This window comes from Manihot esculenta, chromosome 5 (assembly GCF_001659605.2).
Source record: "Manihot esculenta cultivar AM560-2 chromosome 5, M.esculenta_v8, whole genome shotgun sequence".
In the NCBI taxonomy this organism is placed as follows: Eukaryota; Viridiplantae; Streptophyta; class Magnoliopsida; order Malpighiales; family Euphorbiaceae; genus Manihot; species Manihot esculenta.
The window spans coordinates 19815234-19887322 of NC_035165.2; positions in this window are offsets into that span (position 1 = coordinate 19815234).

A 72089-nucleotide genomic window follows, 5' to 3' on the forward strand; every position below is an offset into this window, starting at 1 on the left:
TGGAGGCATAAATGCATTAGGGAGCCAAGTTTCTGCCCTTTGGCAGAAACCAGGTTCGGCAGCCGAAGGAGCTTTCGGCCGCCGAACATGGCTGGGGAGGCAGGCCTTTCGGCTGCCGAAGTTGCCCCCGAAAAGAGACTTTCGTCTCTGTCTGGGACTTTCGGCCGCCGAAGGTGCCGCCGAACATGCATGAGTTTCGCCTCTGTCTGGGAGTTTCGGCCGCCGAACCTGCCTGACTTTCGGATCTGGAGGGACTTTCGGTCGCCGAACCTGCCGCCGAAAGTGCCCTGTCCAGCCATTTCTTGCATGTTTTTATGTAGTTATTTTATGATGTTTTAGGGGGTTTTTGGGGAGTATATTAGAGTTATGTTTATGTATGTTTGGTCCCTCATTGGAGTCCACCTGTGTAGGTTCAGACCCGAGGAACCGAGGACCCCAGCAATGAGCCAGCTGCTACAGAGTTTGTCAGAGCTAGCCAGAGGTGAGTGGAATAAACCTTAAGTTTTAAAATAAATGAAATATGAATTTTGAGCATGATCCATGCATCATGAATGCCATGAGATATAGTAGGTTGTTTGCATTAGTATTCACGAATATGTTGCACTGCATTTATGATGTTGATGTGGATTGGTTATTGGATGATCCTTTAGTCCTCATATGGTATGATGATGTTATGGCATGATATTGTATGGAAGTCCAGGTTGTACCCATTCTACGTCCCTGGCACGATGTAAGAGAAAGTCCAGGTTGTACCCATTCTACGTCCCTGACACATTGTTATGTATGATATGTTATGTTAAGAGAAAGACCGGTTGTACCCATTCTACGTCCCGGCACAGTTGGACTATGTAGAGGACTATTGGTGACATTACCATCCGAGATGTGATTTGTTGTGATGTGTTGCATTTCATGAAAGCATGATATTTTAATATATGATTTCACTATTCTGCTCACTGGGCTTTGTAGCTCACCCCTCTCCCCTAACCCCAGATGTGCAGGTACAGGGTAGACCAGGAGGTTAGCCAGAGTTTTGAAGTATGTCTATGTAATAGTTAGATTGTGGACATGACAATTGTACTATGATGTAATGTAAGAGATTACAGTATGTTATGTTATGAGGTATATTGAGGTTATAGATGTGCTTGACCCTATGAGTATTGTAATCCCTGTTGATGCATGATCTTAGATATTTGATGATACAGATGTTAGCCAATTCAACATGTATATCGCCCATTGGGGCATTGATGATATCCCACAGAGGGGTCAAGTTTATGATTATTTTTTAGTGCATGCACAGGTTGAGTTTGGTGTGTGAGGAATGAATGAAAGAAAAGTTTTAATTTTTATGTATGTTCTTGATCATGTATGGGATTATACAGGTTTACAGGTAATATGTCAGGCTTGCTACGGGTCCCGGCGGCCTTAAGCCGATCTGGATCCTAGCGCCGGTAGCGGTCCGATTTTCGGGTCGTTACAACCCCTCTCCCTTAACCCCCAGGTTTGCAGGTACAGGGTAAACCAGGAGGTCAGCAAGAGTAGAGTCTTGATGCATGTAATAGATAGTTGTGGACATAAATTTGATGTAATGTAAAAGTATAGTATAAAAATATTATGTAACGATGTGATGGATGTTAGAGTTGTGCTTGACCATAGTATGATGTAAATCCCTTTTTGTACATGATCCTAGATGTGTAATGATGCTTATATGAACCAAACTCAATACATGTTATGTCACCCCATTGGAGCATTGATGAGACTCCAAGGAGGGGTTAATGTTTATGATTATGTCTATGTATAGTGCATGCACAGGTTGAGTTTGGTGGATGAATGAATAAATGTAAAGAAAATTCCAAAATTTTTAAGTATGTTGTTGATCATGTATGGGATTAAACAGGTTCACAGGATGAATGTTAGACTTGCTACGGGTCCCGGCGGCCTTATGCCGACCTGGATCCTAGCGCCGGTAGCGGTCCGATTTTCGGGTCGTTATAGTATTTGCCCTATACCATTATCTTAGACCTTTTTTATGTATTTTTATTTATTAATAAAAGAGGTTTTATTATCATTATTGTTTGCATATTACATAATAATGATTAACATCCCTAGTTACTTATTATTATGGTGATAATAATAAAATATGACTAGTATGATTATTGATTGATAATCATGAGATGATTATGTGTATGTTGATATAATTCAATAATCATAAATACTTGTTAGAGAACAAAGTATTGGATAGACCCACATTGAGACCACTACATGGGTTATTGTCATAAGTAGATCTCAAGATAATTATATTTTAATTTTTTGACTTGAGATTGTCATAGTTTCCAACATAAGGACTGTTATGTTTTGACATAACCAAATATTGTCTTTAATCGGATAATCATAAAGGTTATGATTGAGCATAATAGAAATTATGTAGAGAATATTGAACAATCAAGATAGAACTTGTCCCTCTCTTTGAGAGAGATATCTTCTGGGCCCTCGATAAGTGAGACTGAGAAATGCATGGCCGTACTCAAATGAATCGATAGTGTGATCAATATCATTTGATTTTATCAGTATACTTAGAGATCAAGAAATCATAAGTTTGAACATTATAAGTTTGACATTGACCATGACTTATGTTCAAACTAGATATCGTGTGATAAAGGGATTAATACCTGTTCTGTTTATTAGGCTTTATCGGACTATCGATCCTTATATGAATTGGATAGTCATAATGTATTGCTAGAGGTCGCTTATGATTTATGGGCATTGTAGGACTGAATTTATTGCCAATTAATATGAGCCTATTGAATCACACACAAAAGAATATCGTTGATATGCTATGTCATATTAATGGGCTAAAAGTCCATTAGTATAATTAATAATAATAAAGATGTTATTATTATTAATATTAATTATTTATTATTATAAGATAATAATATTTAAAAGATCTGCAGTCTATCTGTAACTATTACAAATAAAGGATTTTTCCGTTTTCTTTTTCAAAAAAGATTTATCACATAGATTTTTAATATCTACGAGATTGTGATAGTTGGCTATGAACACAACTCTTTTTTGAAAAGAAGCATGGAAAAATGAAAAGATTGAAGAACGAATAAAAGTCCTTCTTTGAATCGCAGGAAAAAGGTTTTTTGAGTGATCATTTTTCTGGGTTGCAGATTGGGGAGTACATAGCTTATCCATCCGTTGAGAGAGCTAGCACTCCAGACAGAAACGTTCTTGTGGATACTATTGAGGGTGTTCATTTCAGAAGTAGCACCATCAGTCTGGAACTGTATTTTCTCGTCAAGTTTAAAGGTTAGTCTTTTATCCTTTCTTTTGACATAAAGAAAGCACTTGGATCCTGAAAGGGGAAACAAAAATTTTTATTTTCCGCTGCGTAGTTTTTGGGTTGCAGTAATCTCTAAATTTTCTTACAGTGGTATCAGAGCCAACCTGTTCTTTTCGTTTAAGTCGAATATGCCATGATTGATGTGCTATATGTGATATATGTTTATTCGAATGGCATGGTAATTAAACTGTACAATTCATTTTACATATGATGTTAAAAACGATAAATTTATATATGATATGAATCCATGATATCTGTAGGTTTTATGTGAAAATCATTTTTATACAGTATATACATGCTTTTCTGTTAATTGGATTAACAGAATATTATTTCGATTATAAGTGTTAATACGATTAATTGGTTATTCGATTAAGGGTTTCAGAAAGATGTTAATGGTGATTAATACATAAGCGTTACTGTTGTAATAAACGATGGTATCATTTTCTGTATAGTCAATAATTGTTTGATATGATCAAACAATTACTGATCAGATCAGTAAAATCATTTTGACTGATATGCAGAATAAGGGAATTAAGCAGATTACTGTTAATGCAATTAATGATTTTGTTTAGCTTTGAGGGGCATTGCCCCTCAACCCCGCCCAGGACCGCCGTGTGCGTAGCACCTTAGATATTATTCCCGTAATAAATAAAATTTAAGCTAATAAGTTTATAACATGTTTATATGAAATATGTTGTGATTATGTGAAGTCTCGACATGGTGCATAGCATGGCCTTATTAACTTATGAGATTGGATCTTTATATGGGATGTAATTTTTAAATATAGTATGCGTATCGTTTATTTTAATATAATAGTATAGGTTTTCTTTTAGTTTGTAAATGGAGATCCACAAGATGGAGGAGAGAAGACTCTGTTTCCATGGTGATGGTGGAGTTGCCTCTAATGACGAGTGGATTCCATGGTGTGGACAAGCTCAAGATATAATGATATATTCCATTGCAACTAATGTAATAGGATTACACCTAGGTTGCCTCTTATGATCTTTATATTGGCTTATGAAGATCATTTTGCTATATCACGTTTACATATTTTATCATATGTTAGTATGTGATGCTATGCATGATAGTTTTTATATATATGCATATAGGATGCCATGATATATAAATGCAAGACAACATAATTAAAATTGAAAGTTGAACTCTCACTATAAATTTTAAGTTTTAATGCCACCCATGTATTAAATGCCTATCAAGACTAAGATTACCAAAATGCAGGTTTTGCCAAATCAAGGTTGCCAAATCAAGGTACTTAGGTTATCTTAATAAGATAGGATGAGTGATAGTTACTCATTTATTTAATTTGGTTGGACTTAATTAGGCTATCAAAATAGTTTTGGCCTAAAACATTAGATGGGATAAAACATGCTTTTGACATATGATGTCAACACCTCATAATTTAATAGTTACATTAGATGTAATTGGTAAGGAGTTACCTACCTAAATAACTTAATTCTAAGTGTCATGACAAACCTGACTTAAAATTAGGTGAGATATGGATCTTAGGCCACTAAAATATTATTATTATAATGTTGTTGAGGGTTATATTTTAGTAGGAGATTATTGTCACCTTAATATTAATTTGTCTACTAAATTAATTATATTTGCATATTTTGTAGATCATTATGGCTGCTAATAAAAATTCTACTTTATCACTGCAATCCATCCTTGAGAAGGATAAACTGAAAAAAATGGGACCAATTTTGTTGACTGATTTAGAAACTTGAGAATTGTTCTCAACTGATTTAGAAACTTGAGAATTGTTCTCAAGCAAGAGAAAAAGTCCTATGTGCTTGATGAAGCTATCCCTAAACCACCTCCTGCTGATGCTACTAATGTTGTTAAGAATAAGTATAAGAAGCATGTGGATGATTCTAATGACATTGGATGTCTTATGTTGGCAACTATGTGCCCAGAACTTTAGAATGATTTGGAGCACCTTGAGGCTTATGAGATGAGTGTCCATTTCAAACAGGCTTTCCAATAGCAAGCTAGGCAGCATAGGTATGAAACTGCATAATTGTAAAATGTCTAAAGGTGAATCAGTTAGTGCTTATGTTTTGAAGATGAAAGGCTATATTGATCACCTTACTAGGCTTGGCTATCCTCTGAGTTTAGAACTCTCCACAAATTTGATCCTACATTCTTTACCTGGCAATTTTTCTCAATTTGTCATGAACTATAACATAAACAACATGGAGAAATCCATTCCTAAGCTGCATGGGATGCTAAAGACAACTGAGTTGAAAGTCAAGAAAAAGCCTACCCAAATTTTGAATTTCAATAAGGATAAGCCCATGAAAAATAAATGGAAGCCCACGTTTAAAGTTGGTAATGGGCCTAAGGGACGAGGCAAGCCTAAACAGCAAGCCAAGGCAAAAGCTCCTAAGGAAGGAGTCTGCTTCCATTGCAAGGAACCAGGGCATTGGAAGAGAAATTGCAAGCTCTATTTGGATGAGTGCAAGAAGAAGAAGAGTAGTGAGACTACGACTTCAGGTATTTATGTTATAGATATTAATTTATCTATTTCTACTTCATGGTTATTAGATACTGGATATGGTTATCACATTTGTACCAATGTGTAGGGTCTCAAAAGGAGTAGAAAACTGAAAAAGGGCAATGTGGACCTACGTATAGGCAATAGAGCAAGAGTTGTTGCTTTAGCTATAGAGACTTATGAACTTGTTTTGCCCAATGGGCTTTTGTTAATTTTGAACAATTGCTTTTATGTTCCTACTTTGAGTAGGAATATTATTTTCAGTTTTTATTTTGGACGATGAAGGTTTTTCATTCCTCATTAAGAATAAGAAATGCTCCATTTATAATAAAAATGATTTGCTTTATTGTATTACAAATTCATATGATGGCCTTTATGTCCTTAATCTAGATGATTCTAGAGTCAATAATATCTATAACATAACTTCTAAGGAAACTAAGCCAAATGAGTTAAACCCAATATTTATGACATTGTCCTCTTAGCCATATAAATGAGAATCACATATATAAGTTCCATAAGGATGGTTTATTAGATTCATTTGATTTTGAATCATTTGAAAATTGTGAATCTTGTTTGCTTGGTAAGATGACAAAAGAATTTTTTACTGGACAAGGTCAAAGGGCTTTAAACTTATTGGGCTTAGTACATACAGATGTATGTGGCCCACTAAGCATTAGTGCTAGAGGGGTTCTCAGTATTTCAGTATATTCACTGATGATTTCAGTGAGTATGACTATGTCTACCTAATGAAACATAAACATGAATCTTTTAAAATGTTTAAAACTTTTCAAAATGAAGTGCAAAATCAACTTGGTAAAACTATTAAAATACTTCGATCTGATCAAGGTGGTGAATATTTAAGCCAAGAGTTTAATAAACATCTTGCAAATTGTGAAATTGTTTCACAATTAACTCCTCCAGGAGCTCCACAATGGAATGGTATTTTTGAAAGGAGAAATCGAACTTTATTAGATATGGTTCGATCTATGATGAGTCAAACAAATCTCCCTTTACCATTTTGGGGTTATGCCTTGGAGACAGCTGCATTCATTTTAAACTGAGTACCATCGAAAGCAGTGAAAAGACATCATATGAATTATGGACTGGCAAAATGCCTAATTTGTCTTTTCTTAAGATTTAGAGTTGTGAGGCTTATGTGAAACGCTCAATTTCAGATAAGCTAGCTCCAAAATCTATCAAGTGCAATTTTGTGGGGTATTTTAAGGAAACCAAAGGATACTATTTTTATATTCCCTCAGAGAATAAGGTGTTTGTTGCTCGAAATGGTATCTTTTTTAGAAAAGGAATTTATCTCTCAGAGAATTAGTGGGAGTACAATGAAACTTGAGGAAACTCAAGCACCACAAGAGAGCATTGAACCGCCAGTAGAACCACTTCTAAAACCACAAACAGTTGTGGAAGTTGAAAGGGTGACACAAGTCCCACGTAGATTTAATAGGATGTGTCATCAGCCTGAGAGATATAGATTTCTCATGACTGATAGTTGTGAAGTTTTGCTCATTGATCAAGATGAGCCTACTACCTATTAAGAAGCTGTGTCAGGTCCAGACTCTGAGAAATGGCTTTGTGCCATGAAATCTGAAATGCAATCTATGTATGATAATCGAATTTGGTCATTAATTGATCCCCCTAAGAGTGTTAAGACCATTGGTTGCAAATGGATTTTCAAGAAGAAAACAGACATGGATGGAAATGTGCATACCTACAAAGTAAGGCTTGTTGCAAAAGGTTTCAAACAAACTCATAGTATAGACTATGATGAGACCTTTTCGCCAGTTGTAATGCTTAAGTCGGTTAGAATTCTCCCATTGTTGCATACTATAATTATGAGATATGACAAATGAATGTCAAAATAGCTTTCCTTAACGGAAACTTGCTCGAGAATGTGTACATGACACAACCTGAGGGTTTTATAATCCCTGAGAATTTATGAAAGATTTGCAAGCTTCAAAGATCCATTTATGGATTGAAGCAAGCCTCTCGAAGCTGGAATCTTCATTTTGATGAGACAGTCAGAGACTTTGGATTCAACAAGAATGAAGATGAACCTTGTGTTTACAAGATGGTTAGTGGGAGTGCAGTTGTGTTTCTAGTCCTATATATGGATGACATATTACTCATTGAAAATGATATTCCTACCTTGCAAAAGGTTAAGACTTGGTTAGGGAATTCTTTTTCAATGAAGGACTTTAGCGAGGCTGCATATATCCTTGGTGTTAAGATCTATAGGGATAGATCTAAGAGGATAATCGGTCTGAGTCAAAGTACTTATATTGACAAAGTGCTGAAAAGGTTCAGCATGCAAGATTTCAAAAGAGGATTCTTACCCATCTTAGTGTATATGTCCTAGGCCATTATCTTGGACCTTTTTGTATGTCATTTTGGTTATTATTAAAAGAGGTTTTCATTATCATTATTATTTGTTTGCATGTTACATAATAATGATTCACATCCCTGGTTACTTATTATTATGTTAATAATAATAAAATATAACTGGTATGATTATTGACTGATAATCATGAGATGATTATGTATATGTTGATATAATTCAATAATCATAGATACTTATTAGAGAACAAAGTATTGGATGGACCCGCATTGAGATCACTACATGGGTTATTGTCATAAGTGAATCTCAAAGTAGTTATGTCTTAATCCTTTGACTTGAGATTGTCATAGTTTCCAACATAAGGACTATTATGTTTTGACATAACCAAACATTATCTTTAATCGGATAATCATAAATGTTATGATTGAGCATAATAGAAATTATGTAGAGGATAATGAACAATCAAGATAGGATTTGTCCCTCTCGCTGAGAGAGATATCTTCTGGGCCCCTCGATAAGTGAGACTGAGAAATGCATGGCCGTGCTCAAATGAATTGATAGTGTGATCAATATCATTTGAATTTATCAGTCTACATAGAGATCGAGAAATCATAAGTTTGAACATTATAAGTTTGACATTGACCATGACTTATGTTCAAACTAGATATCGTGTGACAAAAGAATTAATACATGTTCTATTTATTAGGCTTTATCGGACTATTGATCCTCATATTAGTTGGATAGTCATAATGTCTTGCTAGAGCCACTTATGACTTATGGGCCTTGTGGGACTGGGCCTATTGTCAATTAATGTGAACCTATTGGGTTACACACAAAAGAACGTTGTTGATGTGCTATGACATATTAATGGGCTAAAAGCCCAAAGCCCATTAATATAATTAATGGCCAAGTTAGATGGCCGAGTAACTCCCCATTCCTGAAATATTTATAATTTGAGAAAATTTTATCAATAAAAAGTTAATGAGATATTTTTTCATGTGTTCTTCAGTAACAAGGAACATCGAGAGGCCACAAAGTGGGAATCCATCAGGTCATAATTCGGGTGTTAGTTCCGCTAATCAAGACATCCTATGCTTGGCCATAAGATGGGAATCCATCAGATCATATCCAGGTGTTAGTCCCGCTAATCAAAACATTCTATGCTAGGCCACAAAGTGGGAATCTATCAGGTCATAATCTGGGTGCTTGTCCCGCCAAATAAGGCTTTCTATGTCAGGACACAAAGTGGAAATCCATCAAGTCATAATTTAGGTGTTAGTCCCACTAAACAAGGCTTTCTATGCTAGGCCATAAGGTGGGAATCCATTTGGTCATAATCTGGGCATTAGTCCCACTGATCAAGATATTTATGCCAGGCCACAAGATGGGTTTCACCAGGCCAGAAGATCGAGTGTTAGTCCCATATAAAAGTTTCTAAGGTATTTGATGCCCCAACCACAAGGTGGGTATCCGCCAGGCCAGAAGACCGAGTGTTAGTCTTATATAAAAATTCTTAAGACATTTGATGCTTAAGCCACAAGGAAGGTATCAGCCAAGCTCAATGACCAAATGTTAGTACCATATAAAAATTTCTCCAAGCCATCTCATGCCATAAGGTGGGTATCTGCCAGGCCAAACGTCCGGGTGTCGGTCCCATTTTACAAAATGGAAGAGTTATTTTTATGACAGCTATTAAACCAATGACTGGATGCTATGTTCGGGTGTGGACCCATTTGCAATTTTTATCAATTATTCAAGTTTGGATTGGCAATAAATAGGAAAGGATTATGGATGAGTACCAAACATGCAAAGATAATAAAGATATGAGAAAAAATATTTTTCATTAAAAACTCAGAGGATTACAAAGGAGGAGGGATGACTTCAAGAGTCCCTATCACATCAGCATTCCCTACATCTATTACATCCTCTACTGGGGCTCGGTTGATATCATCAATCCTCTCCTCTATATGCTCGTCCTCACCCTCCTCCTCTTTTGAAAGAATGTCATCTATCTAAGCAAAGTCCTCAAAAGAAACTGCTTCACCAGTTCTTTCTTAACTGAGTCTTGGCCCTCAATGAACATTTTTCCTCCCTGGGCCATAGTCTCTTGAAGCTCGGCCTCAAATTCAGCAATTCTAGTGGAGGTAGCCTAGTTCTCCTCAACCTGAGACTGCAGATCCTAGAATTGGTGCTAAAGCATGGCCACTTGATCCTCAACACTTTTAGCTCGATTCTCAAGGGCAATTTGGGAAATATTGGCCTGACCCAGGTCTATCTAGAGTTTGTCTACTGACTTTAGAGTCTCTTTCATTGTGCCTTCCACTTCGTCAACTCGAGTCTTTAGCCTCGAGCATTCCTCTGCCAAGAGTCTTCTATCCGTTTCTTGAGCACTAAACTCTCACCTCAGAACCTTGTTACGCTCTTTGGCCATATATGAACGAAGGGCGCTCTCCAGCGCAGAATGCATTAAGTTGTCAAAAAGCTCATCCGTCTTGATCTCATTCAGGCGATGATGGTCCCTGGGCCTTAAAGCATTCTTGGTTATTAAGACAGTTAGGTTGGGCTCATCAAGAAGAGAGTTCATCTGGGTTAGTGCCATCGCCAAGTGTTGAATGCTGCAAGGCCACAAGGAATCAACCCCCACATTTGCACGAATAGGCTCAGTAGGGGCAGGGATTGATGCAGAAGGTTCAGAAGCAGTGACTACCTCAGAGGCACCCCATTTCTGAAATATTTATAATTTGAGAAAATTTTATCAATCAAAATTTAAGGAGATATTTTTTCATATGTTCTTCAGTAACAAGAAACGTTGAGAGGCCACATGGTGGGAATCCATCAGGTCATAAAGTGGGAATCCATCAGGTCATAATCCGACTAATCAAGACATTCTATACCAGGCCACAAAATGGGAATCCATTAGGTTATAATTCGGGCATTTGTCCCGCCAAATAAGGCTTTCTATGCCAGGCCACAAGGTGGAAATCCATCAGGTCCTAATTAGGGTGTTAGTCCCACTAAACAAGGCTTTTTATGCCAGGCCACAAAGTGGGAATCCATCAGGTTATAATCCGAGTGTAGTTCCACTAATCAAGATATTCATGCTAGGCCACAAGACGGGTTCTATTAGGCCAGAAGATCGGGTGTTAGTCCCATATAAAAGTTTCTAAGTTATTTGATGCCTCAGCCACCAGGTGAAGGCCAGAAGACCGAGTGTCGGTCCCATATAAAATTTTCTAAGACATTTGAAGTCTAAGCCACAAAGCGGGTATCGACCAGAATCAATGACTGAATATTAGTCCCATATAAAAATTTTTCCCAGCCATCTCATGCCGTAAGGCGGATATCCGCCAAGCCACATGTCCGAGTTTCGGTCCCATTTTACAAAATGGACGAGTTATTTTTATGACCAGCTGTTAAACCAATGACGGGATAAGTACTAAAATGCAAAGATAATAAAGATATGATAAAAAATATTTTTTATTAAAAACTCAGAGGATTGCAAAGGAGGAGGGATGACTTCAAAAGTCCCTATCATATCACCATTCCCTACATCTATTACAATCTTTGTAGGGCTCAATTGATATCATCAATCCTCTCCTCTACATGCTCATCCTCGCCCTCCTTCTCTTTTAGAAGGATGCCATCTATCTAAACAAAATCCTCAGAAGAAAACCGCTTAACCAGCTCCTTCTTGACTGAGTCTTGGCCCGCGATGAATATCTCTCCTCCTCGGGCTACCGTCTCTTGAAGCTCGACCTCTAATTCAACAATTCTAGTGGAGACGGCCCGGTCTCAACCTGAGACTGTAGATCCTGGAATTGGCGCTAAAGCATGACCACTTGATCCTCAGCACTTTTAACCTGATTCTCAAGGGCAAGTCAGGAAATATTAGCCTCACCCAGGTCTACCTAGAGTTTGTCTACTGACTCCAGTGTAACGACCTGGAAACTGGACCGCTACCGGCGCTAGGATTCAGGTCGACTCAAGATTGCCAGAACCCGTAGCAAGCCTACTATGAACTCTGTGTACCTGTTAAATCCCATACATGATCATACATTTCCATAAAAATTTTGAACTTTTTCATTTACCAAGCTTAACCTGTGCATGCACTATTTTTGTGAACATAAAACCACATACTAGATGTAATACCCGGCTAGACTCCGGTATCGGAATTTCTACCGTCCGGTGGAATCTCGGATGTCGGAAGCCTCTAGTAGGGTAGAAACATGTTTTCATAAAATTTTTTAATGTGTTTTATGGTTTTAAACATGAAAGGAAATGAGTTTTTGCATGAAAACAACCTTGGAGAAAAACCCACGTTCGGCCGCCGAACCTTAAGTTCGGCCGCCGAACATGCATGCATTTCAGGTGTGCCTTAGGCCCCCGAAGGCATAAGTGAGGGAAGTCCAGGTTCGGCCGCCGAACATGGCATGCATGCGGAGGCACGTTCGGTCCCCGAACGTGGCCTAGCCAGCCACTATAAAAGGGTCCCTTAGCTGAAAACGGGCGAGCTTTTTCCCCATTTTCGGCCAAGGTGAGCTTTCCGTCGCCCCTCACCGATCTTGAGTTCTTTCCTTCAAATCTTTCACGATTTTCATGAGTTTTTACCTTGTTTTGAAGATTTTCAAGTTTTGAGCAAAGTTTTGGAGCTGTGAGGTTCAAGGAAACTCAACCCCTCCCATCTCCGAGTTTAGGTCGTCTCTCTCTCGATCTCCACGAGGTAAGAGCCGATCTTAAGCTCATTACATGTTTTAAGTGAGTTTCAAGTCGATCTATGGGGTAGAATGCATGTTTAGCTGATGGTTAGGTTTATGGGTTTAATATGTGTTTATGAACAATGTGAGTTGTTTGATGTGTTGTAGTTGGGGTTTTTGATGGTTTGAAGCTCCTAGAAGCTTGTATGCTTGTTTGTGTATGATTGGGAATGTTGTAGAATAGGTTTGTGCATGATTGGAAAGTTTTGGAGGCAAATATACATAGAAGAGCTGAGTTTCTGCCACTATGGGAGAAACCAGGTTCGGGAGCCGATGGAACTTTCGGCCGCCGAACATGCTTGTGGAGACAGCCTTCGGCTGTCGAAGCTTGCCCCCGAAAGGAGACTTTCGTCTCTGTCTGGGAGTTTCGGCCGCCGAAAGTGCCGCCGAACATGCATGATTTTCGCCTCTGTCTGGGAGTTTCGGCCGCCGAAGGTGCCGCCGAACCTGCCTGACTTTCGGCTCTGGAGGGACTTTCGGCCGCCGAACCTGCCGCCGAAAGTGCCCTGTCCAGCCCTCTCTCGCATGTTTTTCTATGATTGTTTCATGATGTTTTAAGGGGGGTTTTTGGGGAGTAGTTTAGAGTTATGTTCTAGTTGTTTGGTCCCTCATTTGAGTCCACCTGTGTAGGTTCGGACCCGAGGAACACCAGCAGTGAGTCAGCTGCTCCAGTGTCTGGTCAGAGCTATCCAGAGGTGAGTAGAATAAATCTCTACGTTTTAAAGTAAATCAATTGTAAAGTTTTGAGCATGTTCATGCATCATGAATGCCATGTGACGTTTTAGGTTGTTTGCATTAGAATTCACGAATATGTTGCATTGCATATTTTAATGTTGATGTGGATGAATGTTGGATGATCCATAGCCCTCGATCTATGATGTGACGATGTGATATGTATGGTACGGAATGTAAGACCAGTGGGACCCATTCTACGTTCGCTGGCACTATGTTAGAGAAAGACCAGGACCCATTCTACGTTCTGGCACAGTTGGACTGTTATGTTATGCTATGTAAGGGAAAGACCAGGACCCATTCTACGTTCTGGCACAGTTGGACTATGTAGAGGGCTGTTGGTGACAAGTTCATCCTTGATGTGATTAGCTGTGATGTGATGCATTCCATGTTACCATATGATTTAAATGTTTTTATTATTCTGCTCACTGGGCTCTAGTAGCTCACCCCTCTCCCAAATTCCCCAGGCTTACAGGTACAGGGTAGACCAGGAGGTCCGCAAGAGTAATGAAGTCATGTGTATGTAATAGATAGTGTGGACATGATAAATGTATTAATGTTATGTAAAAGTACAGTTTTAGTCATGTAATGATATTGAGGATTAGAGATTGTGCTTGACTTTATGTATGAGGTATCCCTTTTAATACATGATCTTAGATGTTTTATGATGTTTATATAAACCAACTCAACGTTTGATGTATCGCCCATTAGGGCATTGATGAGATCCCACAGAGGGGTCAAGTTTATGAATATGTTCAGTGCATGCACAGGTTGAGTTTGGTGTATGAGAGAATGTATGAAAGAAAAGTTTTAAATTTTTATGTATATTCTTGATCATGTATGGGATTAAGCATGTTTACAGGATGAATATTAGGCTTGCTACGGGTCCCGGCGGCCTTAAGCCGACCTGGATTCTAGCGCCGGTAGCGGTCCGATTTTCGGGTCGTTACAGAATGGTATCAGAGCCCTAGGTTCATAGGATCGGACCTAGAGTGTCGGGCTCATAGATGTTCTAGAAGGTCAAGCACAATAGGAAGATCATGTCCACTAGGATAGGATGTTGAGTCCTGTCTTGTATGATGATGTGAAATGCCATGATTATATGCATGTGCATTGATGATATGATATGAATGATGTATATGTGATGCGGGTTCATGTGTTTCCACATGAACCATATGATGCTAATGTTTGTATGATGTGTACTGTTTTTCAGAAAACAGGATGAGAGGAACCCGTCGATCTGCAAGATTGACTGGAGTACCACCTGAGGATGAGGGCACGAGCATCCGTCCTCCTACATTGCCTAGGGCAATGTCATGTAGAGCAAACAGAGAAAGAGTGTCAAGGAACCCTAGAAGGTCTTTTGATGCTAGCAGAAGGGGGACTGATAGAGGAGGAAGTTCTTCAGATGTGAGGGAGGTTATGGAAGAGGATCAGAGGAGGGATGGGAATCTGGATGTTAGCATGGAGGAAGAGGGGACGGGGGAGTCACAGGGAGGCGTTCAGGCCTCGGGGTATGGTTTTCCACCCCATTATCCACCCTTCCCATAGGGTTCAGGGTATCCGATGGGAGGCACATCGGATTACTCCAGCTTTAACCCCTACCCTACCTACATGCCTTATCCACCTTTCTATCCACCTTACACACAGTACCTAGCTTATCCACCCTCACCCTTCTATCCTAACCCGGCAAACCCCACCTCGGGGAATGCTGCACCCCCACCTCCACCACCTACAGAACCAGCAGCCCCAGTTACTCAACCTTCTAGACCTAGCTCAGCCGGTGGGAGCAAAGTAAAGATGACAGATTACCTTAAGCTGGATGCTCCCAAATACAAGTCAGGGGATGATCCCTTTGAGTACCTGAGAGTAGTGAAGACGATAACTGATGAGCTAGGGGCAGATGACAGCAGGGCCATTCAGATGGCAGGGTTCACTTTAAAGTGCAAGAAGGCACGAGAATGGTTCAAGTGTTATGTGGACCCGAGACTAGACGACATGACATGGGAGGAATTTGCGAATGAGTTCGCTGGATGGGCTTTTCCAGACAGTTCCAGAGAACTGAAGATGATTGAGTTTGAACAGCTGAGGCAGACAGAACACATGAGTGTAGAGGAGTTCACAGATAAATTCCTGGAGCTATTGCCTTTTTTAGGGCAAGCTCTAGATACAGATACGAAGAAAGCTAAGAGATATGTTATGAAGCTGCATTCTAGGTACTCCTCTTTGATTCAGTCAGTCGAAAGGGAAAGTTTCCACACTGTGGTGGATATGGCTCGAAGGATGGAGGCGAGTGCTATAGTTGAGGGGTCAGTGAAGCAGTCAGTGACCCAGTCTTCAGGGGTTAAGACCCCAGGCAGAGGAGGGCCAAGTCCCTCTTCTCAGAGCTCAGGTAGCAAGAGGTGGAATAACACCACCAAGAAGCCGAAGAAGAATAAGTTTTGGAGTAAGTTGAAATCCGGTCTGCGATTAGGCGGTGGCTCGAGCTCAGGCTCAGATGGTACAGAATGCCAAAGATGTGGAAGACCGCACAAGGGAGTGTGTCGAGCTGGGACTAATACATGTTTCAGATGTGGACAGGAGGGACACATGGCTCGGGAGTGTCCTAGAGCACCTTTTATGGGCCAGCCCCAGCAGACAGCTTCTGGTAGTGTGGCACAGCCAGTAGCTCCAGCCACAACTCAGGGCAGTGGCAGAGGTAGAGGGAGAGGGGCAGCCTTTTCTTCTGGTTCCCGAGGTAAAGGTCCATCAGCTCCAGCCAGGATCTTCACCATGACTCAGCAGGAGGCTAACACATCCAACACCGTGGTGTCAGGTAATCTCGTCATTGGGTGTTCTAATGTGTATGCATTAATGGACCCGGGTGCATCTCATTCTTTTATTGCTCCGAGAGCCGTTGAGAGGTTGGGTCTGATAGTCTCTGGGTTAGAGTGTCCCCTATGGGTCAGTGGACCCAAGTGTGACCCGTCAGTGGCAGAGTCAGTCTGCCAGTACAGTCCAGTTTTTGTTGAGGGAAGATGCCTCTCCGCCGACCTTGTGGTTCTAGATTTGACAGACTTTGACGTCATTCTAGGGATGGATTGGCTATCTACCCATGGTGCTACCTTGGACTGCAGAGACAAGGTAGTCAGGTTCAGAGATCAGAACGGGTCAGAGGTCGTCTTCAGAGGAGACAAGAGGGGTACACCTAAAGGTCTGATATCAGCTCTTCAGGCTCGTAGGTTGCTTAGGAAGGGATGTCAGGGGTATTTGGCTCATGTGAGAGAGCTAGATAGTCAGGTCAGGGAGCCAGCCTCGGTGCCAGTTATCAGAGAATTTCAGGATGTTTTTCCAGACGAGCTTCCAGGTTTACCACCTGCTAGGGAGATAGAGTTCGAGATAGAGTTGATGCCTGGAACTAGACCGATCTCTATGCCTCCCTACAGGATGGCCCCAGCCGAGTTGAAGGAATTGAAAGAACAATTGCAAGAACTGGTAGAAAAGGGCTTCATCCGACAGAGTACCTCACCTTGGGGTGCTCCGGTCTTGTTTGTGAGGAAGAAGGATGGATCCCTTAGACTTTTTATCGACTACAGGCAGTTGAACAAAGTCACTACCAAGAATAGGTACCCTCTGCCAAGGATCGATGATCTATTCGACCAGCTAGCAGGAGCGGGTTGTTTCTCCAAAATAGATCTGAGATCTGGGTACCACCAGCTGAGGATAAGGGAGGAAGATGTGCCGAAGACAGCTTTCAGGACCAGATATGGGCATTTTGAGTTCCTTGTAATGCCGTTCGGGTTAACCAACGCCCCTGCAGCATTCATGGATCTCATGAACAGAGTGTTTAGCCAATACCTGGACCGCTTTGTTATTGTCTTCATAGATGATATCTTAGTGTATTCCAGGAATGCAGAGGAGCATGCCCATCATCTGAGATTAGTTCTGCAGACCTTGAGGGAACATGGCTTGTATGCCAAGTTCTCTAAGTTTGAGTTCTGGCTGAGGAGCATTTCATTCTTGGGGCATGTTGTGTCAGGAAACGGGATAGAGGTGGACCCCAAGAAGATAGAAGCTATGGCTAACTGGCCTAGACCCACTTCAGTGACAGAGATTAGAAGTTTCTTGGGTTTAGCAGGTTACTACAGAAGGTTCGTTCAGGACTTCTCAAAGATTGCAGCTCCTCTGACCAGATTAACCAGGAAGAACCAGAGGTTTGTGTGGACTGACCAGTGCGAAGAGAGTTTTGAAGAGCTTAAGAAGAGGTTAACGTCAGCACCAGTGTTAGCTTTGCCAGCTAGCAATGAGGATTTCACAATTTTCTGTGATGCGTCCCGTGTGGGACTAGGTTGTATGTTAATGCAAAATGAAAGGGTGATTGCTTATGCTTCTAGGCAGCTGAAGAAGCATGAGCTGAATTACCCCACACATGACCTGGAGATGGTAGCAGTAATCTTTGCACTCAAGATGTGGAGGCACTACCTCTATGGGGTTAAATGTGAGATCTTCACGGATCATAAGAGCCTACAGTACATTCTGAGTCAAAGAGATTTGAACTTGAGACAGAGAAGATGGGTGGAGCTGCTGAGTGACTATGATTGCAAGATTCAGTATCATCCGGGTAAGGCGAACGTTGTGGCAGACGCCTTAAGCCGGAAATCACTCGGCAGTTTATCCCACATATCGGCAGAGAGGAGGCCAATAGTGAAAGAGTTTTACAAGCTCGTTGAGGAAGGTCTACAGTTGGAGTTGTCTGGTACAGGTGCTTTGGTAGCCCAGATGAGAGTGGCACCCGTGTTTCTGGAGCAGGTGGCTCAGAAACAGCATGAGGACCCAGAGTTAGTGAAGATTGCCTGGACTGTTCAGTCAGGCAAAGATAGTGAGTTCAGATTCGACAGCAAAGGGATCCTCCGGTATGGGAGCAGACTATGTGTACCAGATGACATAGGGCTAAAAGGAGACATTATGAGAGAGGCTCATAATGCAAGATATAGCATTCACCCCGGAGCCGCCAAGATGTATCAAGATCTGAAAAAGGTTTATTGGTGGCCAGCTATGAAGAAAGATGTGGCACAGTTTGTGACAGCCTGCGAAGTGTGTCAGAGGGTGAAGCTGGAACATCAGAAGCCGGCTGGAATGCTTAACCCGCTACCTATTCCAGAGTGAAAATGGGAAAATATAGCTATGGACTTCGTAGTGGGGTTACCGGCGACGTCCAACAGATGGGACTCCATATGGGTGATTGTGGACAGACTCACCAAATCTGCTCACTTCATCCCTGTCAGGAGTGGCTATTCTGTGCACAAGTTGGCGCAGGTGTATGTCGATGAGATCGTCAGGCTGCATGGGGTTCCTGTTTCGATAGTGTCAGATAGAGGGCCCCAGTTCACCTCCAGATTTTGGCGGAGTCTGCAGAACGCCATGGGTACCAGGTTAGATTTTAGCACTGCTTTCCATCCACAGACGGACGGACAATCAGAAAGGACCATCCAGACCATAGAGGATATGCTTAGAATGTGTGTGCTGGACTTTGGCGGTTCTTGGAGGCAGCATCTACCCTTGGTAGAGTTTACCTACAATAACAACCATCATGCTAGCATCGGGATGGCTCCATATGAAGCTTTGTATGGGAGGAAGTGCAGATCACCTGTTTACTGGGAAGAAGTTGGGGAAAAGGCCTTGGCAGGGCCTGAGCTAGTAGAGATTACCAGCAGGGTAGTACCCATAATCAGAGAAAGGATCAAGACTGCTGCAAGCAGACAGAAGAGTTATGCAGACATCCGCAGAAGACAGGTAGAGTTTCAGGAGGGGGATCTGGTATTGCTCAAGGTGTCTCCTATAAAAGGAGTGGTTCGCTTCGGGAAGAAAGGTAAACTAGCCCCACGATACATCGGACCCTTTGAAATCTTGCAAAAGATTGGGAATGTGTCGTACAAGCTGGATTTACCTGCTTCAATGGAAAGAATCCATCCGGTTTTCCATGTTTCAATGTTGAGGAAGTTTGTGTCAGATCCAAGTAAGGTTCTCAGTGAGCTTGATGTGGAGGTCCAAGAGGATCTCACTTATGTTGAACAGCCAGTACGGATCATAGACACTCAGATCAGAAAGCTAAGAAACAAGGAAATCTCGATGGTGAAGGTCCTGTGGAACCACCACAATTTGGAAGAATGCACTTGGGAGACACAGGAGTCCATGCTCCAGCAGTACCCTTATCTTTTCTAAGGTTAGTTTCTTATAATGTTTTATGTGTTTCATGTGTATGATATGTTATATGCCTTGCATGTGTTAGTTGAGGAACATTCGGGGACGAATGTTCTTAAGGGAGGGAGAATGTAATACCCGGCTAGACTCCGATATCGGAATTCCTACCGTCCGGTGGAATCTCGGATGTCGGAAGCCTCTAGTACGGTAGAAACATGTTTTCATAAAATGTTTTAATGTGTTTTATGGTTTTAACCATGAAAGGAAATGAGTTTTTGCATAAAAACAACCTTGGAGGAAAACCCAGGTTCGGCCGCCGAACCTCAAGTTCGGCCACCGAACATGCATGCATTTCGGGTGTGCCTTAGGCCCCCGAAGGCATAAGTGAGGAAAGTCCAGGTTCGGCCGCCGAACCTCAAGTTCGGCCGCCAAACATGGCATGCATGCGGAGGCACGTTAGGCCTCCGAACATGGCCTGGCCAGCCACTATAAAAGGGTCCCTTAGTCGAAAACGGGCGAGCTTTTTCCCCATTTTCGGCCAAGGTGAGCTCTCCGCCGCCCCTCACCGATCTTGAGTTCTTTCCTTCAAATCTTTCACGATTTTCATGAGTTTTTACCTTGTTTTGAAGATTTTCAAGTTTTGAGCAAAGTTTTGGAGCTGTGCGGTTCAAGGAAACTCAACCCCTCCCATCTCCGAGTTTAGGTCGTCTCTCTCTCGATCTCCACGAGGTAAGAGCCGATCTTAAGCTCATTGCATGTTTTAAGTGAGTTTCAAGTCGATCTATGGGGTAGAATGCATGTTTAGCTGATGGTTAGGTTTATGGGTTTAATATGTGTTTATGAACAATGTGAGTTGTTTGATGTGTTGTAGTTGGGGTTTTTGATGGTTTGAAGCCCCTAGAAGCTTGTATGCTTGTTTGTGTAAGATTGGGAATGTTGTAGAATAGGTTTGTGCATGATTGGAAAGTTTTGGAGGCAAATGTGCATAGAAGAGCTGAGTTTCTGCCACTATAGGAGAAACCAGGTTCGACAGCCGAAGGAACTTTCGGCCGCTGAACATGCTTGTGGAGGCAGCCTTCGGCTGCCGAAGCTTGCCCCTGAAAGGAGACTTTCGTCTCTGTCTGGGAGTTTCGGCCGCCGAAAGTGCCGCTGAACATGCATGAGTTTCGCCTCTGTCTGGGAGTTTCGGCCGCTGAAGGTGCCGCCGAACCTGCCTGACTTTCGGCTCTGGAGGGCCTTTTGGCCGCCGAACCTGCCGCCGAAAGTGCCCTGTCCAGCCCTCTCTCGCATGTTTTTCTATGATTGTTTCATGATGTTTTAGGGGGTTTTTGAGGAGTAGTTTAGAGTTATGTTTTAGTTGTTTGGTCCCTCATTTGAGTATACCTGTGTAGGTTCGGACCCGAGGAACCGAGGACCCCAGCAGTGAGTCAGCTGCTCCAGTGTCTGGTCAGAGCTATCCAGAGGTGAGTAGAATAAATCTCTACATTTTAAAGTAAATCAATTGTAAAGTTTTGAGCATGTTCATGCATCATGAATGCCATGTGACGTTTTAGGTTGTTTGCATTAGAATTCACGAATATGTTGCATTGCATATTTTAATGTTGATGTGGATGAATGTTGGATGATCCATAGCCCTCGATCTATGATGTGACGATGTGATATGTACGGTACGGAATGTAAGACCAGTGGGACCCATTCTACGTTCGCTGGCACTATGTTAGAGAAAGACCAGGACCCATTCTACGTTCTGGCACAGTTGGACTATGTAGAGGGCTGTTGGTGACAAGTTCATCCTTGATGTGATTAGCTGTGATGTGATGCATTCCATGTTACCATATGATTTAAATGTTTTTATTATTATGCTCACTGGACTCTAGTAGCTCACCCCTCTCCTAAATTCCCCAGGTGTAACGCCCCGGAAATCCGGACCGCTACCGACGCTAGGATCCAGATCGGCATAAGGCCGCCGGGAACCGTAGCAAGCCTGACATAACCTGTAATCCTGTTTAATCCCATACATGATCAACAATACTCATAAACCTGTAAACATTCTCATATAACAACCAAGCTCAACCTGTACATAAACATAAACATAACATAAACCTCCACTGGAGCCCTCATCAAATGCTCCAATGGGGTATCTCATCATACATAAGCTTGGTTGAAACATAACCTCATATCATAAAGACCATGTACATACAAGTGGGATTAACAATAAGTATTGGTCAAGCACAACTCTATCCTCAATATCATAACTTGAAAATACATAACTGTACTAGACTTTACATTACATCATAATCATTTGTCATGTCCACAATCTATCTATGACTTCATAACTCTGGCTGACCTCCTGGTCTACCCTGTACCTGCACATCTGATATTAGGGGAGGGGGGTGAGCTAAAAAGCCCAGTGAGCAGAATAGAGAAAACATATATTAAAATATTTCATGCTTCCATGAAATGCAACACATCACAAACATATCACATAAGGATGGTACTGTCACCTATAGTCCTCAACATAGTCCAATCGTGCCAGGGGCGTAGAATGGGCCTCACTGGTCTTTCTCTTACATACATAACATAACATAACATTCCAATATGCCAGGGGCGTAGAATGGGCCTCACTGGTCTTTCTCTTAACATAGTCCAGGGGCGTAGAATGGGCCTCACTGGCAATCCATACCGTATCCTCATCATATCATATCATAGGAGGACTAGAGGATCATCCAATAGCCAATCCGCATCCACATCATACTATGCAATGCAACATATTCGTGATTTCTAATGCAAACACCCTATAATATCACATGGCATATATGATGCATGAACATGCTCAAAAAGTTATATTCCATTTATTTAAAAAAAAACTTAAGGTTTATTCCACTCACCTCTGGCTGAAGCTCTACAGACTCTGAAGCAGCTATCTCACTGCTGGGGTCCTCGGTTCCTCGGGTCCGAACCTACACAGGTGGACTCCAATGAGGGACCAAACATACATAAACATAACTCTAATAGACTCCCCAAAAACCCCCTAGAACATCCTGAAATAATCATAGAAACACATGCATGAAATGGCTGAACAGGGCACTTTCGGCAGCAGGTTCGGCGGCCGAAAGTCCCTCCAGAGCCGAAAGTCAGGCACTTTCGGCGGCACCTTCAGCGGCCGAAAGTCCCAAACAGAGACGAAAGTCTCTTTTCGGGGGCAACTTCGGCAGCCGAATGCTGCCTCCACAAAGGGGGTTCGGCGGCCGAAAGTCACTTCGGCGGCCGAACCTGAGCTTCTCCCGAAGGGCAGAAACTCAGCTCTTCTATGCACATTTCACCTCCCAAGCTCAAATCATGCAAAAACTAGTTCTAAAACATGCATACTTATCATACATCACACCTAGGGGTCTCAAACTATCATATACCCCAACTACAACACTTCAAACACACAAAAACCAACATACATTGTTCAAAATCATAACATAAACCCAAATATTCAAATAACCCTAATATGCATTTCTACCCCATAAATCTACTTAAAACTTGTTAAAAACATACATTGAGCTCAAGATCGGCTCTTACCTCTTGAAGATCGAGAGAGAGACGACCTAAACTCGGAGATCCAAGCAAATGGGCTCCTGAGTCTCCCAAGCTCCAAAACTTGTTTTAAAAGCTCAAAACCTTCAAAATAAAGTGAAAACAAGTGAAAACCTTGAGAGATTTAGAGGAAATACATCAAAGATGGGTGAGGGGGCGACGGAGACTCACCTTGGCCGAAAATGGGGAAAAGCTCGCCCGTTTTCGGCTAAGGGACCCTTTTATAGTGGCTGGCCAGACCACGTTCGGGGGCCGAATGTGCCTCCGCATCCATGCAATGTTCGGCGGCCGAACATGAGGTTCGGCGGCCGAACCTGCACTTTCCTCACTCAGGCTTTCGGGGGCCTAACGTGCCTCCAAAACGTTTACATGTTCGGCGGCCGAACTTGACTTTCGGCGGCCGAACCTGGGTTTTCCTCCAAAAACTTTTCATGCAAAACTCATTTAATTTCATACTTAAAAACATTAAAATACATGAAAACATTTTATAAAAACCTGGTTTTACCCTTCTAGAGGTTTTCGACATCCGAGATTCCACCGGACGGTTGAAATTCCGATATCGGAGTCTAGCCGGGTATTACATTCTCCCCCCCTTAAGAACATTCGTCCCCGAATGTTCCTCAACTAACACATGCATAGCATACATCATAACATACATGCAAATACAAAGAGATCTAACCTTAAAAGAGATGAGGGTACTGTTGGAGCATGGACTCCCGTGTCTCCCAAGTGCATTCTTCCATATTGTGGTGGTTCCAAAGGACTTTAACCATCGGGATTTCCTTGTTCCTCAACTTTCTGATCTGAGTGTCTAGGATCCGCACTGGCTGCTCAACATAGGTGAGATCCTCTTGGATCTCCATATCAGGCTCACTGAGAACCTTACCCGGATCTGACACGAACTTCCTCAACATGGAAACATGGAAAACCGGATGGATTCTTTCCATTGAAGCAGGCAAGTCCAGCTTGTACGACACATTCCCAATCCTTTGCAGGACTTCAAAGGGTCCAATGTACCGTGGAGCCAGCTTACCTTTCTTCCCGAACCGAACCACTCCTTTCATAGGAGACACCTTGAGCAATACCAGATCTCCCTCCTGAAACTCAACCTGTTTCCTGTGGAGGTCTGCATAACTCTTCTGCCTGCTTGTAGCAGTTTTGATTCTCTCTCTGATTATGGGTACCACCCTGCTGGTGATCTCTACTAACTCAGGCCCTGCCAAGGCCTTTTCTCCAACTTCCTCCCAGCAAACAGGTGACCTGCACTTCCGCCCATACAAGGCTTCATATGGAGCCATCCCGATGCTAGCATGATGGCTGTTATTGTAGGCAAACTCCACCAAAGGTAGATGCTGCCTCCAAGAACCGCCAAAGTCTAGCACACACATTCTAAGCATATCCTCGATAGTCTGGATGGTCCTTTCTGACTGTCCGTCAGTCTGGGGGTGGAAGGCAGTACTGAAATCCAATCTAGTACCCATGGCTGTAACGACCCGGAACCGATACTGTAACGACCCGGAAATCCGACCCGTTACCGGCGCTAGGATCCAGATCGGCTTAAGGCCGCCGGGACCCGTAGCAAGCCTACATACCTCCTGTAAACCTGTGGAATCCCATACATAATAACATATACATGATCTGTAAAAATTTTTCTTTTCTCTTATCCAAGCAAAACCTGTGCATGCACAAAATCATACATAAACCCCACACTGGAGTCCTCATCAAATACTCCAATGGGGTATCATCATCATACATATCAGCTTGGATAATCATGGTCATTAACATCATTACTCATTAAACACTCTGTACATAATGGGGATTCACACACCTCTAGGTCAAGCACTACTATAATCCTCAATACATCATCAAATCATTCATTACATTACATGGTCATAAGTACTCATTACATCATGTTCATGTCCACTACTATCTATTACAACATACATGACTTAACTTCACTCTAGCCGACTTCCCGATCTATCCTGTACCTGCAACTCTGGGGATAAAGGGAGTGGGGTGAGCTACTAGAGCCCAGTGAGCAGAATAATAAAACATCAATTTAAATCATGCTTTCATGTATGCGCCATAACACAAACATTTCATAACAAGGATGAACTTGTCACCATTTAGCCCCTATCTTTCTTACTTAGACATGCCGGGGGCGTAGAGCCGTAGCAGGCACACCCGGACTTCCATAATCAGTCATAGTGCCAGGGGCGTAGAGCCGTAGCAGGCACACCCGGACTCACATAGGCTATCATGACATACAAGGGCTAATGGATCATTCAACATTCATCCACATCAACAACAAAGTATGCAATGCAGCATATTCGTGAATTCTAATGCAAACAACCTAATATATCTCATGGCATTCATGATGCGTGAATCATGCTAAAACATTTCATTAATTTGCTTTAAAACTTAAAGTTTATTCCACTCACCTCTGGCTGCTCTGACTGACACAAAAGCAGCTATCACTGCTGGGGTCCTCGGTTCCTCGGGTCCGAACCTACACAGGTGGACTCAAATGAGGGACCAAACATACTTAAACATGACTCTAATATACTCTCCAAAAACCCCCTAAAACATCATAAATTAACCATAAGAATACATGCATGAAATGGCTGGACAGGGCACTTTCGGCGGCAGGTTCGGCGGCCGAAAGTCCCTCCAGAGACGAAAGTCAGGCAGGTTCGGCGGCACCTTCGGCGGCCGAACCTCCCAGACAGAGACGAAAGTTGAGTTTCGGGGGCAGGCTTCGGCAGCCGAAACTGCCTCCACAAGGGGGTTCGGCGGCCGAAAGTCACTTCGGCGGCCGAACCTGAGTTTCTGCCGAAGGGCAGAAACTTGGCTCCCTTGTGTCCACAGCCTCCAAAACACCTCAAAACATACATAAACTTGTTTCTACACATGCATATACATCATACACCACACCTAGGGGTCTCAAACTATAATATACCCCAACTACAACACTTCAAACCACACATTTCCAACATACATTGTTCAAAAACATACATTAACCCATAAACCTAACAACAAGCCTAAACATGCATTCTACCCCATCAACTTGCATAAAACTTTCATAAAACATAAAAGAAGCATAGATCGAAGCTTACCTCTTGAAGATCTAGAGGAAGAACGATCCTAGCTCGGAAAATGGAGGGATTTAGCTCCAAGACTTCCAAGCTCCAAACTTGCTTGAAAACACTCAAAAACTTCTGTGGAACCTTAAAACTCAAAGAAAATGGTGGGGATTTAAGGAAAAACACAAGATTTGGGAGAGGGAGGTCGGAAGCTCGCTGAGGTCGAAAATGGGAGAAAACTCTCCCATTTCGGCTAAGTGCCCCTTTTATAGGTGGCTGGCCAGGCCACGTTCGGGGGCCGAAAGTGCCTCCGCATGCATGCAAGGTTCGGCGGCCGAACTTGGAGTTCGGCGGCCGAACTTGGAGTTCGGCGGCCGAACCTGCATTTCCCTCACTCAAAACTTTCGGGCGCCTAAAGTCCCTCCGAAAGCATGCATGTTCGGCGGCCGAACTCCGAAGTTCGGCGGCCGAACCTGGGTTTTCCTCCAAGGACTTTTCATGCAAAAACTCATTTAATTTCTTACTTAAAAACATGAAATACATGAAAACATTTCATAAAATCATAGTTTTACCCTTCTAGAGGTTTCCGACATCCGAGGTCCCACCGGACGGTAGGGATTCCGATACCGGAGTCTAGCCGGGTATTACATTCTCCCCCCCTTAAGAACATTCGTCCCCGAATGTTCCTCGACTAACATACAAAGCATGGCATCAATCATAACATACAACATAGCATACAATATATCATACATGCAACACATAGAACAACTAACACTCACCTCAAAACAGATGGGGGTATTGCTGGAGCATGGACTCCCGTGTCTCCCAGGTGCATTCTTCAATATTGTGGTGGTTCCAAAGGACTTTCACCATCGGGATTTCCTTGTTTCTCAGCTTTCTGATCTGAGTGTCTAGGATCCGCACTGGTTGTTCTACATAGGTGAGATCCTCTTGGATCTCTACATCAGGCTCACTAAGAACCTTGCTCGGATCTGACACGTACTTCCGTAACAGAGAAACATGGAAAACCGGATGGATTCTCTCCATCGAAGCAGGCAAGTCTAGCTTGTACGACACATTACCGACCCTCTGAAGCACCTCGAAAGGATCGATGTACCGTGGAGCTAACTTACCCTTCTTTCCGAACCGAACCACTCCTTTCATAGGAGACACCTTGAGCAAAACCAAATCCCCCTCCTGAAACTCTAGCTGTCTTCTGCGGATATCTGCATAACTCTTCTGCCGACTAGCAGCAGTCTTGATCCTCTCTCTGATTATGGGTACCACCCTGCTGGTAAGCTCTACTAACTCCGGACCCGCAAGAGTCCTCTCTCCTACTTCCTCCCAGCAGATAGGTGATCTGCACTTCCTCCCATACAAAGCTTCATATGGAGCCATCCCTATGCTAGCATGATAGCTGTTATTGTAGGCAAACTCCACCAAAGGTAGATGTTGCCTCCAAGAACCGCCAAAATCTAGCACACACATTCTGAGCATATCCTCTATTGTCTGGATGGTCCTCTCTGACTGTCCGTCCGTCTGTGGGTGGAAGGCAGTACTGAAGTCTAACCTGGTACCCATAGCGTTCTGCAGACTCCGCCAAAACCTGGAGGTGAACTGGGGCCCTCTATCTGACACTATAGATACCGGGACCCCATGCAATCTGACAATCTCATCTACGTACACCTGTGCCAACTTGTCCACAGAGTAACCACTCCTGACAGGGATGAAGTGAGCAGATTTGGTGAGTCTGTCCACAATCACCCATATGGAGTCCAATCTGTTGGACGTCGCCGGTAACCCCACTACGAAGTCCATAGCTATATTCTCCCATTTCCACTCTGGAATCGGTAGTGGATTCAACATTCCAGCCGGCTTCTGATGCTCTAGTTTCACCCTCTGACACACATCGCAGGCTGACACGAACAGTGCCACGTCCTTCTTCATAGCTGGCCAGCAATACACTCTCTTCAGATCCTGATACATCTTGGTGGCTCCAGGGTGAACACTATACCTGGTATTATGGGCTTCCCCCATAATATCTCCCTTCAGACCAATGTCATCTGGCACACATAATCTATTCCCGTAGCGGAGGATCCCCTTATCATCAAACTTGAACTCATTACTCTGGCCTGACTGAACCGTTCTGGCTATCCTGACCAACTCTGGGTCCTCATGCTGTTTCTGAGCTACCTGCTCCAGAAACACGGGTGTCACTCTCATCTGAGCCACTAAGGCACCTGTGCCAGAAAACTCCAACTGTAATCCCTCACTCATAAGTCTGTGGAACTCCTTCACCACCGGCCTCCTCTCTGCTGAAATGTGGGATAGACTGCCGAGTGATTTCCGGCTTAGGGCGTCTGCCACAACATTCGCCTTACCCGGATGGTACTGAATCTTGCAATCATAGTCACTCAACAGCTCTACCCATCTCCTCTGCCTCATGTTCAGTTCTCTCTGACTCAGGATGTACTGCAGGCTCTTATGATCTGTGAAGATCTCACACTTTACCCCATAAAGGTAATGCCTCCACATCTTGAGTGCAAAGATCACTGCTACCATCTCTAGGTCATGTGTGGGGTAATTCAGGTCATGCTTCTTCAGCTGCCTAGAAGCATAAGCGATCACCCTCTCATTTTGCATTAGCACACAACCCAGTCCCACACGGGACGCATCACAATATACTGAGAAGTCATCATCACTTTTTGGCAGAGCTAACACCGGTGCTGAAGTCAACCTCCTCTTAAGCTCCTCAAAGCTTTCCTCACACTGATCGGTCCATATGAACTTCTGATTCTTCTTTGTCAATTTGGTCATAGGAGCCGCAATCTTTGAGAAGTCCTGAACGAACCTCCTGTAGTAACCTGCTAAACCCAGAAAACTCTTGATCTCGGTCACTGTGGTGGGTCTAGGCCAGTTAGCTACAGCCTCTACCTTCTTGGGGTCTACTTCAATACCCTGTTCTGACACAATGTGCCCCAAGAATGAAATGCTCCTAAGCCAAAACTCACACTTGGAGAACTTGGCATACAAGCCATGCTCTCTCAAGGTCTGCAAAACTGTCCTCAGGTGATGAGCATGCTCCTCTGCATTTCTGGAATACACTAAGATATCATCTATGAAGACAATAACGAAGTGATCCAGATACTGACTGAATACTCTGTTCATGAGGTCCATGAATGCTGCAGGGGCGTTGGTCAACCCAAACGGCATCACAAGGAACTCATAGTGCCCATACCTGGTTCTGAAAGCTGTCTTCGGTACATCTTCATTCCTTATCCTCAACTGATGGTACCCTGATCTCAGATCTATTTTGGAGAAACAACCTGCTCCTGTTAGCTGGTCGAATAGGTCGTCGATCCTCGGCAAAGGGTACTTGTTCTTGGTAGTGACCTTGTTCAACTGTCTGTAGTCGATACAAAGTCTGAGGGATCCATCCTTCTTCCTCACAAACAAAACCGGAGCACCCCAAGGTGAAGTACTCGGTCGGATGAAACCCTTATCTACCCGCTCTTGCAACTGTTCCTTCAGTTCTTTCAATTCAGCTGGTGCCATCCTGTAGGGAGGGATAGAGATCGGTCTGGTACCAGGCATTAACTCAATCTCGAACTCTATCTCCCTAGCAGGTGGTAACCCTGGCAGCTCGTCTGGGAAAACATCTAAGAACTCACTCACCACAGGCACTGAGGCGGGCTCTCTGACATGACTATCTAACTCCCTCACATGAGCTAGAAACCCCTGACATCCCCTCCTAAGCAACCTACGAGCCTGAAGAGCTGAGATCAGACCTCTAGGTGTACCCCTCTTGTCTCCTCTGAAGACGACCTCTGACCCATCCTGATCTCTGAATCTGACTACCTTGTCTCTACAGTCCAAGGTAGCACCATGGGTCGATAACCAATCCATCCCTAGAATGACGTCAAAATCTGTCAAATCTAGAACCACGAGGTCGGCGGAAAGGCATCTTCCCTCTATGAAAACTGGACTACATTGGCAGACTGCCTCTGCCACTGACGGGTCACACTTGGGTCCACTGACCCATAGGGGACACTCTAACCCAGAGACCATCAATCCTACCCTCTCCACGGCTCTCGGAGCAACAAAAGAATGAGATGCACCCGGGTCCATTAAGGCATACACATCAGAACAACCAATGATGAGATTACCTGCCACCACGGTGTTGGATGTGTTGGCCTCCTGCTGAGTCATAGTGAAGATCCGTGCCGGAGCTGATGGACCTTCACCTCTGTATCCTGCTGATGAAGAGGCTGACCCTCTCCCTCTGCCTCTGCCACTGGCCTGTGTTGCGGCTGGAGCTACTGGCTGCACCACACTGCCGGAGGCTGTCTGCTGAGACGGTGCTGCAAAGGCTGCTCTAGGACAGTCTCGAGCCAAATGACCCGCCTGTCCGCATCTGAAACATGTGTTTGTCCCTGCCAGACATACTCCCTTGTGTGGTCTCCCACATCTCATACATGCTGTAACCTCTGCGCCAGAGCTGGAGCCACTGCCTAAACCCAGACCTGACTTGATCTTGTTCCAGAACTTATTCTTCTTAGATTTTCTGTGGCCTCTGTCCCACTTCTTACTGCCTGTACTCAGAGAAGAAGAGTCTAACCTTTCCCCACCTGGGGTCTTGGAACCAGAAGACTGTGCCACTAACTGTTTTACCTTCCCCTCAACGATAGCACTAGCCTCCATTCTCCTAGCCATATCCACTATGGCATGGAAACTCTCCCTCTCTGCTGACTGTATCAAAGAGGAATACCTGGAGTGCAGCCTCATAATATATCTACTTGATTTCTTTTGATCAGTGTCCAAATTCTGCCCAGCATATGGCAACAACTCCAGGAACCTGTCTGTGTACTCCTCCACACTCATCTGTTCAGTCTGCCTCAACTGTTCGAATTCTATTATCTTCTGCTCTCTAGAGCTCTCAGGGAAAGCCCATCCTGCAAACTCATTTGCGAACTCCTCCCAGGACATACTGTCCGCTCTCGGGTTCACATAGTTCTTAAACCAACCACGTGCCTTCTTGCACTCCAGCGTGAACCCAGCCATCTGAATGGCTCTACTGTCATCAGCCCCTATCTCATCTGTAATAGTCTTGACCCTGCTTAGATACTCAAATGGGTCATCGCCTGCTCGGTACTGAGGAGCACCCAACTTCATGTAATCGGTCATCTTGACCTTGCTCCCTCCAGATGAGGTAGGTTTGGGTACTTGTGTTTCCGGGACAGTAGGTACTGGTGGTGGTGGAGGTGCAACATCCCCTGGGGTAGGGTTTGCTGTACTGGTATAGGGAGGTGGAGGTGGGTACATGGGGTACTGAGAGTATGGTGGGTAGTAAGGTGGGTATGGCATATGTGGAGGATAAGGGCTAAAACTGGGGTTATCCGATGTACCTCCCATCGAATACCCTGGATGGTGTGAATAGGGTGGGTAGTGATGTGGCTGGACATAACTCGAGGCCTGAGTGCCTCCTTCTGATTCTCCCATGCCCTCTTCCGGCATGCTCACACCGAGACTGCCATCCCTCCTCTAATCTACTTCCATATCCTCAGACATTCCTCCCTGCACTGTTCCCCTTACTGATCTGCTTCTACCCAGATCCAAAGACCTTCTAGGGTCTCTAGCTACTCTGTCTCTGTTGGACCTACTGGACATTGCCCTAGGCAAAGCTGAAGGACGGGCATCCGCGCCCCCGTCCTGAGGTGGCACTCCAGTCAATCGTGCAGATCGACGAGTTCCTCTCATTCTATCTTCTGAAAAACAGCACATAGCATAAACAATCATTAGCATCATATGGTTCATGTGGAAACACATGAACCCTCATCATATACATAGCATCACATCATAACATTTATGCACATGCATATCATCATGGCATATCATATCATCATATAGACAGGACTCTACATCCTATCCTAGTGGACATGATTTTCCTAGTGTGCTTGACCTTCTAGAACATCTATGAGCCCGACATACTAGGTCCGACCATATGAACCTAGGGCTCTGATACCACTCTGTAACGACCCGGAAATCCGACCCGTTATCGGCGCTAGGATCCAGATCGGCTTAAGGCCGCCGGGACCCGTAGCAAGCCTACATACCTCCTGTAAACCTGTGGAATCCCATACATAATAACATATACATGATCTGTAAAAATTTTTCTTTTCTCTTATCCAAGCAAAACCTGTGCATGCACAAAATCATACATAAACCCCACACTGGAGTCCTCATCAAATACTCCAATGGGGTATCATCATCATACATATCAGCTTGGATAATCATGGTCATTAACATCATTACTCATTAAACACTCTGTACATAATGGGGATTCACACACCTCTAGGTCAAGCACTACTATAATCCTCAATACATCATCAAATCATTCATTACATTACATGGTCATAAGTACTCATTACATCATGTTCATGTCCACTACTATCTATTACAACATACATGACTTAACTTCACTCTAGCCGACTTCCCGATCTATCCTGTACCTGCAACTCTGGGGATAAAGGGAGTGGGGTGAGCTACTAGAGCCCAGTGAGCAGAATAATAAAACATCAATTTAAATCATGCTTTCATGTATGCGCCATAACACAAACATTTCATAACAAGGATGAACTTGTCACCATTTAGCCCCTATCTTTCTTACTTAGACATGCCGGGGGCGTAGAGCCGTAGCAGGCACACCCGGACTTCCATAATCAGTCATAGTGCCAGGGGCGTAGAGCCGTAGCAGGCACACCCGGACTCACATAGGCTATCATGACATACAAGGGCTAATGGATCATTCAACATTCATCCACATCAACAACAAAGTATGCAATGCAGCATATTCGTGAATTCTAATGCAAACAACCTAATATATCTCATGGCATTCATGATGCGTGAATCATGCTAAAACATTTCATTAATTTGCTTTAAAACTTAAAGTTTATTCCACTCACCTCTGGCTGCTCTGACTGACACAAAAGCAGCTATCACTGCTGGGGTCCTCGGTTCCTCGGGTCCGAACCTACACAGGTGGACTCAAATGAGGGACCAAACATACTTAAACATGACTCTAATATACTCCCCAAAAACCCCCTAAAACATCATAAATTAACCATAAGAATACATGCATGAAATGGCTGGACAGGGCACTTTCGGCGGCAGGTTCGGCGGCCGAAAGTCCCTCCAGAGATGAAAGTCAGGCAGGTTCGGCGGCACCTTCGGCGGCCGAACCTCCCAGACAGAGACGAAATTTGAGTTTCGGGGGCAGGCTTCGGCAGCCGAAACTGCCTCCACAAGGGGGTTCGGCGGCCGAAAGTCACTTCGGCGGCCGAACCTGAGTTTCTGCCGAAGGGCAGAAACTTGGCTCCCTTGTGTCCACAGCCTCCAAAACACCTCAAAACATACATAAACTTGTTTCTACACATGCATATACATCATACACCACACCTAGGGGTCTCAAACTATAATATACCCCAACTACAACACTTCAAACCACACATTTCCAACATACATTGTTCAAAAACATACATTAACCCATAAACCTAACAACAAGCCTAAACATGCATTCTACCCCATCAACTTGCATAAAACTTTCATAAAACATAAAAGAAGCATAGATCGAAGCTTACCTCTTGAAGATCTAGAGGAAGAACGATCCTAGCTCGGAAAATGGGGGGATTTAGCTCCAAGACTTCCAAGCTCCAAACTTGCTTGAAAACACTCAAAAACTTCTGTGGAACCTTAAAACTCAAAGAAAATGGTGGGGATTTAAGGAAAAACACAAGATTTGGGAGAGGGAGGTCGGAAGCTCGCTGAGGTCGAAAATGGGAGAAAACTCTCCCATTTCGGCTAAGTGCCCCTTTTATAGGTGGCTGGCCAGGCCACGTTCGGGGGCCGAAAGTGCCTCCGCATGCATGCAAGGTTCGGCGGCCGAACTTGGAGTTCGGCGGCCGAACCTGCATTTCCCTCACTCAAAACTTTCGGGCGCCTAAAGTCCCTCCGAAAGCATGCATGTTCGGCGGCCGAACTCCGAAGTTCGGCGGCCGAACCTGGGTTTTCCTCCAAGGACTTTTCATGCAAAAACTCATTTAATTTCTTACTTAAAAACATGAAATACATGAAAACATTTCATAAAATCATAGTTTTACCCTTCTAGAGGTTTCCGACATCCGAGGTCCCACCGGACGGTAGGGATTCCGATACCGGAGTCTAGCCGGGTATTACAGATACCCCTCTGTAACGGCCCGAACCGCCACCGGCGCTAGGATCCAGATCGGCTTAAGGCCGCCGGGACCCGTAGCAAGCCAAACATACATACAAAGGAAGGCTGGACAGGGCACTTTCGACGGCAGGTTCGGCGGCCGAAAGTCCCTCCAGAGCCGAAACTCATGCACTTTCGGCGGCACCTTCGGCGGCCGAAAGTCCCTTCTAGATCCGAAAGTCCAAACTTTCGGGGGCAAGGTTCGGGGGCTGAAAGACCTTCCAGAGCTGAAAGTCACCCACATTTGGCGGCATGTTCGGCGGCCGAAACTCCCTTCAGAGCCGAAAGCTCAAACTTTCGGGGGCGAGTTTAGGCGGCCAAAACAGCCTCCTCAAGGGGTTCGGCGGCCGAACATTGCTTCGGCGGCCGAACCTGAGTTCATCAAGAAGACAGAACTCGGGTCAAACTCACATATTTAGCCTCCAAAACCTTACCAAACATTCTCAACATGCAACCAACCTCTCAAAACATGCATATACCCTTATCCATGCATATAGGGGCCTAAAAACTAGTTGAAACCCCACAAACAACATCAAAGCATCACATATAGCATATGTTCAACATATACTCCAACTTGGAGATCCACTCAAAACATGCCATAAAACTCTCTTAAACCCTTTAAAACATACTTAAAATATAAGGGAAGGTGAGGATCCATGCTTACCTCTTGAAGAACGAGAGGATCGATGGTCCTTTCTCGGAGATGTGGAGCAAAAAGATCCAAAGTCACCAAGTCTCTATCCTTTGCCTTCTTTGCTCAAAACTTCAAAAACCAAGTTCAAAACTCATTAAAACTTGCAAGATTGTGAAAACTAAGATGAAAATAACCAAAGGAGGACAAAACCTACCTCTGACCAAAAAGAGAGCTCAAACACCCTCCAATTCCGGTCAAAGGATCCTTTTATAGGTGGCCGGCATACCTTCTTCGACGGCCTAAAAAGCTTCCACACTTCCACCACCTTCGGCAGCCGAAGTGGGGCTTCGGTGGCAGCAAAACCATACAACGTTCGGCGGTCGAACTTCACTTTTGGCGGCCGAACCTAGCAATTGTCCCCTTGGTCTTTTTCTTTTTTAAAACTCAAGTTTCTTAATCAAAACCATCAAAACATGTCAAAACATTTTGAAAAACCCCTGTTTTACCCTTCTGGAAGGCTCCGACATCCGCGACTCCCGAATTCCAACGGAGATTCTGCCGGAAAGTAGGAATTCTGATGCCGAGGTCTAGCCAGGTATTACATCCATAGTCTCTTTCATTGTGCCTTCCACTTCATCAACCCGAGTCTTCAGCCTCGAGCATTCCTCTGCCAAGATTCTTCTGTCCATTTCTTGAACACCAAACTCTCGCCTCAGAACCTTATTACGCTCTTTGGCCATATATGCACAAAGGGCGCTCTTCAGCATAGAATGCATGAAGTTGTCAAAAAGCTCATCCGTCTCGATCTCATTTAAGCGATGACAGTCCCTGGGCCTTAAAGCATTCTTGGTTCTTAAGACAGTTAGGTTGGACTCGTCAAGAAGAGAGTTTGTCCGAGTTAGTGCCATCGCCAAGTGTTGAATGCTGTGAGGCCATGAGTAATCAACCCCCACATTTGCGGGAATAGGCTCAGTAGGGGCAGGGACTGATGTAGAAGGTTCAAAAGTAGTGATTGCCGCAGAGGCACACATTGTAGAAAACTCGAGCTGCAAATGAGCTGACTCTTCTAATGTAGGTGGGGGAGGAGGAGGAGGAGGAAGCATGATTACTTCTTCAACTCAGCGAGCATGTTTGGGAGGGGAACTAGTTGTCCCAGTAACAGATTTGCCCTTACAGGCAGCACGAGCCACTTCAGTAAACTTGTTCTTCTTTCTAGCTATATCTGCACAAAATAAAAAGTGAGTAAGGTAGTTTGAAGTACAAGAGAAGACAGAAAGAAAAATATCCTGCTCGCTTACTAGAGAGGTGCTTTCCCCAAGATGGGGAAGGCTGGGCAGGTGAGAAACCCGAGACTTGCTCACCTAAAAATGGCTTTGCAAGATAAGACGGTATTCCTCACCGCCTTGGTGATGTCCACTTTCTGTGAGGACTTAGCCATCGTCAAGAGAACGTCTAGAGCCTCTCTCTCATTACTCCATGGCTAGACCCTATCCTTTCTCAACTCCACCCATATGTTCCAGCTCGTTCAGAGGCATCCAAAACCCCCAGATGTCCAGTGATGGAGGAAAAAAAAACTTGTTCTTCTATTGCTTTAATGAAGAAGGTATCCAGTCAAAAATTGTCTGGTGTTTCCTCCCACTGAAAAATCAGAATTCCTCATTTCTTTGAGTGCCCAGCTGATACAGTTAAGAGAAAAGGGTCACACTCAGCTCGATGTTATTATTAGAACAAACAAACTGGAACGCCACCAAGATTCTCCAGCTATTAGGTTGCAGTTAGACAACCAAAAGTTTAAAGAATCATAGGACTTTAGCAAAAAATGAGTCCATAGGAAATCGAAGACGTGCCTTCAGCTGCTCTTTGCAGGTTATAATGGAATACTCTGCATGGAAAAGGTCATTCGCGCAAACACTAGAAGATGGGACAAAGACGCGAAAGCATTCTCGAGAAATTTGGTATTTGTCATGAAGACGATCTATGTAACGACCCGAAAACCGAACCGCTACCGGCGCTAGGATTCAGATCGACTTAAGGTCGCCGGAACCTGTAGCAAGCCTACTGTGCATTCTGTGTATCTGATAAATCCCATACATGATCATGTATTTTCATAAAAATTTTAAACTTTTCATCTACCAAGCTGGACCTGTGCATGCACTATTTCTGTAAACATAAACCTCCATACTAGAGCCCTCATCAAATGCTCTAGATGGGTCAACATTACATATGTCAAGCTTGGTTCTCATCATATTTCATCATTAAAACATAAAACATACTGATCATGTACAACAGGGATTAAACAATACTCTAGGGCCAAACGCAACACTATCCTTAAAATACATTACATTACATCATTCTTTCTATAATTCTTTCTATAATACATGTCCACTACTATTCTATTACATACTCTTTGCCCTTGCTGCTACCCTGTCTTATCTCTGGCCCTGCAAACCTGGGGGTTAGGGAGAGGCATGAGCTACTAGAGCCCAGTGAGCAGAACAATAAAAACATTTAAATATCATATGCCATTATGAAATGTGTCACATCACAAGTAAATTACATCAAGGATGGACTGATCCAAAAATCCCTCTACTCTGTGCTCGACCCTCGAAGGAGCTCCTCAGGACTTCTATTACATACATAAGCTCTGTGCCCGACCCTCGGTGGGGCTCCTCAGGACTTCTTTACATAAAATAACTAGAGGGCTAATGAGTTGTCCTATTGTCCATCCACACCCACAATGAATAATGCAATGCGGCATATTCGTGGAAGTCTAATACAAACAACCTATTATATCTCATGGCATTCGTGATGCATGGTGCATGCTAAAAACCTTTCATTAATTTAAAATATAGTTCAGTTCTACTCACCTCTAGCAAATGCTACACTAGCTCTGAACCAGCTAACTTTGTGGGCCTCCTCGGTTCCTCGGGTCCGATCCTACAAAGGTGGACTCAAATGAGGGACCAAACATACTCTGACATAACTCTAAACATCTCCCCAAAAACCCTCCTAAAACACCTTAAACATGCATGGAAAAACATGCAAAGGAAGGCTGGACAGGGCACTTTCGGCGGCAGGTTCGGCGGCCGAAAGTCCCTCCAAAGCCGAAACTCGGCCACTTTCGGCCGCAGGTTTGGCGACCGAAAGTGGTTCCAGAGCCGAAACTCACCTACCTTCGGGGGCAGGTTCGGCGGCCGAAACTCCACTCTAGAGCCAAAAAGTCCAAACTTTCGGGGGTGGGTTTAGGCGGCCAAAACAGCCTCCTCAAGGGGTTCAGTGGCCGAACCTTGCTTCGGTAGCCGAACCTGGGTTCTCCAAAAAGGCAAAACTCAGTTCCAACTCATGGTTCCAGCCTCCAAAACCTCTTCAAATGCTCACAACAAGCATCTATCCTCTCGCTCTCCCTCTCTGCTGCTAGGATCAGGGAGGAATACCTAGGATGAAGCCTCATGGTATACCTCCTAGCTTTCTTCTGTTCTGTGTCATATGCCTGACCCACATACTGCAGCAACTCCAAGAACTTATCAGTGTACTCATCGACACTCATGTCCTCTGACTGCCTTAGCTGCTCAAACTCTATCATCTTCAACTCTCTAGAACTGTCTGGAAAAGCCCATCCAGCAAACTCATTAGCAAACTCCTCCCATGACAGGTTATCCAATCTAGGGTCCACATAGTTATTAAACCACTCTTTTGCTTTCTTACATTTCAGAGTGAACCCCGCCATCTGAATGGCTCTAGTATCACTTGCCCCCAGCTCATCTGCTATCATTTTTACCATTTTGAGATACGCAAATGGATCTCCTCTTGTTTTATACTTAGGAGCATCCAGCTTCAGATAATCTGTCATCTTTACCTTGCTCCTCTCCGGTGAGCTAGGTTTAGGTGTTTGGATAACAGGGACTACTGGTTCTGCTGATGGTGGAGGAGGTACAACACTTCCTGGACTAGGGTTTGCTAGACTTGGGTAGAAGGGTGAGGGTGGATACATGGGGTACTATGGATATGGTGGGTAAAAAGGAGGATAAGGCATGAAGATAGGATATGGGTTAAAGCTAGAGTAATCCGATGTACCCCCCATCGAGTACCCTGGGCCCTGAGGAAAGGGCTGATATTGGGGTGGATAACCAAACCCCGAGGCCTGAGCGCCTCCCTGAAATTCTCCCATACCCTCATTCTCTGGTGGGGCTCCATTCAATCGTGCAGATTGACGAGTTCCTCTCATTCTAACTTCTGAAAACACAACATATACACATAAACATGAGCATCACATGGTCCATGTGGAAACACATGAACCTCATCACATACATAGCATAGCATGAATGCACATGCATAACGTCATGGCATTTCACATCATTATCAAGACAGGACTCTACATCCTATCCTAGTGGATATGATTTTTCCTATTGTTCTTGCCCTTCTATAACTCTATGAGCCCAACACTTTCTAGGTCCGACCATATGAACCTAGAGCTCTGATACCAATCTGTAATGACCCGAAAACCGGACCGCTACCGGCGCTAGGATTCAGATCGACTTAAGGTCGCCGGAACCCGTAGCAAGCCTATTGTGCATTCTGTGTACCTGATAAATCCCATACATGATCATGCATTTTCATAAAAATTTTAAACTTTTCATCTACCAAGCTGGACCTGTGCATGCACTATTTCTGTAAACATAAACCTCCATACTAGAGCCCTCATCAAATGCTCTAGATGGGTCAACATTACATATGTCAAGCTTGGTTCTCATCATATTTCATCATTAAAACATAAAACATATTGATCATGTACAACAGGGATTAAACAATACTCTAGGGCCAAGCACAATACTATCCTTAAAATACATTACATTACATCATTCTTTCTATAATTCTTTCTATAATACATGTCAACTACTATTCTATTACATACTATTTGCCCTTGCTGCTACCCTGTCTTATCTCTGGCCCTACAAACCTGGGGGTTAGGGAGAGGCGTGAGCTACTAGAGCCCAGTGAGCAGAACAATAAAAACATTTAAATATCATATGCCATTATGAAATGTGTCACATCACAAGTAAATCACATCAAGGATGGACTGACCCAAAAATCCCTCTACTCTATGCCCGGCCCTCGAAGGAGCTCCTCAGGACTTCTATTACATACATAAGCTCTGTGCTCGTCCCTCGGTGGGGCTCCTCAAGACTTCATTACATAAAATAACTAGAGGGTTAATGAGTCATCCTGTTGTCCATCCACACCCACAATGAATAATGCAATACGGCATATTCGTGGAAGTCTAATGCAAACAACCTATTATATCTCATGGCATTCGTGATGCATGGTGCATGCTAAAAACCTCTCATTAATTTAAAACATAGTTCAGTTCTACTCACCTCTAGAATGCTGCACTAACTTTGAACCAGCTAACTTTATGGGCCTCTTCAGTTCTTCGGGTCCGATCCTATAAAGGTGGACTCAAATGAGAGACCAAACATACTCTGACATAATTCTAAACATCTCCCCAAAAACCCCCTTAAAACACCTTAAACATGCATGGAAAAATATACAAAGAAAGGCTGGACAGGGCACTTTCGGCGGCAGGTTCGGCGGCCGAAAGTCCCTCAAGAGCTGAAACTCAGCCACTTTCGGCAGCAGGTTCGGCGGCCGAAAGTGGTTCCAGAGCTGAAACTCACCTACCTTTGGGGGCAGGTTCGGCGGCCGAAACTCCACTCCAGAGCCGAAAGTCCAAACTTTCGGGGGCGAGTTTAGGCGGCCAAAATAGCCTCCTCAAGGGGTTCGGGGGCCGAACCTTGCTTCAGCGGCCGAACCTTGCTTCGGCGGCCGAACATTGCTTCGGCAGCCAAACCTGGGTTCTCCAAGAAGGCAGAACCAGGTTCCAACTCATGGTTCCAGCCTCCAAAACCTCTCCAAATGCTCACAACAAGCATCTATCCACTCAAAAACATGCATATACTCTCTACCATGTAAAAAGGAGTTTAAAACTAGCCTAAACTCCCACAAACAACATCATGGCAACACATATAGGTCAAAAGCTCAACATAAACCTTAACCTCTAAACATGCATAAAAACTCTCTTAAAACTCTCAAAACATGCTTTAAACATAAGGGGAGGTGAGGATCCATGCTTACCTCTTGAAGATCGAGAGGATTGATGGTCCAAACTCGGAGATGTCAAGGAAATTAGATCCGAAGTCTCCAAGTCTCAAAACTTTGCTCTTTAGCTCAAAATCTTCAAAACCAAATTATAAACTTATTAAAACTTGTAAGATTTGAAGAAACACATGAAATCAACCAAAGGAGGACAAAAACTCACCTATGACCGAAAAGAGAGAGATAGCTCATCCCTTTCCCGATCAACGCACCTTTTATAGGTGGCTGGCCTAACCATCTTCGGTGGCCAAAGCTTGCTTCGACACCTCCACCATGTTCGGCAGCCGAACATGGGGTTCGGTGGCAGCGAAAAGAAGCCACCTTCGGCGGCCGAACTTGACTTTCGGCGGCCGAACTTGGCATTTCCCTCCTTGGTCTTTTCTTTTCAAAACTCAAATTTTCTTAATCAAATCAATAAAAACATGTAAAAACATTTTGGAAAACCTTTATTCTACCCTTCTAGAAAGCTCCGACATCCTAGAATTCTGGATTCTAATGGAGATTACGCCGGAAATTAGGAATTTCGACGCCGGGGTCTAGCCGAGTATTACAATCTACATCTTGCTCTATTAATATGGAGGGGATTTCATCATACTGCCTTCACTTTCAAGAGCCACCCTTAGTGGAACAATGGGAGCTAGGGCGTGGATGGGGCCGTCCGAGGAGGAGCTTGAGACAGAAATTTCAATGAGAGAAGAGAAAATATTCGTATTCATCTTAAAAGGAAAAAGCAAATAGGAATTACCGTAAAAATCAGGAAGTACGAATGAAAAAGAGGAGCGACCGAGTCTTTTCTAGAAATAGAGACGACAGTTATGAACAAAATTGATATTTGAAAAGAAAAAGTGTCCTTATATAATGGTTTCGATGACAGGCTTTAAAGACGATTCGATAAATAGGGCATTCATCATTAATGAGTAGGTGCACGCAAAGCGATGCAAACAGGGAAAGACCAATCTAAGTTAGCCATATGCCCCTAATTGTGAAGACAACTGTCACCTTCGAATATGAAGAATCAAAGACTAGTGGAGAGACCTCTAATGTATACAATAATGCCCAAAGTAGACCTTGTGTTGTCACCATAAGACAGGGCCAGTGGTAATAGTCTGATAAGCCGATACACGATTCCACCCAGAAAAAGAAAGACCCAGATACTGAAGTGTCTGGCTCTTTATCAAGACTATCCTCTCCTGAATAGGGTGATTCTTCTAATAAAGTTATCGTTATCAGGCCATACCAGCAGATCTCCATTACTTCTGTAATTGCGTGATCACTGATCGATTAACTGGTGATATCCCTTATCAAATAACTGACCACATCTATATCGGATTTCCATAAAATACTATATTCAACTCCATCTTTTTGCAGTATAAAAGCCAACGATCATAGAGACAAAGGTATGCTATTCTCTTATACAACTACTCTTAAGTTCTAAGCAATTCTTTATACTCGCCTCATTCTTCAGTTTACTGACTTGAGTATCAGAGTGACTGCTATAGATGCCAACCTCCTCCCATTCTTTTTGTTGCAGGAATGATCAATTACAATACAACTCTATTTTCTAGTTATATCATTTGGTTTGGTTGCCGTAGGCATCAACCACCTCATATTCTCTCTCTTACATGATTGACCAATCACAACACAACTCTATTTTTTTGTTACATCACACATATTTAAAAAACACTTTTTTTATTAATTTTTCAATTATACTCATCTTAAAGACATTAAATTCTATTAAATACTAAGAGATGAAAGGTTATTTGAAAATAAGATAAAATTAAATAGAGTTATAATAGTTAATTTATATGTTATTATAGTGTTAAAAAAAGTAGGTAATGAGAAAGTTAATAAACTATTCAAGATTATATGTTACTTCTCCTTTATAAGTAAAGTAAATTTTCTTCCTCAATCCAAATAATTTTAAGTTATTTTCTTTATTTTTTATTTTATTTTTTAATTTTTTTATATTTAATTATTTAGATGAAAGTTAACAAAATATTCAAGATTATATTTATTGATAAATAATAATATGTAAAAAATTTAATGATATAATTTTATTTAGATTATATATACATTCAAATAAAGAAAAAAATAATTAAATTAAATATAAATATTTTTTATAATTTATGATAATTTTTATTATTATTATAAAAAAATATACATGTGAGTTAAATATTTATTTTTAAAAAATTAATATTTAGATAATATATCATTTTTTTGTATTAAATTAAATATTATATATATATTTAGAAAGAGAATATTTATATTATTTTTTAAAAAATTAAAAAATAACTTCTTTATAAGTGTATTTCTTATAAAATTAAAAATAGATTATTTTAAATTAAACAAAATGTTATATTTTTATTATATTTGTGATGCAGATCTTTTAGAATGTTTGTCTTTCTTAATAATTTTAAAAGGGTGTTGTAGTGATTTAACGGTGCGTGATGGGTCGGTGAATTGTTTGATTTTATTTGGATTAAGGACAAATCTCTCTCTCTCTTCATTATTCATAAACCTCCAAAACATAATGAGTGCAAAGCAAACTAATGGTTTTTTTTTTTAAATTTGAAGCTTCACGTAATACAACCAACTACATACACTTTTTGTAAATAAATATATAAGAATTTAATGTGTAATGCAATGTTGTTATTTAAAAATAATTTTCTTTTTATTTTCCAATTTCTTTTTTTCATTTTAGAATATAACTTTTTTTATTTGTTAAAATTTTATTCGTTTTCTATTTTATGTAGGATTATTTGTATTAAATCACTATAATCAATGATGAATTTAAGAGAGCTGCCGGAGATATTTGATTCCTAGATTAAAAAAAAAAAATAAAAGCTTACCTTTTTATTGATTTAATTAAATAAAAAAGTAATAAATTTAAATTTAATAAATTAAAATTATATTGTAATACCCGGCTAGACTCCGGTATCGGAATTCCTACCGTCCGGTGGAATCTCGGATGTCGAAAGCCCCTAGTAGGGTAGAAACATGTTTTCATAAAATGTTTTAATGTATTTCATGATTTTAAGTAAAAATGAAATGAGTTTTGTATGAAAACAACCTTGGAGGAAAACCCAGGTTCGGCCGCCGAACATGCAGGCATTTCGGGTGTGCCTTAGACCCCGAAGGCATAAGTGAGGGAAGTCCAGGTTCGGCCGCCGAATCTCAAGTTCGGCCGCCGAACATGGCATGCATGCGGAGGCACGTTCGGCCCCCGAACGTGGCCTGGCCAGCCACTATAAAAGGCCCCTTAGCCGAAAACGGGCGAGTTTTCTCCCCATTGTCGGCCAAGGTGAGCTCTCCGCCGTCCCTCACCAATCTTTGAGTTCTTCCTTCAAATCTTTCACGATTTTCACAAGTTTTCATCTTATTTTGAAGATTTTCAAGTTTTGAGCAAGTTTTGGAGTTTTGAGGTTCAAGAACTCAAATCTCTCCCATCTCCGAGTTTAGGTCGTCTCTCTCTCTCGATCTCCACGAGGTAAGAGCCGATCTTAAGCTCATTGCATGTTTTAAATAAGTTTTATGAAGATCTATGGGGTAGAATGCATGTTTAGCTTATGGTTAGGTTTATGAGCTTATGTTGTGTTTTTGAGCAATGTGTTGTTGTTGTGTGTTGTAGTTGGGGCTTAAGGTAGTTTGAAGCCCCTAGGAGCCAATGTATGTATATTTGCATGATTTGAATGAGTTATAAGCATGTTGGAGTGGGAAGGAGAGGTTTTTGTGCAAAGGGAACCAAGTTTCTGCCCTTTGGCAGAAATCAGGTTCGGCAGCCGAAGGACTTTCGGCCGCCGAACCTGCCTGGGAGGCAGGCCTTTCGGCTGCCGAAGTTGCCCCCGAAAAGAGACTTTCGTCTCTGTCTGGGACTTTCGGCCGCCGAAGGTGCCGCCGAACCTGCCTGGGTTTCGGCTCTGGAGGGACTTTCGGCCGCCGAAGGTGCCGCCGAACCTGCCCTGTTCAGCCTTCCTTTGCATGTTTTGCATGATTGTTTTAAGGTGTTTTAGGGGTTTTTGGGGGATGTTTTTAGAGTTATGTTCTAGTTGTTTGGTCCCTCATTTGAGTCCACCTGTGTAGGTTCGGACCCGAGGAACCGAGGACCTCAGCAGTGAGTCAGCTGTTTCTGTCAGTGTCAGAGCTAGCCAGAGGTGAGTGGAATAACTCTTATGCTTTTAAATAAATAAATCAGTTTTGAGCATGTTCATGCATCACGGATGCCATGTGATATTTTAGGTTGTTTGCATTAAAAATCACGAATATGTTGCATTGCATAATATGTTGTTGATGTGGATGAATGTTGAATGATCCATTAGCCCTCATATGTTATGACGTGATGATATGATATGGAAGTCCAGGTGTGGCCTGCACTACGCCCCTGGCACCATGTAAGAGAAAGACCGGACGTGGCCTGCACTACGCCCCCGGCACCATGGATTATGTATGTTATGTTATGTATAAGAGAAAGACCAGGTGTGGCCTGCACTACGTGTAACGACCCGAAAATCGGACCGCTACCGGCGCTAGGATCGGGACCCGTAGCAAGCCTAACATGTAACCTGTAAACCTGTTTAATCCCATACATGATCAACAATCATACATAAAAATTAAAACTTTTCTTTCATTCATTCCTCATACACCAAACTCAACCTGTGCATGCACTAAACGTACTCATAATCATAAACTCGACCCCTCTGTGGGATCTCATCAATGCCCCAATGGGCAATACATCATAAGTTGAGTTGGTTAAACATAAACATCAATAGACATTAAGATCATGTATCAACAAGGGATTACAATAAACTATAGTCAAGCACACTTCTAAACCTCAATATCATTATACATAACATAACTATTTAGCTTTACATCATCTTACAATTTATTATGTCCACTATCTGTCTATTACAAATATAAAACTTTACTCTTCCTGACTTCTCTGTCTAGCTCGTACCTGCAATCCTGGGGGATTAGGGAAAAGGGGTGAGCTACAAGAGCCCAGTGAGCAGAATAATAGAAAAACATTTAAATCTCATGCCATCATGTAATGCAACACATCACAACAAATCACATCTCGGATGGTATTGTCACCAATAGTCCTCTACATTCCAAAGTGTCGGGACGTAGAATGGGTACAACCGGTCTTTCTCTTAACATAACATATCATAACATACCAATGTGCCAGGGACGTAGAATGGGTACAACCTGGACTTTCTCTTACATAGTGCCAGGGACGTAGAATGGGTACAACCTGGACTTCCATACTATCTCATGCCGTAACATCATCATATCATATGAGGACTAAAGGGTCATCCAATAACCAATCCACATCAACATCATAAATGCAATGCAACATATTCGTGGATTCTAATGCAAACAACCTATTTCATCACATGGCATTCATGATGCATGAACATGCTCAATTGTATAATTCATTTGCTTTAAAACATAAGGTTTATTCTACTCACCTCTGGCCGAAGCTCTACTGACTCAGAAGCAGCTGGACTCACTGTTGGGGTCCTCGGTTCCTCGGATCCGAACCTACACAGGTGGACTCAAATGATGGACCAAACAACTAGAACATAATTCTAAAGATATCCCCCAAAAACCCCCTAAAACACCTCAAAATAATCATGCAAAAACATGCAAAGGAAGGCAGAACAGGGCAGGTTTGGCGGCACCTTCGGCGGCCGAAAGTCCCTCCAGAGCCGAAACCCAGGCAGGTTCGGCGGCACCTTCGGCGGCCGAAAGTCCCAGACAGAGACGAAAGTCTCTTTTCGGGGGCAACTTCGGCAGCCGAAAGGCCTGCCTCCCCAGCCATGTTCGGCGGCCGAAAGTGCCTTCGGCTGCCGAACCTGGTTTCTGCCAAAGGGCAGAAACTTGGCTCCTTTAGGCACATTTGCCTCCCAACTCTTTCAACATGCATAAAACTCATTCAAATCATGCAAATATACATACAATGGTTCCTAGGGGCCTCAAACTAACTTAAACCCCAACTACAACACACAACAACAACACAATCCAACATACATTGCTCAAAACATAACATTAACTCAAAAACCTAACTATGAGCTAAACATGCATTCTACCCCATAGATCTTGCATAAAACTTACTTTAAACATAAAATGAGCTTAAGATCAGCTCTTACCTCTTGAAGATCGAGAGAGAGACGTCCTAAACTCGGAGGTGGGAGATTTTGAGTTCTTGAACCTCAAAGCTCCAAAACTTGCTTTAAACTCGAAAATCTTCAAAACAATGTAAAAGCTTGTGAAAATCTTGAAAGATTTGAAGGAAAGAACTCAAGGATGGTGAGGAACGGCGGAAGGACTCACCTTGGCCGAAAATGGGGAAAAATCTCGCCCGTTTTCGGCTAAGGGACCCTTTTATAGTGGCTGGCCAGGCCACGTTCGGGGGCCGAAAGTGCCTCCGCATGCATGCCATGTTCGGCGGCCGAACTTGAGGTTCGGCGGCCGAACCTGGACTTTCCTCACTTATGCCTTCGGGGGCCTAAAGCACTCCCGAAGTGCATGCATGTTCGGCGGCCGAACTTGAGTTTTGGCGGCCGAACCTGAGTTTTCCTCCAAGGGTGTTTTTATTCAAAAACTCATTTCCTCTTTACTTAAAATCATCAAAAACATTAAAACATTTCATGAAAACATAGTTTTACCCTTCTAGAGGTCTCCGACATCTGAAATTCCACCGGACGGTAGGAATTCCGATACCGGAGTCTAGCCGGGTATTACATTCTCCCCCCCTTAAGAACATTCATCCCCGAATGTTCCTCAACTAGCACCTAGCATGGCAAACACGTAACATACACATGAAACATACAAGAACTAACCTTAGAAAAGATAAGGGTATTGCTGGAGCATGGACTCCCGTGTCTCCCAAGTGCACTCTTCCATATTGTGGTGGTTCCACAGGACTTTCACTATCGGGATTTCCTTGTTTCTCAGCTTTCTGATCTGGGTGTCTATGATCCGCACTGGCTGCTCAACATAGGTGAGATCTTCTTGGATCTCCACATCAGGCTCACTAAGAACCTTGCCCGGATCTGACACAAATTTCCTCAACATTGAAACATGGAAAACCGGATGGATTCTTGCCATTGAAGCAGGCAAATCTAGCTTGTACGACACATTCCCAATCTTCTGCAAGATTTCAAAGGGTCCGATGTATCGTGGGGCTAGTTTACCTTTCTTCCCAAAGCGAACCACTCCTTTCATTGGAGACACTCTGAGCAATACCAGATCCCCCTCCTGAAACTCTACCTGTCTTCTGCGGATGTCTGCATAACTCTTCTGTCTGCTTGCAGCAGTCTTGATTCTCTCTCTGATTATGGGTACCACCCTGCTGGTGATCTCTACTAGCTCAGGCCCTGCTAAGGCCTTCTCTCCAACTTCCTCCCAGCAAACAGGTGACCTGCACTTCCTTCCGTACAAAACTTCATATGGAGCCATCCCGATGCTAGCATGATGGCTGTTATTGTAGGCAAACTCCACCAAAGGTAGATGCTGCCTCCAAGAACCGCCAAAGTCCAGCACACACATTCTAAGCATATCTTCGATAGTTTGGATGGTCCTTTCGGACTGTCCGTCCGTCTGGGGGTGGAAGGCAGTACTGAAATCCAATCTAGTACCCATGGCATTCTGCAGACTCCGCCAAAACCTGGAGGTGAACTGGGGCCCTCTATCCGACACTATTGAAACCGGAACCCCATGCAGCCTGACGATCTCCTCCACATATACCTGCGCCAACTTGTCCACAGAGTAGCCACTCCTGACAGGAATGAAGTGAGCAGATTTGGTGAGTCTGTCCACAATCACCCATATGGAGTCCACTCTGTTGGACGCCGCCGGTAACCCCACTACGAAGTCCATAGCTATATTCTCCCATTTCCACTCTGGAATAGGTAGCGGGTTAAGCATTCCAGCCGGCTTCTGATGTTCCAGCTTCACCCTCTGACACACTTCACAGGCTGACACAAACTGTGCCACTTCTTTCTTCATCGCTGGCCACCAGTAAACTTTCCTCAAGTCTTGATACATCTTGGTGGCTCCGGGGTGAACGCTGTATCTTGCATTATGAGCCTCCCTCATAATGTCTCCTTTTAGCCCTATGTCATCTGGTACACATAATCGACTCCCATAGCGGAGGATCCCCTTGTTGTCAAATATGAACTCACTGGCCTTGCCTGACTGAACAGTCCTGGCAATCTTCACTAACTCTGGGTCCTCATGCTGTTTTTGAGCCACTTGCTCCAGAAACACAGGTGTCACTCTCATCTGGGCCACTAAAGCACCGGTACCAGATAACTCCAATTGTAGACCTTCATCAATGAGCTTGTAAAACTCCTTCACCACTAGTCTCCTCTCTGTCGTGATGTGGGATAGACTGCCTAGTGACTTCCGGCTTAGGGCGTCGGCCACGACATTCGCCTTACCCGGATGATACCGAATCTTGCAATCATAGTCACTCAGCAGCTCTACCCATCTCCTCTGTCTCAAGTTTAAATCTCTTTGACTCAAGATGTACTGCAGGCTCTTATGATCTGTAAAGATCTCACATTTTACCCCATAGAGGTAGTGCTTCCACATCTTGAGTGCAAAGATTACTGCTGCCATCTCAAGGTCATACGTGGGGTAATTCAACTCATGCTTCTTCAGCTGCCTAGAAGCATAAGCAATCACCCTCTCATTCTGCATCAGTACACAACCTAGTCCCACACGGGACGCATCACAAAAGACTGCAAAGTCCTCATCACTAGATGGCAGAGCTAACACTGATGCTGAAGTCAACCTCTTCTTAAGCTCTTCAAAACTCTCTTCGCACTGGTCGGTCCACAGAAACTTCTGATTCTTCCTGGTTAGTCTGGTCAGAGGAGCTACTATTTTCGAGAAGTCCTGAACGAACCTCCTGTAGTAACCTGCCAAACCCAAGAAACTCCTGATCTCCGTCACTGAAGTGGGTCTAGGCCAGTTAGCCACAGTTTCTGTCTTCTTGGGGTCTACCTCTATACCATTCTCTGACACTACATGCCCCAAGAACGAAATGCTCCTCAGCCAGAACTCACATTTAGAGAACTTAGCATACAAGCCATGTTCCCTCAAGGTCTGCAGAACCAACCTCAGATGATGGGCATACTCCTCTGCATTCCTGGAATACACTAAGATATCATCAATGAAGACAATAACGAAGTGATCCAGGTATTGGCTAAACACTCTATTCATGAGATCCATAAATGCTGCAGGGGCGTTGGTTAACCCGAACGGCATTACAAGGAACTCAAAATGCCCATATCTGGTCCTGAAGGCTGTCTTCGGCACATCCTCTTCCCTTATCCTTAGCTGATGGTACCCCGATCTCAGATCTATTTTGGAAAAACAACCTGCTCCAGCTAGCTGGTCAAATAGATCGTCGATCCTAGGCAACGGGTACTTATTCTTGGTAGTGACTTTGTTCAATTGCCTGTAGTCGATACAAAGTCTAAGGGATCCATCCTTCTTTCTCACGAATAAAACTGGTGCACCCCAAGGTGAAGTGCTCGGTCGGATGAAGCCCTTTTCTACCAACTCTTGCAACTGTTCCTTCAATTCCTTCAACTCAGCTGGAGCCATCCTGTAGGGAGGGATAGAGATCGGTCGGGTTCCAGGCATCAATTCAATCTCGAACTCTATCTCCCTAGCAGGTGGTAAACCTGGTAGCTCGTCTGGGAAGATGTCTAGAAACTCTCTAACCACTGGCACCGAGGCGGGCTCTCTAACCTGACTGCTAAGCTCTCTCACATGAGCCAAATACCCCTGACATCCCTTCCTAAGCATCCTACGAGCCTGAAGAGCTGATATCAGACCTCTAGGTGTACCCCTCCTGTCTCCCCTGAAGACAACCTCTGATCCATCCTGACCTCTGAACCTGACTACCTTGTCCCTGCAGTCCAAGGTAGCACCATGGGTAGATAACCAGTCCATCCCTAGAATGACGTCAAAATCTGTCAAATCTAGAACCACCAGGTCGGCGGACAAGCATCTTCCCTCAACAAACACAAGACTACACTGGCAGACTGACTCTGCCATTGATGGATCACACTTGGGTCCACTGACCCAGAGAGGACACTCTAACTCAGAGATCATCAACCCCAACCTCTGAACGGCTCTCGGAGCAATAAAAGAATGAGATGCACCAGGGTCCATCAAGGCATACACATCTGAACAACCAATGACTAAATTACATGCCACCATGGTGTTAGATGCATCTGCCTCCTACTGAGTCATTGTGAAGATCCGTGTTGGAGCTGATGGACCTTCACCTCTGAAACCCGCTGAAGAAGAGGCTGCCCCTCTCCCTCTGCCTCTGCCACTGGCCTGAGTCATGGCTGGAGCTGCTGGCTGAGCCACACTACCTGAAGCTGTCTGCTGAGACTGTGCTCCAAAAGCTGCCCTAGGACACTCCCGAGCCATGTGTCCCTCTTGCCCGCATCTGAAGCAGGCTGCTGTCCCAGCCCGACAAACTCCCCTGTGTAGCCTACCACACTTTGCACAAATTGCATTATCCGCGCCAGAGCTTGAGCCACTCCCTAGTCCCAGACTAGACTTGACCTTGTTCCAAAACTTGTTCTTCTTGGGCTTCCTAGTGGTGTTACTCCACTTTTTACTACCTGAAGCTGCTGCACTGAAAGAAGAAGAGCCTGGGGTCTTAGAACCAGAAGGCTATGCCACTGACTGCTTAACTGTTCCCTGAACGATGGCACTGGCCTCCATTTTCTGGGCCATATCCACTATGGCGTGGAAGCTCTCCCTATCTGCTGACTGGATCAAGGAGGAATATCTAGAGTGAAGTTTCATGATATACCTCCTTGACCTTTTCTGGTCTGTGTCAAGGTTTTGCCCTGCAAATGACAACAGCTCCAAGAATCTGTCTGTGAACTCCTCTACCCCCATCTCATCGGTCTGCCTCAACTGCTCAAACTCTATCATCTTCATCTCCCTTGAACTATCTGGGAAAGCCCATCCTGCAAACTCGTTTGCAAACTCCTCCCAAGACATGCTGTCTACTCTGGGGTTCACATAATTCTTGAACCACTCTCGTGCCTTCTTGCACTTAAGAGTGAACCCAACCATCTGAATGGCTCTACTGTCATCAGCCCCAATCTCATCTGTGATCACCTTAACCCTTTCAAGATACATAAATGGGTCATCCCCTTTTTCATACGGAGGAGCATCCAGTTTCATATAGTCGGTCATCTTGACCTTGCTCCCACTGGCTGAGCTAGGTCTAGGAGGTTGAGTAACTGGGGCTGCTGGTTCTGTAGGTGGTGGAGGTGGTGCAACATTTTCTGAGGTAGGATTTGGATAGTAAGGTGGGGGTGGATACATTGGGTATTGTGGATATGGTGGGTAGTAGGGTGGGTATGGCATCTGTGTGGGATAAGGGGTGAAGCTAGGGTAATCCGATGTACCTCCCATCGAATACCCAGGATTTTGTGAGAAGTGTGGGTAGTGGGGTGGCTGAACAAATCCCGAGGCCTGAGTGCCTCCTTGGGACTCTCCCATTCCCTCTTCTGACATGCTAACTCCCAAACTGCCATCCCTCCTCTGCTCTACATCCATATCATCCCCCATGTTCTCAGACGCTCCTCCCTGAACTGTTCCTCTGACTGATCTGCTTCTACCCAAATCCAAAGACCTTCTAGGGTCTCTTGTTACTCTTTCTCGGTTAGACCTACTAGACATTGCCCTAGGCAATGCTGGAGGACGGGCGCTCATGCCCTCATCCTCAGGTGGCACTCCAGTCAATCTTGCTGATCGACGAGTTCCCCTCATTCTGTTTTCTGAAAGGCAGCACATAACAAGCAAACATTAGCATCATATGGTTCATGTGGGCACACATGAACCCTCATCACATACATCACATATCATTAATGCACATGCATATAATCATGGCATTTCACATCATCAAACAAGACAGGACTCCACATCCTATCCTAGTGGACATGATCTTCCTATTGTGCTTGACCTTCTATAACATCTATGAGCCCGACACTCTAGGTCCGACCATATGAACCTAGGGCTCTGATACCATTCTATAATGACTCGAAAATCGGACCGCTACCGGCGCTAGGATCCGGGTCGACTTAAGGCCGCCGGGACCCGTAGCAAGCCTAACATGTAACCTGTAAACCTGTTTAATCCCATACATGATCAACAATCATACATAAAAATTAAAACTTTTCTTTCATTCATTCCTCATACACCAAACTCAACCTGTGCATGCACTAAACGTACTCATAATCATAAACTCGACCCCTCTGTGGGATCTCATCAATGCCCCAATGGGCAATACATCATAAGTTGAGTTGGTTAAACATAAACATCAATAGACATTAAGATCATGTATCAACAAGGGATTACAATAAACTATGGTCAAGCACACTTCTAAACCTCAATATCATTATACATAACATAACTATTTAGCTTTACATCATCTTACAATTTATCATGTCCACTATCTGTCTATTACAAATATAAAACTTTACTCTTCCTGAATTCTCTGTCTAGCCCGTACCTGCAATCCTGGGGGATTAGGGAAAAGGGGTGAGCTACAAGAGCCCAGTGAGCAGAATAATAGAAAAACATTTAAATCTCATGCCATCATGTAATGCAACACATCACAACAAATCACATCTCGGATGGTATTGTCACCAATAGTCCTTTACATTCCAAAGTGCCGGGACGTAGAATGGGTACAACCGGTCTTTCTCTTAACATAACATATCATAACATACCAATGTGCCAGGGACGTAGAATGGGTACAACCTGGACTTTCTCTTACATAGTGCTAGGGACGTAGAATGGGTACAACCTGGACTTCCATACTATCTCATGCCGTAACATCATCATATCATATGAGGACTAAAGGGTCATCCAATAACCAATCCACATCAACATCATAAATGCAATGCAACATATTCGTGGATTCTAATGCAAACAACCTATTTCATCACATGGCATTCATGATGCATGAACATGCTCAATTGTATAATTCATTTGCTTTAAAACATAAGGTTTATTCTACTCACCTCTGGCCGAAGCTCTACTGACTCAGAAGCAGCTGGACTCACTGCTGGGGTCCTCGATTCCTCGGGTCCGAACCTACACAGGTGGACTCAAATGAGGGACCAAACAATTAGAACATAATTCTAAAGATATCCCCCAAAAACCCCCTAAAACACCTCAAAATAATCATGCAAAAACATGCAAAGGAAGGCAGAACAGGGCAGGTTCGGCGGCACCTTCGGCGGCCGAAAGTCCCTCCAGAGCCGAAACCCAAGTAGGTTCGGCGGCACCTTCGGCGGCCGAAAGTCCCAGACAGAGACGAAAGTCTCTTTTCGGGGGCAACTTCGGCAGCCGAAAGGCCTGCCTCCCCAGCCATGTTCGGCGGCCGAAAGTGCCTTCGGCTGCCAAACCTGGTTTCTGCCAAAGGGCAGAAACTTGGCTCCTTTAGGCACATTTGCCTCCCAACTCTTCCAACATGCATAAAACTCATTCAAATCATGCAAATATACATACAATGGTTCCTAGGGGCCTCAAACTAATTTAAACCCCAACTACAACACATAACAACAACACAATCCAACATACATTGCTCAAAACATAACATTAACTCAAAAACCTAACTATGAGCTAAACATGCATTCTACCCCATAGATCTTGCATAAAACTTACTTTAAACATAAAATGAGCTTAAGATCGGCTCTTACCTCTTGAAGATCGAGAGAGAGACGTCCTAAACTCGGAGGTGGGAGATTTTGAGTTCTTGAACCTCAAAGCTCCAAAACTTGCTTTAAACTCGAAAATCTTCAAAACAATGTAAAAGCTTGTGAAAATCTTGAAAGATTTGAAGGAAAGAACTCAAGGATGGTGAGGAACGGCGGAAGGACTCACCTTGGCCGAAAATGGGGAAAAAGCTCGCCCGTTTTCGGCTAAGGGACCCTTTTATAGTGGCTGGTCAGGCCACGTTCGGGGGCCGAAAGTGCCTCCGCATGCATGCCATGTTCGGCGGCCGAACTTGAGGTTCGGCGGCCGAACCTGGACTTTCCTCACTTATGCCTTCGGGGGCCTAAAGCACTCCCGAAGTGCATGCATGTTCGGCGGCCGAACTTGAGTTTCGGCGGCCGAACCTGAGTTTTCCTCCAAGGGTGTTTTTATTCAAAAACTCATTTCCTCTTTACTTAAAATCATCAAAAACATTAAAACATTTCATGAAAACATAGTTTTACCCTTCTAGAGGTCTCCGACATCTGAAATTCCACCGGACGGTAGGAATTCCGATACTGGAGTCTAGCCGGGTATTACACTACGCCCCTGGCATGATTGGAATATGTAGAGGGCTAAATGGTGACAAGTTCATCCTTGATATGATTAGTTGTGATGTGATGCATTTCATGATAGCATGTGTTTTAAATGCTTTATTATTCTGCTCACTGGGCTCTAGTAGCTCACCCCTCTCCCAAATTCCCCAGGTTTGCAGGTACAGGGTAGACCAGGAGGTCAGCAAGAGTATTGAAGTCATTTGTATGTAATAAATAGAATGTGGATATGATAAAATGTAAAGTTATGAATAGTTATGTAATGTAATGATATTGAGAATTAGATGTTGTGCTTGACCTATGTGTAATGTATCCCTTTTAATGCATGATCCTAGATCTTTTATGATGTTTATGTAAACCAACTCAACACATGTTGTATTTGCCCATTGGGGCATTGATGAGATCCCACAGAGGGGTCGATGTTTATGATTATGTCTATGTTCAGTGCATGCACAGGTTGAGTTTGGTGTTTGAATGAAAGAAAAGTTTTAATTTTTATGTATGCTATTGATCATGTATGAGATTAAACAGGTTTACAGGTTGCATGTCAGGCTTGCTACGGGTCCCGGCGGCCTTAAGCCGACCTGGATCCTAGCGCCGGTAGCGGTCTGATATTCGGATCGTTACATATATTTTTATTAAAATGAACTTAATATAATTATATTAAATTTAAACTTATTAAACATATATTTTGATTCGTTAAATATAAATTACTGAATATTTTACCTTATTACGTGTAAGTTTTATATTGGCTTCTCCAAATATAAATATTTTGTAATTAACCATAATTACTTCATATTCAAAGTTTTTTCTTCTAAAATCTATTATTTAATATCTATAATTTTATGAAATTAATTAATCTTTTTATTTAACCCATAGCTACACATACATATCCACTACATTTATCTATTCCAAAAATAATATTATATTTAGATTCTGTATATTTGAGGAAAATAATTTATATATCATAAAAAATATTTTTCTGAAAAATTCAATAAAGAAAATATTTTTGTAAAATAATTTATTTTCTATTATTTAATTTTAATAATTAAAATTTATTAATAATTATGTAGAAATTTTAATGAAAATTTTAAGGTATAAAAAATATTTATTTTTTATAATTTTTTTAATTAAATTTTTTTTAAGAAACAAACGAAAATTATTTATAATTCAAAATTTATATTACTTTAGTGTATAAAGTTAATTAAATATAAATACATCACCACACTTTGGAACAAATAAAAATAATAAATTATAGAATTTAACAACTCAAAACAATTTCTTACTTTTATAAATAATAGAAATTATTGATAAAGAAAGAAAAAGATGTTTTTCCTCCGCGAGAAGAAGAGATATGGTGAGTAACGAGAAGATAAAATAAAGCTCGGGAAAAGAACAAGAGAGAAAAGGTGGTGATGGTCTATGAGAGTCTGACGATGTAGGCAGATGCTGGTGGTGGAGGTTTAAGACAAGAAGTAAAGTGGGGTCCATCTAACACGTCCTTTTACACGTGACTAAGACGACCGAGCAATCAACACCTCACACGTGGATGACTTGACAAAAGGAGAGAGGAAGTGTGGGGCGGCTACACAATGATAAATACTCTTTAACCATTACCCAATGGAACATCTTTCGTACCTAAACACAATTTTTTAATTCTATTAACTTTATTTTTTTATATTATTAATAGAAAATTTATTTTTAATTATTTAATTTTGAAAATATTATTATTAATTCAATAATTAAATAGTTTTAAGATGGTGTAAAAAAATTATCCATATGAGTATTAACTTTATAAATGAGTAAAACTTTTTTTTTTTTTTAAGTATACTCATTCTTTAAAAAAGCTAACAGAAATATGACTTTATGAATTAAAATTTTTTTATTAATAAATATATAATTAATGATCAATTATATAATCGCTCGTAATTATATATTTTTTTAACAATCTATTTAATTTTTTCTTATTAAAAATTAAAATAATAGTCAATAAATTTAAAATTTTATTTTTCTTGAAATTATATTACTACAAATGTTAAAATTTTTTATTACTTATTAATCAATTTTGTAAAAATTTTAAAAAAATAAAAATAAATAAAATACCAGTAGACTAAAAATTGAAAATTAAAAATTAATAAACTGAAAAACTTAAAAAATAAAATTTATGATTTGAAATTTAGATTCTAATCAATTTTGTAATTAGTTAAATTTACGTATAAAATATTAATTCTTATTAAATTTCAATTTCAATCACTTTTAATTCTAAAATTTAATGGTTTCTTTTATTTTAATTAAATTAGCACTTTAATTTTAATTTAGCACATTCTTTGCGTCAAAACCCATTTCCACCACACACCTCTTCTTTCCCAGCTCACCGTTCCCTTCACCACCAACTCCCATTTTCTCTCAAAATCCAAAACTGAACGCTATTTTCGACTGAGCCCTCGGAACCCAGCTCATATTGACACCTTTGCCTCTTTGCCTCTTTGCCTTCGACCAGATGCTCATAGCCCTACCAGCGAGATGATCTCCTCCGGCGAGTGGCATCAGCAACCATCTTTTCCATCGTAGCAGCTCCACAGTGTAGTTCCGTGATTCGTCGGCTTCTTCCACCCATCGAGATAGATCAAAGAATTTGGATATTCATTCATTTTGTTATTAGTTGTTACTGTTCAATTTTAGTTCTACTTTTTCACGATTAAGTGCAAAATCCTTCTTTTCTGGTCCTAAATGTTACTGTTCAATTTGGGTATCCAATGTCAATAGCCAAGGTCTTGATATCTTGTTGTTGGAATTGGGAAGCCCTAGGGAACCACGTGTTGGGGTTGCCGTTTCAAGGGTATTGATGAATTTGTGTTTATTCATTTTGAATGAGCAGGTGGTTTGATTTACTGCACTGTTTAAACAACCTTGCTGTGTTTTTTGTCATTTGTACTCTCCCTTGCCTTTGTGATATTGATTTGTTATATTTAGAAGCAAGGTTGAGTGGCTGCTAAGAGTTTGCTCTATACCAATACAGTAAATGATAACATTAGTAAAAACAGTGGTGATAATTATAGATTAATTAACTTTTTTAAAAGAGTATGAAAATTGCACCCAGCAGGCTGCTGTGGTGCAAATTTGCACCAGCAGCCTGCTGTGGTGCAAATTTGCCCCAGCAGCCAGCTGCTGTGATGCAAATTTGCATCAGCAGCCAGCTGCTGTTGTGCAAGATTGCACCCAGCGGCCGGCTGTGGTGCAAAATTGCACCAGCAGCCAGCTGCCGTGGTGCAATAATGCACCTCTGCACCACAGCAGGCTGCTGTGTTTTGGCTTAAACTGAGTTTTGTTTCTTTAATACTATGGTTTTCTGAAGTTATCTAGCCAATAAAATGTGCTAATATAGTTATAACCACACACGCACAAACACGAGTTAGGATCACACTAGGGTCTTGCCATACATGTGAAAGCATATGTTTTTTACTATTGCTTAATACAATGAAAATTTGTGTTGGTTTTGGTTTGAATTTGAGATAATTTATGGCCTGTGGGAGTTAAATTTGAAATCAAAATTTTAAATCTGACTTAGTTGCCAAAATAAAAGGGTTTGGTCAAATTTGAGAAATGCTCTCTGATTTTAGGCCTTCTAAATAAAAAAATGAATATATTTTTGTTCATATCTTTGAATAATAACTTGCTTAAACGTGTAAATAACTTGTGTTGCAATTTTATGTGTGGGATACGTTTTGGCATTGACATGCATTTTGTCTTGCTAAAGTCAGCCGCATATAAGGGTTAGGGTTAGGCTTCTGATAGCTAAATCATTGCCTTCACTTTTTTCAATTGGCATTATTGATTATTATTTTTCCCTAATGTCTCTTGTTTGTTCAGCCTTTATAAGTTTGTTTCACTTGATTGTAGTAAATTATTTTCCTTTGATTGTCATGTATTATGCTTAATTCTGATGCTACTAGCTGGTTTTGTTGCTGAATACCTACATCGCATGTAAACTGCAATTAAATAGCTTTGCAAGTTCATATTTTAGTCATGTTAGTGATACCTTATCAAAACCTTCAATTTCTTGGTGTTTGGCATAGGATTATCTAGAGAATGTAAAGTATATGTTACATCCTTGGCGCCTACCTTAAGCTTTCTATTTCTAATTTTCTGCTATAGATGAGCTATTTTATAATTATGTTTTCAACAATTCTTGGATTCCAACACTTTATTCTTGTTTATTCTCAAGATTTATGGACATTTTTCTGAAAATCCTGTTATCATAGTGCAACTAACAAAAATTATAATTACTATATATCTCACTGGGAAACCATGGATTTGGATAAGTATATTTTTGACATGTTGAAGGCATCCATCTGAGTGGAGTGAAATATGAAACTTTAGAAATAAGATATATCATATTTCATATGAAAATGATATATAACACATAAATAAGACAATATTATACTAGTACTTGAGTTGCTTAAATGAGCGAGTATCAGATCACAAAATGCACCACAGCAGGCTGCTGTGCTGCAGATTTCACCTAGCAGCCTGCTATGGTGACAAAATGCACCACAGCAGGCTGCTGTGGTGTAGATTTGCACCACAGTAGGCTTACTGTGGTGCATGATTGTCACCACAGCAGGCTGCTGTGGTGTAGATTTGCACCACAGTAGGCTTACTGTGGTGCTGATTGTCACCACAGCAGGCTGCTGTGTTGCAGATTTCACCCAGCAGCCTGCTGTGGCGACAAAATGCACCACAGCAGCCTACTGTGGTGCATGATCTGCTGTGGTGACAAAATGCACCACAGCAGGCTGCTGTGGTTTAGATTTTACCCAGCAGGCTGCTGTGGTGATAAAACGCACCATAGCAGCCTTGTTTAGTGATTTGCCTTGTCCCTTAAGCTCCTTGTCTCCACAATGGTGAACTGGGTAAGAGATTACAAGCTGAGGGAAAATACTTGTAGTTTAACGAAAATGACTAAGATACTTGTGTGGATTGTTTGCAAGATACCTGATAATCCCTACATCATGCTCAACATGGACGCTTCAGTCTCATCTCCTAGGGGTCTTGCTTATGGTGGTGGCATTTTCAGAGATGACAAAGGTGTTTGGATCAAAGGATTTTCATTTTACTTTGGTAAAAACCCCTATGTTGGGAGCTGATCTATGGGCTATCTTGAAAGATCTAATGCAGGTGCTAGTGCACCTGGAAGTAGGTGCCTGCAGGCGCAAAATGCACCTACTTCAGTGGTGTGCTGCTGCTGATGCATATGCAACAGCAGATGTGAATCTGCTGCTGCTGAAGCAGGTGCAGGTGCACCTGCTGTTGCTGAAGCTGGTGCAACAGCAAGATTTTCAGGAGAATAAGTGTTAGAGTATATACTAAATTAATATTCGACATCCAACATTTACATGAATTTCTTTATAGAGTAATTCCGAAGGAATAAATTAAGAATTAGTCAAGTACAACTGTACAAGTGAGATGGCTCAATATACATATAAGATAAAAAAAAAAAAAAAAAAAAGCACTAAATGAACACAAAAGTATTTAAAGACAATCAAGGGTTTCTTAAGTGCTTGGTCAATAAGGAAAACGGATACATATAGCAAAAGGATTAAATAAACTCCATAAAGAGTAAGGAGTACATATCTGTTTTTCTGTTTTCTGAATTTGTGGTTGTTTATTTTCTTCCCTTTTCATGATGAGTTTTCCATTTCATTAGTATTTGACTTTTGATGTTACTTTTCTTTCTTCTCTCACCCTTTTTGGTGCTATTGGTAGATAATTAGGTTATTATTATTATTACTATTATTTGCATTTGGATTCTAGAATTGTTTGTTGCCTTTTCTCCTTGTAATGTTTGCTTTATAATTTATAGGCATAGGCCAGAGTTTGAAAGTGTTTGGGACAAAGATGTTCTTCCTCATATGGCGGTTGTAATGTCACCTTCGCAAATGGTGAAGTTATTGTAGTGTTTGAAGTTTTGTTTTGTGAGATTGATTTATTTGTTCGATATTTTAGAATTGTCAGATTTTTTTCTTAATATTCATATATGAAATTGATTGTAGATGGAATATTTAAAAAATTTAAGTTAATGTAAAAAATTTATTTGTATTATCAATGGATTCTAAATTTTAATCCATTTAATTTATATTTAATATACTAATATAAATTATTGAAATTTTATAATCTAATTATATTTTTATATGTAGTGCAGAACTATTTTTGCAAGTGATTTTGTTTTGAATACTTTTTCAAAGGAATTTAGAGATATTATTATATCGATTTATTTTAATATATATATATATATATATATTTTAGTTATTTTTTTATATCCATAAAATAAAAGAGAATATTTATTGTTAATTATTTTTTAGATAATTAATTCTTATAACATTATTATATATATCAGTTTTATATTATGAATAAATTTTATTTATAAAGTCATTAAAAAATAAATAATGATAATTAATATGATTTATAATAAATATTTTTAGTTTATAATAATAATTTACATTTTATTGTTATTATTAATAAATACTAATAATAATATTAACGATTATTTTATTTGAAATAGCAGTTATAAAATTAGTTTTATTTGAAATAACAGTTATGGAATTTAAAATTAATGATTATATATTTTTTTTGTTAATAGTTATTAATAATCATGTAAACGATGATCGTACTTGAAATAATAGTTATTTAATTTAAAATTTAATGATTATATTATTTCTCATTAAAAATTATTATTTTTAATAATTATATATTTTAATTATTAAAAATTTAAGGATAAATATTAATGATTTGTTATATTTAAAATAACGGTAATAAAATTTAAATTTAATGATTATATTTTTTAAAATAATTATTATTAATAATAATAACAGTAATTAATAGTATATTTATAATTAATAATATACTTATAACGATTAGTTTTAGTATTTTTATTATTAACAATAATAATCAATATTATAATACTCGTTAAAAATTTTAATGAGAACAATCAATATTGTAACACTGTTTTAATGAGAAAAAATTTAATTATAAATAAATATCGTGGTTAATAATAATTAACCATCATTTTTTAATTTATAAGAAAAAATTTTCTCTCATAGTGTACTGCTTATATCAGTCCCCTTGTATTGCATGCAACGTTTTCCAACTAAAGTATTTTCTAAGAAAGCTAAATTTTATTTATTTTGTTAAAATGTAAAAAAAAAAAAGATATTTTTTTCTACTATTTAGGCTGTACTAAACAAAAAGAAATTTTTTTGAATTTATAATAATATAAAAAAATAAATATTATTGAAACTTGAAAATAATATAAAGAATAAAATTTATCACCCACCAATAGTTCCATGGTCACTGCTAGTCGCTGATGACCAACGGTGTTTATGGTTGGTCGAGGAAGACCGATGAACTAATAGTGGGTGTTTATGTTATATATATAAAAAAATTTTAATAAGATTTTCAAAATTTATGAAATATATTTATTTTTTTAAAAAAATTAATGTTTACTCTGTTCATTAAAATATTTTTATTAATCGATTTACCTGAATTCGATTAATATCAAAAATGTCTTTTTTCTTACAAAACAAATGGAGATTCCTCTTATATAATGCTTGGAACACAATAAAAAATTGGAGAAAAAAAAATTTTAAATAATTTATTTTAATTTTAAATAAAAAATAATATAAATATTTTACTATTAAAACTTTACTTTCTTCTATTATTTTTCTCTCTCTATTATCGAAATAAAATAACATTGTCAATCACTCAATTTTCTCTTCAATCTTCAATGCATGGAAAACAAAAAGGTTGGCCGGGTTGATCGGCGGATTTGACTCGGGGAAATACGTCAGAGTGGGTCCCTTGTTTACAAATTATCAATTTATTCAAGCTTTCATGTAAGAATATTCCGAATTTTATTTTTTAAAATTTATTTACTTCTTTATTTTTAATTAATTTTTTTCAAAAATTATTAAATAATTTTTAAAATATAAAAAACTCATTAATTAATTTTAAAATATTAATTTTAAAAATAATATAATTTTTTTTAAGAATTATATCTTATTTTAAAAGTAACCATTATAGATTTATCTTTTAATTTTTATAATATAAAAAATTATTAATAAATCATATTTTAATTTTAAAAATATATTAAAATATTTTAATATTTTAAAATTTTAAAAAAATTATTAATTACTTTTTTATATTAAAAATATTTTAAAATTTTGTAAAATACTCACTAATAATTAGTCATTCAATATTTTAATTTTAAAATCAAATGATTTATTATAAATAAAAAATAAGTTATCTTTTATTTTAATTTTTTTGAATTAAAGTAGAATTTGATATCTTTCCAATTCATTCAAATATATTTATCATCACACTAAAACTGTAAGTGTATTCTTTATTTTAATTAAAAGTTAAATTATTACTGTATCTTTATTTTAATTAAAAATTAAATTGTTACTATATTTAACCATAATTTTAATATATATACCAATTCAATTAATAAGAATAAAGAAATTACAAAATGAATTTTATTTAATATATTTTTCGGTTCATATAATCAATCAAATCATTTTTTAAAAATTAATAAATTAAAATTTTTTTGATACATATTAAATAGTGACATATGGAAAAGTTAATAAATACATTCAACTCATATAATTATTATTAACTTTAAATTAGAAAATTTAGTACATGTATAGAAGTGATGCTTTGCTGTATAAATAATTTAGATTAACAATTTTAATACTAATGGAATGCAAAGCCTTGGCTATTGGTACTGAATGGATTTTGCATGGTCATGTAGTAGAGGCAATGGCCATGTGAGAGACATTTCAAAAATTTAAATATAATTTTCTCAAATGTTTCAATACTTAAATTATTTATCATTTTATAAAATTTTTTATTCTTTTTAAGCACACTAAAAAGTTATGTAAAAAAAAGAAAAAATATTAAACTTTATAAATTTTAATAATTATATCCTTTTTTTTTTAATAAATATATCACAGACTATGGTAATTAAATTAATGTTTTTGCAAGAAAAATAAATTTTATCATTATTTTTATTATATTTTCTTTTTTCATTTTTTATTTAAAAAATAATAAAAAGAAAATATTCCTCAAATTCAATTTATATTTTTAAATAAAGAGTTTAATTTTAAAATTTCAAATTACTATATTTCATTAAAAATAAAATATTTTGCAAATATTAGTAATAAAATATTTATATTTTATAAGTAAATTAATATTGAAATTAAAATAAAATATATTTTAATTTGTTTCCAAAAAGCAGCTTGAAAAAGAAAAGAGGGATAAGATTTTTTTTTTTTCCTTATTTTGAAAAGAAGATAAAATAAAGTAAAAAAATTATATTTTTATTCAAATGTAAATTTCTTTTCTTTTCTTTTCTTTAAAAAAATGATTAGAGAAATATTAAAAGACAAATTCTTTTGCTTTTATTATTCTCTTATTTTACAGTTGGAGGAAAAATAAAGAATAAATATGATAACAAAGTCATTATTATTATAAAAAATGAAAATAATTAAAGTAAATTTTAAAACGAATTTAAAATTTCTAAGGGATTTGATAAAAAATTTCAAACTTCATGTATGTTTTTAGCCTGTAATCCTCCGTATGATTAATCCAATTCAATAATAATAGTTTGTAGTATAATTATTAAAAAATAAATTAGAGTGTAATTGTTAAAACGGTAAATTTTATTTTATTTTTTACCAATTATTTCTAAAAAATTTGTCTTCGTTGAACTTCTTAAAAAAAAAATGGTAAATCTAACATTTATTTCAGTAAATACTATTTTTTAATTAAAGAGAGAGAAAAATAAAAAAAAGTCTGCACTTGATCCACACACGTTCCACGTGATCTCAAACTTATGTGCATTATCTTCTTAAAAAATTATGGGCATTATTGTAAATTTCGTTTTTTAGTGGTGAATTAATAAATAATATTAAAATAATTAGATAAGATAAAAAAATAATTTAGTAAAATAAAACAGTATTTTTCAAAAATTAAGTGATTTAAATTGATTTTTAATAATTGTAAAAAAATTAAATGGTAAATAAAAGAAGACAGAATCATGGAGGGATTGATAATATAAATATGATTATTATATTAATGAATTTAATAATTATTAAATTAAATATTTACAAAACTTTTAAAAAATTTATTATATAAATTTTAATATAATTTTTAACCCCTCTCTTTATATATGTAATGAAAAGTGAACCAACCAATTAAACATATTTTGAGTACTGATAATTAGAATTTGATTTTGTTCTTTCTATCTATTAGGATTAAAAAAAAAGGGCCTATTCTATATGTGGATTTACTTGAAATGCCTCTATGGTATTATTCTAATAGAGCATACAAGTTATAAAGCTTAGAGTTTGTATTCAAATCGAGTAATCCAGCTTTCTCTTGCCAGAATTTTAAGATGAAATGATTTTCTTTTTCGGTTTATGAATAATACATAATATAAAATTTGATAAAAGATTGTTTGTTGGGCAAGGGTTGTATGGGTCCATTTACTAAAGTAGTCTACTGTCATGATAATAAACTTTCTTGAGCCTGACGCATTGGAAAAAGGGTCTAGGATGTCTATCCCCCACTAAAAGAAAGGTCATGAACTTCCAATGGCCGCTTGCATTTCTCCAAGTGTCCTTAGGATGTTTGCGTGTACCCGACACCTTTGACACTTATGAACAAGTTGTTTCACATCCTGCATTATCATGGATTAGTAGTATTTTTGCCTGAATGCTTTCTGAATGATTGTCTGAGCTCTTTCATAACTCCCGCAATCACCTCCATATAGTCTTTTAGAATTTCCAGACCTTCCTATTCCGTAACGCATCGCAACCATGGATGGGTGGAGGACTTCCTATATAACCAACCATCAACTAGTGCGTACTTATAAGACTTTCTTATTACTTATTTGGCTAAGAATTATCAGCTGAGAGATCATCTTGTATTAAGAATTTGTATACGGGCATCATTCACGATTCTCCTTCTTCTATGGAGAAAGACTCTTCCATTTCTGTCGCCAGAGTGTGCAACTCCTCGAACTGGAATAGTTGGCTTAAGTGTTGTTCACCAACTGCTGCCATTTTGGCTAATAGATCTGCCTTTTCATTATTACCTCTGACCACTTGGTGAAGTTCGCAGCTATCTTGTTCGTCTTAGATTTTCTTCATTATGGACCGACTTTTTCCTCATATTTAACGAGGTTCAGTTCTTAGACCTTTAATTGTCCCTGGCACTGATTGGAAATCAATTGTGAGTCACTAAAAATAATTGATGTTTTGATACCTAGCTCCTTGACGATTCTTAGGGCCATTATTACTGCCTCGTACTCGGCTAAGTTGTTGGTGGCTTTGAAGGCGAGTTTCGCCGCATATCGAAGCTTCATGCCAGTTTGAGATTGCAAAAAGGATCCTGATTCCTGTGCCCCCAGCTCTGCAAGCTCTATCTGCCCACACTTTCCACTATTTTATGGTTATTTTAGAGGACTCTGAGAGTTACAGTGGTGGATTCATCTCTATTACAAAGTCGGCTAGGACCTGGGCCTTCATGGCCTTTCCAGGAACATACCTGATATCATAGGCTAATAATATTACTACCCAAGTGGACAATCGTTCGGACAGTTCTGGTCTATGTAAAATCTTTCGTAAGGGATAATTGGTTCTGACTTCTATGGTGTGTGATTTGAAGTACAACTGTAACGACTCGAAATTCGAATCGCTACCGGCGCTAGGATCCAGATCGGCATAAGGCCGCCGGGACCCGTAGCAAGCCTAACATACAACATGTATACCTGTTTAATCCCATACATGATCAACACATACATAAAAATTTTGAACTTTTATTTTCATTCATTCACCAAACTCAACCTGTGCATGCACTATTCATAAATATAATCATAAACATTAACCCCTCCTTGGAGTCCTCATCAATGCTCCATTGGGGTGACATAACATGTATTAGGTTTGGTTTACATAAGCATCATTAAAATCATGTACTCAAAGGGATTAACAACATACTAGGGTCAAGCACAATTCTATCCTCAATAACATCATTACATTACATAACTGATTAATACTATTCATTACATGACTATACTAAACATTACATTTCAACATTTATCATGTCCACCACTAGCTATTACATAACCAAGACTTTATTCTAGCTGACCTCCTGATCTACCCTGTACCTGCAAATCTGGGGGTTAAGGGAGAGGGGTGAGCTAAAAAGCCCAGTGAACAGAATAATAAAACATTATATTAAAAGTTCATGCTTTCATGAAATGCATCACATCACAACAAATCACATCAAAGATGAATTTGTCACCAATAGCCCTCTACATTTCCATTAGTGCCAGAACGTAGAATGAGTCCTAGTCTTTCTCTTACATAACATAACATAACATTCCAAGGTGCCAGGGACGTAGAATGGGTCTTCCTGGACTTTCTCTTATACAGTGCCAGGGACGTAGAATGGGTCTTCCTGGACTTCCATACCGTATCATCATCATATCATGACATAACATACGAGGGCTAATGGATCACTCAACATTCATCCACATCAACAACATAATATGCAATGCAACATATTCGTGAATACTAATGCAAACATCCTAACATATCACATGGTATCCATGATGCGTGAATCATGCTGAAATATTCATTATTTACTTTAAAACATAAAGAGTTATTCCACTCACCTCTGGCTAGCTCTGACCAGACACTGGAGCAGCTGACTCACTGCTGGGGTCCTTGGTTCCTCGGATCCGAACCTACACAGGTGGACTCAAATGAGGGACCAAACATACAAGAACATGACTCTAAAATACTCCCCAAAAACCCCCAAAAACACCTCAAAACAATCATAGAAAACATGCAAAGGAGGGCTGCACAGGGCACTTTCGGCGGCAGGTTCGGCGGCCGAAAGGCCCTCCAGAGCCAAAAGTCATGCACCTTCGGCGGCACTTTCAGCGGCCGAAGGTTACCTCCAGAGACGAAACTCATGCATGTTCGGCGGCACCTTCGGCGGCCGAAACTCCCTTCCATAGCCGAAAGTCCACTTTCGGTGGCAGGGTTTGGCAGCCAAAAGTTGGCCTCCACAGGCAGGTTCGGCGGCCGAAAGTCCCTTCGGCTGCCGAACCTGAGTTCTTCCAAAGGCAGAACTCAGCCTCCACACATGCACATTTACCTCCCAAACCATTCAAACATGCATTTACCTATTTTACAACATGCGCACTCAAAATAACCTAAACATGTATTTCTACCCCAAAGATCTTCATGAAACTCAACTAAAACATGAAAAGAAGTATGGATCTACTCTTACCACTTGAAGAACGAGAGGAGAGACGATCTAACTCGGAGATGGGGGAGATCTCACTCCTTGGGTCTCCAAGTTCCAAACTTGCTCTTTTGTTCAAATATCTTCAAAACAAAGGTGAAAACTCGTGAAAATCATGAAAACTCGAAGGAAGAAGCTCAAAAACAACAAGGGACAGCGGAGAGCTCACCTTGACCGAAAATGGGGAGAAAAGCTCGCCCGTTTTGGACAAGGGACCCCTTTATAGGTGGCTGGCCAGGCCACTTTCGGGGGCCTAACGTGCCTCCGCATGCATGCCATGTTCGGTGGCCGAACATAAGGTTCGGCGGCCGAACCTGGACTTCCCTCACTTATGCCTTCGGGGGCCTAAAGCACTCCCGAAGCGCATACATGTTCGGGGGCCGAACTTGAGGTTCGGCGGCCGAACCTGAGGTTCGGCGGCCGAACCTGAGTCTTCCTCACAAGGCTATTTTCATTAAAAACTTAATTTCTTTCTTGCTTAAAACCATGAAATACATTAAAATATTTTATGAAAATATGATTTTACCCTTCTAGAGGCTTCCGACATCCGGGATCCCACCGGAGTCTAGCCGGGTATTACATTCTTCCCCCCTTAAGAACATTCGTCCCCGAATGTTCACCAACAAACATGGCATAGCATAAAACATGAACATACGAAGCATAAAACATAAACATACAACAAAACACATAATACTCACACTTAGAAGAGATGAGGATATTGCTGGAGCATGGACTCCCGTGTCTCCCAGGTACATTCTTCGATGTTGTGGTGATTCCAAAGGACTTTCACCATCGGGATTTCCTTGTTTCTCAACTTTCTAATCTGGGTGTCTATGATCCGCACTGGCTGCTCAACATAGGTGAGATCTTCTTGGATCTCCACATCAGGCTCACTATGAACCTTGCTCGGATCTGACACGAACTTTCTTAACATGGAAACATGGAAAACCGGATGGATTCTCTCCATTGAAGCAGGCAAGTCCAGCTTGTACGATACACTCCCAATCTTTTGCAAGATTTCAAAGGGTCCGATGTACCGTGGAGCTAGCTTACCTTTCTTCTCGAACCGAATCACCCCTTTCATTGGAGACACTTTGAGCAATACCAAATCCCCCTCCTGAAACTCTACTAGCCTTCTGCGGATATTTGCATAACTCTTCTGCCTGCTTGCAGCAGTCTTGATCCTTTCTCTGATTATGGGCACCACTTTACTGGTGATCTCTACAAGCTCAGGCCCTGCAAAGGCCTTTTCTCCAACTTCCTCCCAGCAAACAGGTGACCTGCACTTCCTTCCATACAAAGCTTTGTATGGGGCCATCCCTATGCTAGCATGATGACTATTATTGTAGGCAAACTCCACCAGAGGTAGATGTTGCCTCCAAGAACCGCCAAAATCTAGCACACACATTCTGAGCATATCCTCTATTGTCTGGATGGTCCTCTCTGACTGTCCGTCCGTCTGAGGATGGAAAGCAGTGCTAAAATCCAACCTGGTACCCATAGCGTTCTGCAAACTCTGCCAAAACCTGGAGGTGAACTGGGGTCCTCTATCAGACACTATTGAAACAGGAACCCCATGCAGCCTGACAACCTCATCAACATACACCTGCGCCAACTTGTCCACAGAATAGCCACTCCTGACAGGGATGAAGTGAGCAGATTTGGTCAGTCTGTCCACAATCACCCATATGGAGTTCAATCTGTTGGACGCTGCCGGTAGCCCCACCACGAAGTCCATAGCTATATTCTCCCATTTCCACTCTGGAATAGGTAGTGGGTTAAGCATTCCAGCTGGCTTCTGATGTTCCAGCTTCACCCTCTGACATATTTCGCAGGCTGACACAAACTATGCCACTTCTCTCTTCATAGCTGGCCACCAATACACTCTCTTCAGATCTTGATACATCTTGGTGGCTCCAAGGTGAACACTGTATCTAGCATTATGAGCCTCTCTCATAATGTCTCCCTTTAGCCTTCATCATCTGGTACACATAGTCTGCTCCCATAGCGGAGGATCCCCTTGCTGTCAAATCTGAACTCTTCATTCTTGCCTGACTGGACAGTCCTAGCAATCTTTACTAACTCTGAGTCCTCATGCTGTTTATGAGCCACCTGCTCCAGAAACACGGGTGTCACTCTCATCTGGGCTATCAAAGCACATGTACCAGACAACTCCAACAGTAGACCTTCATTGATGAGCTCGAAGAACTCCCTCACTACTGGCCTCCTCTCTGCTGAAATATGGGACAAACTGCCAAGTGATTTCCGACTTAAGGCGTCTGCCACAATATTCGCCTTACCCGAATGGTACTGGATCTTGCAATCAAAATCACTGAGCAGTTCCACCCACCTCCTCTGCCTCAGATTCAGCTCTCTCTGACTCAGGATGTACTGCAGGCTCTTATGATCGGTGAAGATCTCATATTTTACCCCATAAAGGTAGTGCCTCCACATCTTGAGTGCAAAGATTACAGCTGCCATTTTTAGGTCATGTGTAGGGTAATTCAACTCATGCTTCTTCAGTTGCCTAGAAGCATAAGCAATCACCCTTTCATTCTGCATTAGCACACAACCCAGTCCCACACGGGACGCATCGCAATAGACTGAGAAGTCTTCATTACTAGATGGCAGAGCTAACACTGGTGCTGAAGTCAACCTCTTCTTTAACTCCTCAAAGATCTCCTCACACTGGTCGGTCCACACAAACCTCTGGTTCTTCTTAGTCAGTCTGGTCATGGGAGCTGCAATTTTAGAGAAGTC